Raw genomic sequence first — 71,279 nt, 5'->3', positions numbered from 1 at the left:
TGTGCAAAGAGATGGATTTTTGAAAGATACAAGCATAAAGTGGAAGCAAGGATCACAGAGCTGGAAGTTTGAAAAGATCACAGCTTGAGAACTGAGAGGGGCCTCTGAAGCCTTTTAATCCAGGCCCTTCATTTTACCATTGAGGAAACTGAGACCCAGAGAGATCAGAGAGATCCCCAAGGTCAAACTTTTAGTAAGTGTCAAAGTAGAATCATCCATTCATCCATCCATCTAGAGCTGGGGAGCTCAGAAGTCATGTAGTCCAATCCCTTTTTTTTCAGATGAGGAAACTGAGTCACAGAGAAGTAAAGTGACCAGGGTTTTACAAAATGAGAAAGGACTGTGTCCTTCAGGCTATGAGTCTGATGAGCTTAATTTCAATTCTTGGCAAAATCCGACAATTCACTAAAGTTTGTAAGCAGTTAGAAAGGGAAGTGGTGACCTCTAAGAACCGGTCATACCAGACCAACCTCATTTCCTTTTCTGGTAGGATTACTGGATGGGTGGATCAGAAGAAAACCACAGAAAGCATTTACCTCAAATTTGAATGTGTCTCTCATGTCAGGTTGTAGAGATGTGGGATCACAGAAAATGAGACGCCATCTCAGAAGCCAGCCTGTCTAATCTCCTCAGGTTAGGCAGCCACGTAGCACCGTGACAACTCAATCTGGAGAAATTGAGGCTGGAGTCCGGAAGACTTGAGTTTGAATCCTGCTGTCACTTAGTCCCATTTTAACCTCAGTTTCTTCATCCATAAAGTGGGGATAATAAAAGCACCTACCTCTTGAGGTTATTGTGAGGATCAAAGATGATAGCATGTAAAATGCTTATATAAAAAAGTTATAATGTTATATGAAAAATATTGTAAAATGTATTTGACAAAACATTACATAATATGTCAATATAACCATAATTATGATAATTATAATTTAATAATGTCAATGAATAACAATTGTAACATAATTATATAATAATAAGAAGAATTATAATTATTATAGCTGAGAGTCAGAGATATTAAGGGACTTGTTCAAAGTCATAGAAGCAGGGAACATCAGAGGTGGGGTCTGAGCCCATGTCTTGAAGTTAGTCATACCACACTGTATCCTAGATCTCAAAGTCACTTAGTAGTTGAATTAGGATTAGAGTCCAGCTCTTCAGACTCCTCCCTCCCATGCACATTTAGAATCAAACTTCATTAGAGCTTGGAGGCATCTTAGAGAATCTCTCATCCAACTCCACAAAGAGGCCCAGGGAGGTTGAGGGACTTGCCCAAAGTTGCACAGCACCTTCATGGCTGAGCTAGGAGCAGCAGGCAGTACTCTGGACTTCTAATTCAGTGCTTTTTCTTCTACTTCCAGGCTGCTGTACCTTTCTCATGCTCTCTAAATGAAGCACGGGGGCAGGAATACATTTCGTCAATCCTTTAGCCTCTTGGAGACTTCTTTCTGTAGCCTGGGGCAGGACAGTCATCACCACTCACTGCACAAATATTTACAGCTTATATAAGGAGGTGGCGGGGGTGGGGGGGGGTGGGGGGGGGTGGGGTGGGGAACCCTCACATTTACTTGGTGTTTTACCTAGGGTTCCTCACTCGACCTCACCTTTGAGCTCTAGCCTTCTGCAGGACATGCACACCTGCCTGGTAATCCCACCAGTAAGACCTCAAGCTCAACACGTTCAAAATGGCACTGATTCTTCCCGCCCCCCATATGCTCTACCTCCTAACTTCACTGCACCCCCACCCTGTGTTTACTGAGAATATTTTGGCTGTCCTCCTTCCTCTCTTCTTCCATCTAAGCTGTCACCAATTTTTGTCCCTATCTTTGTGACAATTCCTCTATCTACCCTTTCCTCTCCCACTGCTTGACAGCCCCTATCAGGCCCTCCTTACCACCCACTTGACCTATTGTCACAGCCTCTCTTGAGCTCTCATTCCAATCCATCCTTCATGCATAGATCTGAATCCACAAATCTACATGTCTCCTCTGCTCAAAAATTTTCAGTGGCTCCCAATTGCAGGTGGAGCAAAATTCAAATTTCCCTGCTTGGCTTTCAACAATGCCTACCTTTCCAGCCTTATCCAGTTTTTATTTTTTATTCCAGACCTGTAAAACTCCCCCTACCAAAGCAACCTGTCTTTAATGGATTGTCTTGGAAAATTGCTATGGGCTCCAAGAGCTTAAGTGACTAGGGTCATTCAGCCAGAAAATAGGATCATAACTTTAGAGCTGGAAGGGAACAAATGTAGAAAATCGTCTAATTTAATCCATTCATTTTACAGATGAGGAAAAACATTCTGTGTTGTGACATTCTGTGTTCTAAGGCACCTTTGAACTGTCTCATTGCAAATCTCTCCCAGCTTTACCATTCTAAGACCCAGCCCCTGCTCATGGCCTAGGAGAGAGGATAGGAAACACAAAGCAGTTCTAATCCAAGGCAGAGTCTGCTAAATAAGAGAGCAAAGTATGGAAGCTCTAGCACCAGAGGGCTGAGAATTCAGAGGAGTGACTCAGAGCAGATTATCCCTCCCCATTGTTCCAAGTCCTTTACTATGGTGCTCAATTGCCTAGATCTAGACAGACTTTCCCCTCCACTTCCTCTCTGCTTGGCTGACTCAGCTTGGGAATGGAAAGCAGGGCTCAACCTCGGGCTTCCCTTCCCCCCCTTCTGCAGACCCTCACCTTTCCCCAGCTTTCTCTATCATTTCCCAGAGTGCCTTTTTCCTCCACGGGTCTGCCCCAGGTTCTCTTCCATGTACTCTGTATGTATCTTGTATGTACCTAGCTACTGATAATGTTGTCTCTCTCATTTGGATGTGAGCAGGAACCAAGGCTGTGTTTTTGTGTTTCTTTATTTTCCCAGCACTGTTGAATAAGTTCTTGATTGATTGAATGAAGCTTACATTGATGCTTCCATAGACTCCCCTATCCCCTTTAGTTCCTACCAGCCTGCTGGGTATATACTGGTTTTTAAAAATGGATATTGATATCCTTTGTTTTCACATCATTTTCTTTTCCAAAGAAACTCCACCCCCCTCCCCCCTCTGAGAGGGAAGAAATTTACTAGAAATTTAAGGAGGGAAGTGTTTTGTGTAAATTAAATGTGTTGTTTAGTTTATACCAGCTGCTTTTTGTCTCCTTTCTGTGTTCCACATCCATAGTGCCCCACCTCTGCAAAGAAGGGAGAGGGGATTCAGGAAGTTTCACTCATTTTGCAAATATATTATTTATGAAGTTCATGCTCTGAGGTAGTACAGAGCCTAGACAAGAGCCTGAAACAGCCTTTGCTTCTGAGACTTGGGTTCAAATTCCAGTGAAGTCCGCTGCTTACATCACCTTGGATAGTTCCTTTAAAGTAGCTGGACCTCATCTGTAACTATGCACTCAGCCACTTGCCTTCATAGATTCCCTCATCTAGTATGAAATAAGAAGCTAGAGGGACCAGACCTGTGATTTAATTGATATAGAGAAGTCCTGGAGGAGGAAACACCTCTCCCCCACGCAGATCGGCACTTCATCTTATAACTTATATTGGACCTACACAACTTGGCAGTAGATAGGGGCCAAAATTAAAACAGGCTAAACTTCTTTGGGCTGCAGATAGGTTAGACTAGAGACAGACTGGCAAACAGGAGAGAGTGTGTAGTGAGGACCCTACATTTTTCTTGGGCCATCTGAAATCCTTTGGACATATGTTGTGCAGGCCTGCCTTATACAGTTATGCCTTCTACACCATGGGGGTTAGAGATGTGGTACCCCCCCCCCAATCTGGAAAATCCTCATAGAATTTTTTGTCCTTCCCTTCATGCCAGAGAAAAAAGTCTGAATTATTATACTATTAAAAGATACAGTATGTTGATATTATATGACACTAAACATATATTTCATTCATTTCTGAGTTTCTAAATTTTTTCTATGTCATCAGCTGGCATTTGTGTGTCAACTGTGGCTTCTGCAAAACATCCCTCAAATTCTCATTTAATTTCTTATGCCTCAAGATGGGGAAAGTTGAGATGTGGAAGGGATAATTGTAGTCTTGGAGAACTGTTGAGAGCACTCAGGGGTTAAATGATTTGCCCAGGTTCACTGGGCCAGCAATGCCGGGCTGGCCAGTACCTGTCAGAATCTTGAACTCTGGTATTTCTGTCTCAATCTCTCTATCTGCTCTGCTACATGGCCTCTTTTTTTTTCTTTTGGAGGGAGGAAGGCAGGGCAATTGGGGTTAAGTGACTTGCCCAAGGTCACACAGCTAGTAAGTGTGTCAAGTGTCTGAGGCTGGATTTGGATTCAGGTCCTGCTGACTCCAGGGCTGGTGCTCTACTTACTGCGCCACCCAGCTGCCCCTCTCATGATCTCTTATAGGAGTGATAAGTATATCAAGTGCTTTACATATTTTATCTCATTTACCCCTCATGATATGAGTTAATGAAGCAGTGTGGTTTAGGGGGTAGAGCACTTGAGTTGGAATCAGAAAGGTCCGAGTTCAAATCCTGCCTCAGACATTTAGTAGCTGGGTGATCCTGGGCAAATCACCTAAGCTCTCTGAGCCTCTGTTTCCTTATCTGTAAAATAAAGAGGCCATTGGACTCTAGTACCTCGAAGGTCTATTCCTGAAGATGTCCTTGGGCCCATTGTATAGAAGGGTGTTAATGTAAAGGCTGTAAAAAAAGTAAAGAGGCTTTCCCATGGTCACACAGCTAGGTAGTGTTAGTGTTAAACCCAGGTATACCTGCCTCCAGATCCAGAACTTCATTGACTATGCACAAACACAGACACCAATGACACACTCCATTACGTGGTAGATGGGGCAAAACAAAGTGTTAGATGAGCATAAAGGGGGAGGGCATTACCAAAAGGAAGATTTAGGAAGGCTTCCTGGAGGAGGCAGCATTTGATTTGATCGTGAAAGTACAGCAAGGAATTTAACAGGTGAAAAGAAGGAGGGAGAATTTTCCCTTCATTTTCTCCATGTTTTGCATTTGCATGTAATATTCCTTTTTTAAGGAATAGCATCTAGAAAGACACGGAGACAGGAGGTTGTCATTGTTTGTCCTTGGTTCTTGAAGACAACCTTGACGTCCTGGAGGTGATGCCGTGACATGAAAGTGAACTGGATTTTAGTGAGGGAGGGCTGTGCAAAGTCACCAGCCTCACTCTCTCCTCCAGAGCCATCTGGGTCCAGCAGCCAGATACAGATCAGGACGACTACAGATGGCCCCCCGGTGAAGGCAGGAGAGGCTGGAGTAGGAGGAGGTAGAAGGAGGGGTCAGGCCAGAATGACTGGAACATCCTGCTGGTGCAGGGAAAAAAACATCAGATAAGGCACAAAAGGTGGATGGTGTCTGATTGTGGGAGGCCTTGAATGTCAGGCAGAGTTGGAATCTGGGACAGTGCAGAGTGAGTGATGAATATTAAGCAGAAATGACAACAAGATTCAAATGTCCTTTGGTGCCTGTGTGAAGGATGAAAGCCAGCTTAAAGGAGACGGCATAAGCATGGCAGGAAGCCCCGTGAGGAGGCTAAGATTGGTAGTGATCTTTAAAGGGAAGAAAGCAAGCATTTAGTAAATACCCACTCTGTGAGTACTATGTGCCGGGCGAAGTGCTTTACAATTGTGGTCTCGTTTGATCTTCACAACAACCTTGGGAAGTAGGTGCTATTTTTATCTTCATTTTCACTCGTGTCCAGTTCTTTGTAACCCCACTGGGGGTTTTCTTGGCAAAGATACTGGAGTGATTTGTCATTTCCTTCTCTAGCTCATTTTACAGATAGGGAAACTGAGGCACACAAGGTGAAGTGACTTGCCCAGGGTGACACAGCTAGTAAGTGCCTGAGGTTGGATTTGAACTCAGGTCTTCCTGACTCTGGACTAGGCACTCTATCCATTGTGCTACCTAGCTGCCTGTTGGGGATGGGGAACCTGTGGCTTTGAGGCCACATGTAGCCCTCTAGGTCCTCAAGTGTGGCCCTTTGACTGAATCCAAACTTCTGAATTTATTATAGTATTAAAAGATAAAATATGTTGATTTATAGTACTATACATTCCTGCTACTGAGAATACTATGCATTTCTGAGTTTCTAAACTTTGTGTTGTCGGCTGGCCTAACTGTACCAAGAAGTTTGGAATCAGTGAAAGGGCCCCACTTGAGGACCTAGAGGGCCACGTATGGCCTTGAGGTCACAGGTTTCCCACCCCTTTTATGTTCTACAGCATTCCTGACAAGAGGTCACCCTATCGCTGCTTGAAAAGCTCCGATGTTGGGGGGTTTACTCTCTCTAAGGCAGCTCCTTCCGATTTGGGACAACTTTTAATCACAAGGAAGTTTCCATACTGAGCCTGACCTGGCCTCCCTCTAATCTTCACTTGCTGAAGTCTTCTCTCTAGCAGTACCAGCAGCCAGGCTGAATGGAGGAGGATGTCCAGTTTCTTCCTTACTGGCAGCCTTCCTCCCAGCTTCTCATTGTTCTGTCAAACTGGGGATACCCAGGACTAACTGAACCCAGTCCTCCCCTCACAGTCTCACAGAGCAGAGCAGGCTCGGTACGATATGTTTCTATTAATTCAGTCTTGATCTACCACGTCTGATAGTTTGCCTGACTTCATCTAGCTCTGGTCCAGAGCCAAGTGGGGGCGGGGGCTGCACTTTCCCTGCCCGGGCCTTCCAAAATGTGCTGATCTCATAGGGAAGCCATTTGCCTCAAGCCTCTGGGAGGCCAAAGGTCTGGGATCTCCTCAGGAGCCTGGGGTGGATGGGCCTTTCACTCTAGGTGGGTTGTTTCTGTTGGTGAACCAGAGACCAGAGCCAGAGCCTGGGAGATTTAATCGCCCCCAGAGCAGGAAGGCAACTCACATGAGGCTGCTGTCTGAGCCTGGGGCCACCCCTCCCTTTCTGCTCCAAGAGCTCCGCAGGCAGCCTACCCGCCCCAACAAGGCTGAGCAGGGAGGGGAGCTAGGGAATTTGGGAGCTCAAAGCACCTTATTGAGGTCACTGTGCTATGAGACCACACCTACCTCACCTTTCTTGGGAGTCGCTCACCTGGGAACTGGGCGAGACTCTCCCCAAATCCAGCAGCCCTTAGAGTCAATCCACACTAACAATTTTGGTCATTTACACACTGTGTTTAGTTATTAGTGGGGTAGAGACTTGGGTCCTGCTTCCATTTTCCCACTGGCTCGAAGTGAGACCTTTGGGGAAGTCTGAAGCACTCCAGTTTTTTCTTATCTATAAAATGGGTATAATAAGCCAGGTTCTGCCCCAATCCCTTAAGAGGGAGTTGAGCCAGTGAGGTCTACGGGGGCAAACCTGGAAGGAGCGCTGAACTCAGTCTGAAGATCTCGCCTCATCATCTCACCAGTCCCAGGATGACCACCTGGGCAGCCTTGGACAAGCCTCTCTCATCCCGTGAGCCTCAGCTTCCTCATGATTGCTCTGACCTGACCTGTCATTTCATCAGTAGGAGAACTCTTGAAAAGGAAACTCCCAACAACAAGGACAACTTCTAGCCTTAGAGTTGTTGGGGCCACTGAGAGCTGACCAGTATGTGGCAGGATCTGAATCCAAAGCTTTTTGGTTCCTAACCACTATCCCTGCCTGTCTCTCATGGGATATCCTCATTTCTACTAATGAGCAGCGCTGTTTACATGGCATTTTATTCTACCTATGTTACTTTGTTTGAGTCCGCAAACAACCTGTGAGGCAGCCATTATCATTCTCGTTTTGCAGAGGAGGAAACTGGAGTTTACGGAGGTGAAGTAACGTAGGCATAGTCATACGGCCAGAAAGGATTTTCTCATCAGAAACAGGTAGACGCTGGGCTGCGGAAGCCCATTTTAGTCACGGAGTTTGGTACGAGTAAGAGATGGAAGAGGGATGTGAGCAACCCAGTTTGGCTGATACACGGACTCCATGAAGTAATGAATGGTGAGATGGAAGGCTGGTGGGGAAGGTTAGAGCTTTGAATGCCAGTGTTAGAAGGGTCTTGAATGCCAGAACCAGGAATTGATACTCTATTCTACAGGCAGTGTATTTTTCAATGGAGAAGTGATATGATCAGACCTGGGCATTAAGAAGATTAGTCAGGCAGCAGTGTGAAGGATAGACGGGAGAGAGGAGAGATGGATGGTTGGCAGACCACATCAGAAATTCAATTCAATCCGACAGAAATTTTTTTTAAAGCATCTATATGCTTCTTATGGCCCTGTTCAGCTATTGACATTAAGCTTGTCAATTAATAATAATCATTATTAATAATGGTCATTATTACTTATCATTAATAATATCATTATTAATAATGACTGTTAATGATAATCAATTTATTATTAAATATGCTGCTACCCAGAAACCCAAAAATGATGATGACCAAGGGAATGCAAACACTGGGGTCCTTTTGTTACCCCAAACAATCAGCAAGCATTTAGGAAAATATCTGTAACCCCAGTCCCAAAGTCCTTTAGTATGCAGCTCTTTCTTTCTTGGTGGGGATCAACGAAGAGAGTCCCGTACCAGTGGGCTTTGGGACTGGGGTTACACGTCTTTTATAAGGCACTTTATGGTTTGTAAAGAGATATCATCTTCCTTGAACCCCACCACGGCAGTGTGAGATAAATATTATCATCATTTTACAGCTGAGGAAACTGAGGACAGAAAGGTCAAATGTCTCAACCAAGATCACTCTGCTATAGATCCAAGGGTCTGAGACGGTACTCGGATGCAAGTCTTCCCGACTCCAGGGTTAGCAGGCTATCCGCTGCACCCCCTACCTGCGGACGGGGGATATAATGAAGCAGCTCTTGCCCTCCAGGAGCTTACATTCTGTTCAAGGGAGACAATACACACATATACACATGTCAGTCAATCATTCAATCACCGAGCGTTTGTTAACTGCCTTCTACGGTTCAGCAAGCATCTAATGCCCTGTTAGGCGAGTGCTGGGGCGAGAAGACAAAAATTAAACAGTCTCTGTCTTCCTGGAGTTTCCATTCTCCTCATCTTTCCCTGGGACTATTGTAATAAGCAGCCTCCTTATTTATCTTCCTTCTTTCCTTGAGTCTCTCCAGGCATTGAAAATTCAACAGCACTTTCACTTCCCCATCCCCCTGAGTCTTAAAGGGGTGGGAAGATGACAACCTAGAATTCTTAAAATAACCAATGCTTGTGTTGAAACTGGACTTTAATGGTCAAGTGCTAAATAACTTAGTAGAGCAGACAATACTAGATGTATGACCTTGAAAACAAGACACCGCCTCAATTTCCATATCTGTAGAAGGAGGGAGTTGGATTCAGTGACCTCTGTCCAAGTTTCTTCCAGTTGTAAATCTAAGATCTCATGCTCCCAAAATGAAAAAAGGGACTTAGCTGCTCAAGAAGCACTTATTTATCAATCACTCTGTGGCAGGCATGGTGCTTTGGGGTTACAAAGAAAAGCAAAAGCATCCCCTGCCTTCAAGGAGATTACATTCTAATGAGGGAGACAACATGTGAATATCTAGGTGTATGCAAGATACATACATAGTATAATATGTATACATACTATATACTAGATACATTCATAGCTAGAAAGTAATGTCAGGGAAGACAGTAGCAGCCAGGGGCACTAGGAAATGCCTCCCATAAAATGCAGGATTTCAGCTGAGTTTTGAAAGAAACCTGGAAAGCCAGGGGACCGAGATGAGAAGAGAAAACATTCCAGGTATGGGCTACAAGTAATATAAAGGCACCATCGACACAGGACTAAGACCCTGTTGTTCCATGCAAGGAAGGAACGAAACAAGAATTTATTAAATACCTACTATGTGTCAGGCACTGTGCTAAGCAATTTACAATTATTATCTCATTTGAGATCCTCACGAGAATGCTGGGAGGTGGGTGCTATTATTATCTTCATTTTACTGTTAAGGAAACTGAGGCAGGCAGAGGTTAGGTTGCCCAGGGTCACCTGGAGGAAGATTTGAACTCAGGTGTTCCTGACTCTAGGGCTAGCTCTTCATTCACTGAGCCACCTAATTAAAGCTACTGAGTTGCCAAGCTGAGGGTACAGCATTGACAATCCTCACTGGAAATACCCAAGCCAAATTTTCTTCAAGTGTTAATATCTTCCATCTTGGATTTATGCTTCTTACTTCCAGAAAACATCAGCTTCACTGGGGGCCCCATTGGCCTTTGTCCAGCAGCCCCTCGATTTACTGGAAAGATGAGGAATAAAAAGGTTTCTGCCTACTTCCTAGATCCTGAAGCGGATGTGGATGGTTGTGTTTTGGCAGTAACTCACAAGACTTCCTTGGACTATCTGCTCTGCCTGCATCGATCATGGAATGATGAGAGTTATGTCAACAATATTTCAGGCCAGAAGGCCATTGTATCAGAGAATCATAGAATTAAAGCTAGAAGGGATGTGAGAGGTCATCTGCGCCAATCCCTTCACTTTACAGTTAATGAGACCATAGATTTAGAGGTGAAAGGGACCTGAGCCACCATCTGGTCCAACCCTGGCATCTTACATAGATGAAAGCTGAGATCCAGGGACTTGTCCGGGAAGGGTCACTTGGACAAGAAGTGTCACAGCTGACATTTGATTAAACCCAGTTCCCGTGACTGCAGAGCCAATATGGGAAAAGACTCGGATATCTCTAAATTCGGGGGGTGGTCACACGTTCCTCATCCTTGGAAGAGAGGCGTCACTACACTACCTATACTTGGAACCCTTCTAGATTTCTGTGCCGTAGCTAAAAAACAGGAATTGAAAATGAGCTACGGATGTTTCACATGCATAAATTCCTCTGAATGGGAGGATGGAAATGTTGATGACTGGCACCATGGAGAATCACTATAGACAGACACCACCAAAGCGTCCTATATATATCTGTCCGGATAGACCATGGTTCTTTGGTGTAATGCTCAAAACAGTTCAGTTCCAGGGAACCTTAGAATCCATAATTATATTCTAACTTGTCCTCAATCCATTATTATCAGAGATTTGAATCTTTTATAACACTCCTCAGTTCACCCGCAAACAATCTCTCTCTGGCCCTCAAAACTACCTAGGATATTTGTGACAGGCAGCGAGGCGTCTCAAAGACTAGAACACTGGGCCTGGGGCCAGGAAGACCTCTTCAGACACTTATTAATTGTCTCAATTTTCTCAACTGTGAAACAGGGATAATAATAGTGAAGCCTCTAGGTGGGACAGTGGCTAGAGGGCTGGGTCTGACATCCAGAAGACTCATCTTTCTGAGTTCGAATCTGGTCGTGTGACCCTGGGCAAGTCACTTAACCCCGTTTCCCTCGGTTTTCTCGTCTTTAAAATGAACTGGAGAAAGAAATGGCAAATCAATTGAATATATTTGCCAAGAAAACCTCAAATGGGGTCATGAAGAGTTGGCCATGACTGAAATGACTAAACAACAAGAACAAACCCAGGGTTGTTGTGAAGATACATGAGATAATATTTGTGATGTTCTTAACACTGTGCCTAGTACATGGTAGGTGCTTAATAAATGCTTGTTATTCTCCTATCCCTTCCTTCTTTCCTTCCTTCCTTCCTTCCTTCCTTCTTTCATTCCTTCCTTTCTTCCTTTCTTCCTTCCTTCCTTCCTTCCTTCCTTCCTTCCTTCCTTCCTTCTTTCCTTCCTTCCTTCCTTCCTTCCTTCTTTCCTTCCTTCTTCCTTCCTTCCTTCCTTCCTTTCCTTCCCTCCTTCTCCTTTCCTTCCTTCCGTTCCTTCTTCCTTCCTTCCTTCCTTTCTTCCTTCCTTCCTTTCCTTCCTTCCTACCTTCTTCCTTCTCTTCCCTTCCCCTTCCTTTCTCCTGTCCTTCCTTCCTTCCTTCCTTCATCCTTCCTTCCTTCCTTCCTTCCTTCCTTCCTTCCTTCCTTCCTTCCTTCCTTCCTTCCTTCCTTCCTTCCTTCCTTCCTTCCTTACTTCCTTCCGTCCTTCCTTCCTCTCTGTGGTCACTCCCTTCCTTCCTTCTTACTTCCTTCCTTCCTTCCTTCCTTCCTTCCTTCCTTCCTTCCTTCCTTCCTTCCTTCCTTCCTTCCTACAACTATGCCTACCCATGGTTACCAGCGAATTAGTCAGCATTCAGTTATGCAGGACTGTGAGATGTCTTCCTCACCTCCAAGCCGAGTCCTGGAACATGTGAGCGGTAATGGACCCAGCTCCCTCCTAACTCTCAGAGCAGTGGTCCTTCATGACTGTTGAGCTAACTGATGATGAAAGTCTGAATGCATTTATAGGAAAGCAGGGCATAGCCACATCCCTGACAAATCTGAAAATATCCATGACATGGAGGAGCTTGAACGAACTCCATGAAAATAACCAGTGGGATTGAGTCTTAGTTTGTTTCTGTTTTGTGGTCTCTTGGTATTTGTGTGTTTGAAACAATTGCCCTGTGATGCTTAATTCATATTATGAAACAGGTGTCAGATGGTCTTAGCTCAGAACAAAGGAATGGTGTGTATAATGTATATACTGAAATTGTTGAAAAGGGAGAAATGAAGAGAGGAAAAAAACAAGGAAGGTCTTGATCGAATCAGATTGAATTTTGAGGCCATGAAGGGAGTGGGATTATAGAATCATTTGAAACAGGTTTTCAGACTGAAATTCAGCTTTTTTGTGTAGGGTGTTAGCAGACAGAGAAGTGGGGAGTCAGAAAAATAAACCTCAACTTGATTCTAAAAATGTAGCAACAAGAATTCAGGTGTTGTTTAGAAATTTACAAAAGGGTCCAGACGACTATTGAGATATCTTAACAGTATATAACTTTTACATAACACCTACTCTGTTTGTGCTGTTTCACAATTATCGTCTCATTTGATCCTCGTAACACCCCTAGCAGGTAGGTGCTATTAGGATTCTCATTCTCATTTTACAGATGAGGAAACTGAGGCAAACAAGGCTTAAATGACTTGCCCAGGATCACACAGCTAGTAAATGCCTGGGGTCAGATAGATTTGAACTCAGGTCTTCCTGACTCCAGCCTGACTCCTCCATCCACTGGGTCACCTAGCTGCCCTGTCATGTTAACACAAAAATAGAGAGATAGAAATTCAGTCCTGTTTTGTAATACATAGAGAGGTTAAACCAGAAATAGCTATCTAGATCATATGCATAAAAGCTATGTGGTCAGGTCTGTTACTCAGAGTTCTATGGAATGTATAGGGAACTGGGCTCGTCTGAAAAATCTTTCTTTCCAGGTACATGAAATAATAATAACAAAAATAGAGATTTTTCTAAATACAATGAGAAGCTTGTTTGATAATATGATTATTCTGATAATATGATTTGATAATATGATTACAAACTTTAGAATTGAGTGGGGATGTAATGAGGAAACTGGTTTATGGAGAAATTAAGTAACTTACCCAAGGTAACAAAGATGCTAAGTAGCATAGAATTTGAACCCGGATCCCCTACTTCCCAATCCATCATTCCTTTCACTAAACTATGCTGGTGAGATTGTCAGGGCAAGACCCTTTCCCGTAAAAGAATGAGACACAGGTCTCACGGCCCCTAAGGGAAGGAGTTGTTGAGAAACTCCAAAAGTTGGCTATGATTCACTGGCTTAGAGATAGCTTCCCAGAATCCCAGGGTGGAAGGAGACCTTGGAGGTCTTAGCTTGGGAATTGGCAGATATGTCTCCCTTCTCAGGGGAGCTCTTTGATCAGAGACACTGGATTAATTCCTTCTTCTTCCTGTTTGTCAGAATTGCCTGATTTCTGAGTAAGTCGAAGCAGAAAAAATGTAGTAAGAAGTACTCCAGACCCCAGAATTAGGAGGCCTGAGTGAAAAAAAAAATGACCTAAATACAAACTTGGTGATTTTTTTTCACCTTTCTGAGATTCAGGGTTTTAGGTCAGGGTATCAGCTGAGCAATAGAAAGTAGAGATAATAGAAACCAAGATCTATTCTCAGAGCCACGTGCCTCTTCCTGAAGCCCAGAATGGCAAATCCCCCATGAGAGGAGCCGTACCTTGTGAGAAAAGAAGACACGGGAGAGGAGGGGGAGGGCTAGGGTGCAGATAGTGTGAATTCCTCATGTGTCTGCACTTGTGACCTTTATGTACCTCTACCCCTCCCACTGATGTTTTGGAGGGTGTGTGCCAGATTTGGGGGGAGGGGTATGCTTTGTTGCTTTTGTGCATTTCAATAAATGCCTTTGCTTTGAGGTATGTCCTCTGAGCCAAGAGATAAAGTGAGCATACTAGTTGGGGCTCCAGATACTTTGAGGAGTGTAGATCCTAGAATAGTTTTCCTCCAGGGGATTCACCTGAGAGTGAAAACAGGGTATAGCCCCAAGGGCACCAATGGAAAAGAGAAAAAAGTTAAAAAAAAAAAAGTAAAAGCCTTTGCATCTGATATCTTAGTTAAAAGCCTGATAACCCAGACAGAGAGGGAGTTAATCCATATCAAACATTCAGCACCATTTCCCCGAAAGAAAAGCAGGTAAAGATTATAACAGTTTTCAAAATAAGAGTTGTAAATAATCAACAACCATAGGGAAAAAATGCTCCAGATCACTGAGAAGAGAAATGCAGATAGATTATAATAACTCTGAGGTTTCATTTGCTACCTAAGATGATGATCGATAGAAGTAATGTTGGTGGGGCTGTGGAAAATCACGCACACGGATGCACCATCTGTGGAGGCCTGAACTGACCCAACTGCTCTGGAAAATAATTTGGAGTTATTTAAGAAAAGTCACTAAATTGTCCATACACTTTCACTTGGTTTGGCACTTCTGCTACTGGAAGAGTGTCCCAAGGAGGCCAGGGACAGAAAGAAAGGCTCTATCATAGACTATCTGTAGTAGTACATTTAGAACTGGAAACAAAGTAAGTGCCCCTCCAAGAGTGGTTCCATAAACTGTAGGATGTCAGCTATTATTGGGCTGTGAGATTATAGGACAAAGAACATGACAGTGGATAGAGAATTGGCCTCTGAGCCAGGAAGACCTGGGTTCAGGTCTTCCCTCTGACACATACTGGCTGTGCATGTAGGTGAACGGATGTAGAAACTTTCAGAGCTCCCAGGAAATTCACAAAGACTATAAATGAAAGAGAAGACACCCATTTACATTGGTAGAAGAAATTCCTCACTAGGATCTTCCTAAACTGATGAAACTAATTCAAAAATTAATTTTTAATGAATATAAAGAATTTGGAGAATTCAGAGAGGCATAGGAAGGCATCGTATGAACTGACATAGAGTGAAGTCAGCCAAGCCACTCCAATGACAAAGAAACCTGGTAGAGGGATGGACCTGTGATTTCATGGGTGGAGGGAAAAGCCAGACAGGGTCAGCACTTTCTCTGCTATTTAGGGTCTCTGAGAACTTCTTAGAGCAGTGGAGTAAAAGTTAAATAGATATGGGGCAACCAAACCACATATAAGGATCCCCACTGGAGCCTATTGATTTAGGAAACCACAATGCCTACATTATCTATGTTGTACCGTATTTTAATTTTTTTTTTGTTAAATATTTCCCAGTTACATTTTAATCTGGTCCAGGTTGTCTTCTAGAGCTTATGGGCCTTGAGTTTGACACCTCTCTTTTAGAACATGGAAAGTTGGGTGTCTTGTCTTCATGTGTAGAGAAGGCACTTGAACCAAGGTCTTCCTCTTCATCTCCTATGTCACATGTGAAATGACTAGGATTAAAAAGAATACCAAAAGCCAGCTGATCTCTAATTGAAGGTAATTACCAACATGAGTTCTAGGAAATAGATGGTGAAATACATTTCCCTCCTTTCCATTGGCAGCATCAATCACCAAGCATCTATGTGCCAGGTACTGGGCACTGTACTGAGGACTGGATGCATATAAAGGTCAAAAGACAGTCACTGTCCCCAAGGAACTTATAGTCTAATGGGAGAGACAATATATGCAAATATATGCATGAAATATACATGCAAATATATGCAAACAACCATGTACAAACACTATACATGTATAATGTATGTGCACGTATACACATATGTGTATATATATGTGTGTGTATGTATGTATACATATATATGTACACACATATATGATAAATTGGAGGAAATCAGCACAGGGAGGCACTAACATTAATGGGGATGGGGAAAAGCTTCTGAGAGGATATGGTGGAGCTGAGGCTTGAAGGAAGCCAGGGAAGCCAGGAGGGAGATGTGAGGAGACAGATCTCCAGGTATTTGGGAAGACCTGTGGGAGATGGAGCATTGTAATCAAGGAACAGCAAAGAGGGTAGTGTCATTGGGTTGCAAAGTACATGGAAGGGGGTGGTTTAAGATGTAAAAAGACTGGAAAGGCAGGAAGGGACCAGGTTATAAAGGGCTTCAAAAACCAGACAAAGGACTTCATATTTGATCCTGGAGGTAATAGAGAGGCCCTGGAGTTGACAGAATGTGCTGCTGACATGGTCAGAGTTGTTTGTCCTTCCTTGAGAAGGGGACCAATGACATCACTGGGGAATGTCTTAACTCATGTGCAAATTGGATTTAATGAGGCAGTTTCACAAAGTTGTCAGCCTTACTCTCTGTTTTGGAGTCATCAAAGTCCAGTGGCAAGACAAAAGTCAAGATGGCTGTTGCAGTGGAGGACCTTGATGTCTTTGATGTCTGACCAAACTGTAAGCGCTCCACAGTGCCTGCTTTGGCTGCCTTCGTGGCCATTGAAACAAATTGTTGTCATCTGCCCATTCTGCTGGGGAAGTCTTTACGTGCCTGGGGTAGACATCCCCCTAGGAGGTTTGAGTTCTGTTAGTTACCTCCAACCTGGTCGACGTCTGCTGAGATGGCTTTGCTGGGGCGTGGCTGCTGGGAATGCTATGACTTCTTGGAACCACAGGTGAGAGTTAGGTGAAAGGTGGATGAGCAGCTCTGTAAAGGGGCCAGAAGCCCTCACCCTAGAGGTGCTCATCCTCCTGAACACCCTGTATACTCTGACACAGTCCGAATAGGGCAACTGCAAATGCCAAATACTTTATAGGCCATCATATGGGAATGCTCTGTTGGTTGGATTTCACTGTTTTTCTGTATTATACAGGAGGGTTCTATGGGATTGGGGGAGAATATCTGGAAACATCTGTAGTTTAAAAAACAGAAGACATCAATAAAACAAGTGTAATGAGGTAGATTGGATATGTGAGCCTTTCTAATTGTGATATCTAAATACATGCCCTCTCCTGGCTTCTGCTGGGTATATTTCTATTTATGAGACAAATAGATGTCTTACAATGCGATTTTGGGAAATGCCTTTGTTTTTACCTAAATGTTTCCTAGGGCTGGGTAATAAAAGTAAATACATCAATGGGGGCTTGTGAGCTACAGCTTTAGCAGTGTGGCTCCATCAAGTACCTTAAACACAGGGATCCTCTAGGGAGGGACCTATCCTGGGAGTTGGGGGTGGTACCCTCTCCTCCAGGCACCACAATGAGAAAAAGGGAAAGTAGTTCATCATCTGTCAAGTGCAAGAGATAATAGAGAGTCTCCACTCCTTACAAAATGTTTTAAAAAAAAGGAAGGTTGGATAGATTTTCTATAGAAGATTTAGGGAAAAGCTTGACCAAAAGTGATACAGTAGTGCAAGATGCAGATGGTATCCATGTTAGATTAATTTAAGCATTGAAGGAAATAGTAGCCCAAACAATTATAGAGAATTATAGATTCCTAGAATCTTGGAATGGGCAGGTGGATGTTGAAGTGGATAGAGTGCCAGGCCTGGAGTTAGGAAGACTCATCTCTCTAAGTTCAAATTTTGCCTCAGGCACTTCCTAGCTGTGTGACCCTGGGCAGGTCACTTCACCTTGTTTGCCTCAGTTTCCTCATCCATAAATGAACTGAAGAAGGAAACGGCAAACCACTGCAGTATCTTTGCCAAGAGAACCCCAAAATGTTGTAACAAAGAGCGGGATATGACTGAAAAAATGGCTGAATAACAACAAAGAATCTTGGAATTGTAGAATTCTGAATTGCAGGGGACCTACCATCTGCTACTAAATGTGGAATGGTTTAAAAAGTATAGTTCCCTATTGCCTGAGAGTTGTAGAAGACTGTACCAGTAGGCTTGCTTCTCTCTTACACGTTGTCCAATTCGACTTCCTACTCCATGTCCCTCTACGGTATATCTGATCATCTAGTCTCCTGAAAGCCTCCAAAGACAGAGAGATCACTACCTTACACAATAATCTATTCTATGTTGGGGGATAAGTCTACTTGATAGGAGTCCTAGCTGCCTTTAAGTCTCTAGCTTTCTTTAAATCCCTTTGGCTGGAAACCTTCCCTATCTCCTCTTAATTCTATTGCCTTTTTTTCTGTTAATTATTTCCTATTTATCCCGTATATAGCTTGCCTTGTTTATATTTGTTTACACATTGTCTCTTCCATGAGATTGTAAGCTCCTTGAGTGTAGGGACTGTCTTTTGCCTCTTTTTGTATCTCCAGCATTTAGCACGGTGCCTGGCACATAGTAGGTACTTAATAAATGTTTATTGATTGATTGCTTAGCAGGGTACCTGGCACTTAGTAGGTACTTAATAAATGTTTATTGATTGAGTTCTTCCCCAGTTTTCCAACCTAACCTGTCCTCTCTCTATCCTGGTTGTCATTCTTTATTCTAAGTTCAGAAATGGAGGCGGTCCATGTGGGTGCCCCTTGGAGACCCCATCTAAAACAGTGCCCTAAAAATGCCCTCCCTTTGTCTGCTGTAAACATTGCCAGCTTTTTTTTGTGTGTGTTTGTGTGTGTGTGTCTTATTCACTTTGGTAAGAGGTCTTGAGTAACCAGGCCCTTGCAGTTCCGGGAAAGGGGAGATTAGGGGATGTGGGAGGTATGTGGCTTTGTTGGATGTGGCCAGAAGTGTTACTTGGGCTGGCCAAGGCTACAGAGAAACAGTGTTATGCTAGTGGGGCACAGAGACCTCCACTCCCCCTCTCCATCTTCTCCTCATCCTCTTAGCTGGCTGACTTCTTAGGTTTTATCTGGCTGCATGGGGGCCCTTGACAGACTTCCGGAGGAGAATGCCTTCATGAAAGCCTCAACCTCTTGAATGAATTTATACTGACGAGGAGTGGAGCAGGGTAGATAAAGGAAGGGGGGGGGGAGGGTCTCCCCAAGCAAATGATTTCCCTTCTCCAGACCTCAGTTTCCTCATTTGCCAGATAGGGATGATGACCTTTTTCCTGACCATCCCTCAGGGTTGTTGGGAGTGTCAAATCATAGGAGATCAGAGCTGGGAGGGGCCTTAGAACAGGGGATATCCCAGCTGGGAGGAGCCTTCCAACCTAGAATATCAGAGATTGGAGGGGAGCGTAGAACCTGAAAACATGGACCTTCGGAGCCTTTCGGGAAGGGCCTCACAGCCCAGCTAAGCGCTTCACAAATCTTTCATTTAATCTTCACAACAGCCCTGGAAGGTAGGTGCTGTTATCTCCATTTTACTCTGGAGGAAGAGTCCGAGACTGGATTTGAACTCAGGTCTTCCTGACTAGTCCCAAGCCCGCTGCCATTCCTCATTGCCTCAATGAACATCAGCATGTGGGAGCTGTTGGAAGCAACCTTAGAACATGGAACATCAGAGCTGGGAGGGTCTTTAGTGTCTGGCACATAGTAGGTACTTAATAAATGTTTATCGAATTGAATTCAAAAGACCTTCGAACATGGAGTAAGAGCTAGGAGGGCTCGTAGAACAAAGAATGCCGATGAAATGACAGTCCCAGGAGAGCCAGCGGAGATCTCAGAGATCAGTCAGTCCACAAGCTCTCCTGTTTTGTGTCTCTGATACCTGCGGCAGGCGGTCTGGTGAAACTTATGGACACCCTTCTCCGAGCTGTGTTTTTAAACTCCAGAGAAGCCAATTCTATACTGAAATAGTTGTAATTTTTTTTAAGTTCACAGACCGCAAGTTAAGAACCCTTGGGCAGTCTAGTATTACAGATGAAGAAACCGCCAGGCTGGCGGTTAAAGGCAGCTAGGACTCCTATCAAGTAGACAATGGATATGATATGGCTAATGGATAATGAATACACCCGTTTTTCTCCTGGCGGTACAAGGTTCTCCCGGGATGCTTGTTTCCAGAACTCGGTAGCCTACTTTACCGCCCCCTTCCCCGGTACGACTAGGGGAGAAGATGAATCAGCGTCAACGCAGCCTGGTGGCTCAAGGTTAGGGGTTAGGTGCTCGGCCTCCTGGGTCTAATTTCTGAGCCATAGAGGACTGTAAGATTCGTGCGCGCTCGTGATGTAAGCCTTAATCACGGAATCCTAAATTAGAACCAGAAGGGACCTTAGAAATCATCTTGTCCGCACCCTTCTTTTTTAAACAGACGAGGAAACTGAGGCCCAGAAAGCGGAAGTGGTTTGCTGGAGAGCCCACAGCTAGAAGTGGGGCAGCTCGAGAGAGTTCAGTGACATTCTGTGTACAGTATACCAAGGACTTCCCTTGCGGGTGGGAGGTCACACTGGCTTCTCGCTTGGAGCGCACTTGAAGGGGCTGAGGCTTGGAGAGGGAAGCTAGCTGCCCCAGATCCCAGTCCGAGAGAGGTACGAGACGGGAAGATCGGGGCGAATTTGGAACTGCGGTTTGCGAGTAAGGCTGCGGGAGCCGCCGCGAGGCAGGGTGTGTGCGTGCGTGCGTGCGTGCGTGTGTTTGCTACCGGCTGCCGGGGCATGCCAGAAGACTAGGAGCTGTGAGATGCGGAGCGCCGGAGGGCCCGGGCAGGTGTGGGCGGGTAGACCTCGGAAAAAAGGAGGGAAACAGGAAGCTGGGGGAGGAGTGTGGCCTCCGGGAGGGTGGGGAGGGGTCAGAAGTCCAGTGGATGAGGAGGAAAGAGTAGATGGGGCGGGGAGAGGGAGGGACTGGGGAGCGGCAAGGGGAGGAGACGAGGGGAGGGAGGGAGGAAAGGAGGGTGAAGACAGAAGAAAGAAGCAGAGAGGAAGGAGGAGAGGAGAGGAAAGGGAGCGAAGGAGGGGAAGGAAGGAAAAGAGGAAAGGGAGAGAGAAGGAGGGGGAGTGGGGCGGGGGTCGTTGGATAGTAGTTTTAGAGTTGGATCGGACATTAGGAGTCTGGGTGGGAGGAGAAAGAAGAGGAGGGGGAGGAGCATAAAAGGGGAGGGGCAAGGGTCCGGGGAGGGGAGGAGCTCAGGGCCCCGCTTTCTCGCTGCACCGCCGCGGGGCTTGAGTAGCTGTTGCCTCCGCCCCAGCTGCGGGACCCCGGAGTCCGAGGCTGTGGGAGCAGGCGGGTTCCGGCGGGCAGCATGCGGGGTAAGGGCAGAGCGGGGAGAGCACCCAGGAGCTCGTTGGAGTGGGGGGCTGTGGCCATGCTGCGATGGGCGTTGGGCCGGAGGGTGTGGGGTGGACGCTGGACACGCGGGTGGCCTCTCTTAGCAGGGAAAGCTGAGATATTGAGCGTGCTTGGGGATCCAGGCTGAATCTCCTGCTTGGGGTGGGCATGCAGGCCTGGCTTCTTCCCCAGAGGGCCCCTGCCCCACTTCCCCAGCACTCTTGTGTTCTGGCAGACAGGATGCTGCCCCCGGGGAGAGTCAGGAAGCTGCTTCTGGAGTGCAGGGGAAGAAGATTGGGAGAAGGATAGGTGGGAGCGAGTTCTCCCTGACCCTGGAACAGGAAGGGGGTGCCCCGGGATGAGTCCTGAGCCGGCGCTTCCCAATGTCCCAAACCCCTTCTACTCCTGGTAGGAAGGAGGAGAGGGAGCTGACTTAGATCATCCCAGGGTGTGAGAGAGAACCAGGGCTGGGCTCATCTCCTCCCCTTTTCCACATTCACCAGGGAGATCTGGAACACGACCCCTGTGGAGGGTCGTTGTGGGGGAGTATCATACCAGACAGATAGTATTTCAGAAATGCCGAGTTCGGTACCTGCAGAAGAGGGGCATGGGAATGGTCTGGACACGTTCTGCGCCTCTGCTTGAGTCCCTTCCCCCTCTGGTTCTTGGAGCAGGCAGTGATGGAGCTGGGCAAGACTATTACTAATGGTTTCAAGTCCCTCCCAGCTCTATTAGGCTCCAGTTCTGGGGCGTAAGATCCCTTCCACCTGTAATGTTTTTTATTCCAAAGTCCCTGTCGGCCCTGGCACTTTCTGTTCTGTGTCCCAAAGCGCCTTCTAAGGTAGCGGTGTGGAATTCAAATAGAAACCGAACATCATCTACATTCTATTGTACGCATATTTATTTTGTTAAACATTTCCCAATTACATTTTAGTCTGGTTGGGGAGTTTGACAACTCCATTCTAAGGTCCCTACCATTTCTGACAAATTGTATGCTAAGATTTCTCCTACATCTGACATTCTATGAAATTTTCTGCTTGTAATATTCTATACTCTAGTCCCTCTCATTCCCAGTTCTGATGTTCTGTGTTCTAAGGTCTTTCCCAGCTGCGACTTTTGGTGTTCTGCAATTCTTCCTAGATCTGTCATTCTCTTCTGCTTGTAACACTCTATGATCTTAAGTCTCTTCCAGTTCTGACAGTTTGCGTTCTAAGGTTCTTCCCAGTTCTGCTGTCGTATGTTCTAAGGTTCCTCCCAGATCAGACATTTTTTGATCTCTTCTACTTGTAACATTCTATAATCTTAAATCTCTTCCAGTTCCGATGTTCCAAGGTCCCTCTCTGCCTTTCTGGCATTCTTTGTTCTTGAGTTCCTTCTGTGTTTTAAGGTAACTTTCTGGCTCTCATATTCTAGGATTTTTGTGAAGTAATCTATCTCGCCATGTAGCTCTTGCTTCCTCTTTTTGGCTCTCTGGCACCTCCTTGCCTTCAGAGCCCCTCACCCTTACAGGGCACCTGTACATTTCTCCCCTATGACTGTAGACTCAGAGGATGCAGCCATGCGGCCCCCCTTGGCAGCTGAAGTGGAGGAGGAGGTGGAGTCCGAGGAAGAAGAGCTATGGGAGAAGATCGAGGGCATCCGGCACAAGTTGACTCGAGCCCTTAACCCGGCCAAGCTCACCCCGTATCTACGCCAGTGTCGGGTGATCGATGAGCAGGATGAAGAGGAGGTGCTGAGCACCTATAGTTTCCCCTGCAGAATCAACCGAACCGGTGAGGAGCTGGACCTTTTGGACTGAGAGGGAGAGTAGGGAGGGGGCTTCCTGGGAGGTACCGCTGGAGGCTTTCTTTCTTCTGGGAGCTAGAATACTTGGGTTGGAGATTTCAGCTCCACTGTGTGCTCTTGGGCAAGTGACTTCACTTCTCCGGGCCTCTGTTTCCCCAACTTAAAATGGGGTGTGTGGACCAAAGTGCTGTAATAATAAAAATAGGTAGGATTTAACATTTGCAAGGTGCTTTATATATGCCTACTTGTTTGATTCTCACAACAACACTAAGTGGTAGCTGCTATTATTATCCCATATTACAGATGAGAAAACTGGGGTGGATTAAATGAACTTCCCTAGTTCACAGAACTAGTGTTAGAGGTGGGATTTGAATTCAGGTCTTCTGACTCTAGGCCCAGTGCCACCTATCTAATATATAAGGCCCCTTCCATCTCTCTTCCTTCTTCTATAAAATGAAATCAAAGGATGATAAAATTTAGAGCTATTTTCAGTGTGCCAAAAGACCTCAAGTTAGTGTCTCTTCTAGCTATAAATTTCTCTGAATTTCTATAATTCTGTGAGGATCACTACTGGGTCTAAAGCATGAATGTTTATGGTTTAATACCTGAGCATTGGTCCATAGCCTAACTCTGCTACCTACTGTCTATGTGACCTTAGGCATGTCCATTTCCCTCTCTTGGCTTCAGTTTCTCTGTCTGTAAAATAAAGGCATTGGGAGCAATAATCCGTAAGATCTCTTCTAGCTTGAAGTCCTTCATCCATTCTTAGTTACAAACCTTCATGTTATCCATCTCCATCCCAGGGCGATTGATGGACATCCTGAGATGTCGAGGCAGGCGAGGCTATGAGGCTTTTCTGGAGTCCCTGGAATTCTACTACCCAGAACACTTCACCTTACTGACGGGGAGGGAGCCTGCTCAGCGCTGCTCCATGATCCTGGGTGAGTAAGACTTCTCTTTTCCTTCTCTGCAGGAAGAGAGTCCGTAGAAACAACTGCTTTGAATTTCAGAGAAGAGGCATACAGTAGGGGCTCCTAGGGATCCCAGACCAGGCCTGGAGGGCCTTCTGTCTCTGCTCCATGGATTATCGGGGCGTAGGAAGACAGGGAGGGGACATCAGGCCACCAGGGGGCTGTTAGGCTTTGGATAAGCCCCTTCTTTCTCTTGCCTGTTTCTTCTTCACCATGTGGATGTTAACGAAGCTTGGTATAATGGAAAAAAAAATCGGATTTGGAGCTGATGGACCTGGGTTTGAATCCAGACTCGGCTGTTTATAAGCTGTGTGACCTTGAGGCCATAGTTTCTCTATGCTACACTTTCCTCAGCTGTAACACAGGCCTAATAGCATGTATCATTTGCCTCACTGAATGACTAGGAGGAAAGCCCTTTGTAAACCTTAAACCACTAGACAAAAGTGAGCGGCCGTTATTCTTCCTCTTCTGGAAGAATAAATCAGCCTGGGTTCAACAACAGGACGAATGTAAGGCGGATAGGAGAAAGGACTTCCTGAGTGAGGATGGTGTGTGTGCGTGCGTGTGTGCGTGCGTGTGTGTGTGTGTCTCAGTGCTGGGAGAGGGGAGTATCCAGCCTTTCCGTCATTTGAGAGATATTATATTAGTATATATTTTAAGTGATGGCATTTGTTTTGTGTCACCTTCATGTCCAAGTACACCTCCTCTACCCTTTTCCAGTGAGCCTCCCTTATAACAAAGAATAAGAGAGAGGGAAGAAAACAGATTGGTTCAGTACAAGTACCCCTCACATCTGCCAGATTCACCAGAGTATGTGCTCCTTCACACTCATAGTCCCCCTTCCAAGAGGGGCAGCTGGTTCATTTTTCCTGGAGAGATTTAAGAATAGATTTGATAGTGCTCAGATGCTATCCTGCTTGAATGGATTAGACTGACTCGGAGGATAAGGGAATATAAGTGGGACTAGACCTGCGATTTCATTGCTGTAAGCAACTCCAGGATAAGCAATGCAGGTCAGCACCTCCTCTGCAACCTGGAATCTTAGAGAGTATTGAGAGGTTGAGTAACTGACTTGTCCAGTGTATATCAGAGATGGGACTTGAACGCAGAATGTCCTCGTTCTGAGGCCAGCTGTCCACCACAAATAATAATTCGCTATATATCTGTACATCTATATCTACATAGCTAGATGGATGGGGCAGCTAGGAGGAGAAGTGGATGGCGTGCTGGGCCTGGAGTCAGGAAAACGCGTCTTCCTGACTTCAAAATCTGGCCTAGGTGTGTGACCCTGGGCAATCCTGTTTGCCTCAGTTTCCTCACATATAAAATGAGCGGGAGAAGGAAATGACAAACCACTCTAGGATCTCTGCCAAGAAAACCCCAAATGGGGTCACAAAGAGTGGGACAAGACTGAAACAACTGAACAAGACAGATAGGTAGAAAGAGATTTCTAGTTTTAAAAGTACTTGTCTTGATATGCTTTTATTTCCCATTTCATAGAAGAGGAAGGGGAGCCTTGGTGAGTGAGGGTGATTTGTCCCTCCAGTTAAGGGGCTAAGGCAGGACTGGGTCATGGTGGGAGTGTCCCTTTGGGACTTTGAGTGGGGGCTGAGCAAGGCCTGGGATGCTCACTTGTCACTCACCCTCCCCTTGCAGATGAGGAGGGTCCCGAGGGCCTGACCCAGTTCCTGATGACGGAGGTGAGGCGGCTGCGAGAGCAGCGGAAGGCCCAGCTCCAGAGGGAGCAGCAGCTGCAGGCCCAGACCCGAGCTCTGGAGGAGGAGCGGGCCACGCTGGAACGCAAGCTGGGGGAGCAGCTGCAGGCCCAAGAACGGTGTCAGCGCCTCCGCGAGGACTGGGAGTCAGGCAGCCTGGAGCTTCTGAGGCTCAAGGAGGAGAACTACATGATAGCCATGCGCCTGGCGCAGCTGAGCGAAGAGAAGAACACGGCCGTCTTGCGCAGCCGGGACCTGCAGCTGGTGGTACGGGCTGGGGTCCCTGGGAGGCAGCAGAGGTTGGGGGTGATGGCTGGGCATGGCGATCCTTCCTTAAGGACCCGCCTTGAAATGCTCTTCTGCGGTATTCAGCCTACTTTGGTGGAGAGAGCATTGGCTTTGGGGTTAGAGAATCTGAGTTTGAATTCCAGCTACCACTTAGGAGATGTGTGACCTTGGGCTAGACTTTACTGAGTCTCAGTTTCTTCATCTACAGAATGGGAAGAATCTTACTGGCAGCGTCCCCCTCCCCAGGTTACTGTATGGATCAAATGTGAATGTCTGCAAAGCTTTAAAAAGATTAAATAATACTATGGATAAAGAGACTTGTCATTGCTATGTCAGTGATCATGGTCTATGAGCAATGAAACCTCCATGTGGTGCAGTGGACAGAGTGCTGGGCCTGGGCTCACGAAGTCCTTAGTGCCTGGCCACCTATTACCTTTGTGACCCTGGGCAAGTCAGTTAACCCCTGGATGCCTTGGTCTCCCTAACCGTAACCCTCCCGGGGTTGTTGTGAGGGTCAAAGGAGATGTTTGGTGAAGTGCTTTGCAAACCCGATTATCAATAGTAGGTGACATGCATCTATTGATTTAAGGTCTGCATGGGGCTTTATGAAAATTATCTCATTTTAGCTTCACAGTAGCCCAGAGAGGGAGGTTGGGACATCAGGAAAAATCATTTGGTACAGCAGAGATTCATGTGATCATATGGGGTTTAGTGACCGGTCCTGGACTGAGCATCGGGATCACCTGGGTTCTAATCCTGCCTCTTGGCATGTCTCGTGAGGGACCTTGGACAGGTCACTAAACCTCCCGGCTTCCTCATCTGTGAATTGGGGATAACCACACCACCTACATCTAAGGTGGTTTGGAAGATCCAATGAGATCGTGCCTGTAAGGTGCTTCGGAAACCTCAAAGGCCTACGGAAGTGGGAGTTATGTTTATTCTAGTTTTGATTGTTTTTGGTCGGGACCCTTGATTTCATTGGCATAGAGGAACTCTCGGAGTGAAAACTCCTGTATCAATTGCAGATTATATTCTTAGAGGGTCGCCTTGGGCACTGAGAGGCCTTGACTTGCTTTCTGTTAACATCTGTGTCATTATAAATCATAAAGAACACAAAAATCCTATGTCTCGATCTAGAAGAGACCTCCGATGCCACTGAGTCTGACCCCCGCCCCCCACCATTTTACAAGTGTGGAAACTGAGGCCCGGAGAGGGGGAATGATTTGTCCAGAGTCACATAGCTAGTGTTGAGACAGGATTTGAACCCAGATCTTTGCGACTCTAAGGCAGCCCTCTGTTTATATGTCATGCTGCTTCTCCATTATTATTATTACATCACCATAGCTAATCCTCTGGCCAGAGCATCATGGGGTTCAGGGTGGGGTCTTGGGCCTCTGTCCCTGTGGATCACTTTGCCATTCTAAAGTGGTAGAGACTTTCCCACCCTCCTTCCCCCCATCCTTGATTCACCACTTTTTTTTTTTAATTACAAAGGCTTGATATGAATCATGTGGCAGATGGAGCGAGAGAATGTAGTTGGCTTAGACCAAACCTCTCTCCCAGAGGTGGAGTCCAGTGTGCTTTCTTTGACTCTTTGCCATCAGACATCTTTGACTCTCTTGCCACAGAGGGCTTCTAGGGGCCATCTGTGCTGTAGGATGGGCCCAAGGTTAGGCTGGGATACTAGGTGTGCATGAATGGAGCTCGTGGGCCCACCTGGTGGTGGTTTCTTAGGTTGTTGTGGGCCTATAGGCTTCCTGTCATGATCTGTGTGTGGCTCTAGGGGGCTTGCATGAAATTTGGTTTGTGTATCTGTGCTGTTGATTGTACATGAGAGTGTAGATTGGTTGTGATCATCACAAGTGAAGTAGAGGCGATTCTTCATCAGGTACTGCAAGGATTCTGTGGCCTCGAAGCTGGAGAGAGTCAGAGTCAATAAATGAACCAAAAAGCATTTTTTAAGCACCTGTTCTGTGCTAGGCACTGGAGATACAGAGACAAAAGGAAAATAGTCTCTGCCCTTGAGGAGCTTACATTATTTCTGAGACATAACTACCCAGCTTTGCTATTAACCATGCTTGCCCTAGCTCCTCTCCTTCCCTCCTAACCTTGAGTCCTGCTCTGCAGTTCAGTGATTCTGTGTTCTCTGCTTATCAGTGTGTGGCTACCGGGGCGTGTATTGATATCAGGCTATAGGTGCGCGTGTGCATGCATGTGTGGCTAGACTTGGATGGACATCAGATACTGACAGCCTGTCTTTAATCTTTCCTGGGCCTGAAGCAGAACTGAAGATCTCTTTCTGAGCTTCCTATGGGGAGAGGGCTGGCCCTTGGTCCTCTGGTCTTTGAGATGTCTGTAGTCTTGGGAAGGGCACTAGTCTGGAAACTGGGAGACTCGATTTTAGCGCTCTATCTCTCTTTTTCATCTTGAGCAAGGAGGGGTCCTCATCTCTGAGCCTGTCTCCTTATCTGTAATGATATTAATAATAGCTGACATTTATACAGCACTTAGGAAATATGATCTCATTTGATTTACTCCTTATAGCTATTCAAGGAGACAGGTGCTATTATCCTCATTTTATAGGGGAGGAAATAAGGGGGTGCCAGGGTCATACAGTAAGTCATAGGATCATAGAATTGTAAATTTAGAGCTGGAAAGGACCTTCTAGACCATTTAGTTCCAATTCCCCCATTTTGCAGATTAAGAAGCTGAGACTGAGACAAATTAAGTGACTTAGGATGGCAAAAGTAGTGTCTGAGACACAATTCAAACCCTGGTCTTCTTGCTATATATCCAGCACTAGGGACCCTTTGGGATCTAAAAGAATGAGCTGCCTCTGCGTGCCTGTGTGCATGTATGCGCATGTGTCTTCTGTTGGAGCCTGCTTTATGGGGCATGTTCTTTTCCAAGGTGATTTTTCCACCTTGGAGCTTGGAGCTCCACCTTGGGTGCCCTCTGGGCATCAGACTCTGGCACGCACTGAATGGATGCTGGGTAAGGACAGGCGTGTGGGTGGGAGGGGACGCCATGCCACGAGTTCATGGAGACCTTTGGCCAACAATAACTGCATTCTTCTGTCTGCCCCTGTTCCTGACCTGACATTTTCCTAAGGACTTCACGGTTATGCTCCTTTGGTTTGCGCCATTCATGGGAGTCTCAGCCAACTCTGGTGGCAGTCTGGAATTCTGGGAAGCCTTTTCAGTATGCAGTTTTCTGACTTTCAAGGACATATTTTAACTCTACCTAGCTGTTTACTGGGTGTTTTGGTGTGTAGGCTTTGCTGGGAAGTCCTTCAAGTGGCTGATGAGGTTCAGCTGAATTTCCATTTGACAAATATTTATTGGGATTGTGAGAGCAGAATCAGGGAGCAGAGGTGGTCACAGCTGGAAGGAACCTTAGAATATATAATGTTAGAACATAGACTTTCACAGCTGGAAAGGACCTTAGCATGGAGAATATACCTGATCTGGGAGGAATCCTACAAGGTGGAAGGATTTCAGAGCTGGGAGGGTCCTTAAAACATAGAATGTCAAAGCTAGAGAGGGGACCATAAAAATCATCAATTACAACTGGGCCAGAGGAGGAAGTGATGCTCAAGATCACACAGGGGGTTAGCACTAGAAGGACCAGCTACATCAATTAATGCAAAAAACATTAGAATTTTACTCGGAAACAATATATTTTATATATTAATACATCAACATATCAATATGGCATATCAATATGTTAATATGTCTATATATATATTTTTTTTGGAGGGGGGAAGGCAGGACAGTTGGGGTTAAGTGACTTGCCCAAGGTCACACAGCTAGTAAGTGTGTCAAGTGTCTGAGGCTGGATTTGAACTCAGGTCTTCCTGACTCCAGGGCTGGAGCTCTACTCACGGCGCCACCTAGCTGCCCCAATATGTCAATATATTAACACAGTGTGTTGATATATTATATCAATATACCAATATATTAGTATAGCATATTGATATATTAATAGAATTTCATTAATACAATATATACTTTTATCGCTATGATATTACATTAATGGAATTTATAATATATTTATGAACAATATGATACATTAATATAATTTTATTCAAATTTCACTGACTCTATTTATCTTAAGGATAAAAAAATGCACTGCATTTAAGAATATTTCCTTTTGTTCTTAGGTTCTGATCCTTCTAGTGTTAGTGGCAGGGCTGGGGATGCGCTATGGCTCACACAGATAGTAACAAGAATAATAAATGGCTGGCATTAAGGGAGAGAGTGCCTCATCCAATCCTCACAATAGCCTTGGGAGGGAGATGTGTTTATGACGACCGTTTTACAGATGAGGAAACTGAGTCAGGCAGCCATGAAGTGACTTGGCCAGGGTCACTTTCACTTGTTAAATGTCTGAGATGGGCTGCCTGATTCCAGGCCCTGTACCTGTCTGTCTGAGGCAGGATTCAGAGTTGGGTCTTCTTGATTCCTCATCTGGCTCTAAGGGCCCTTCAAGGCCTCAAAGAATTGTCCTACTGTGTGTTGTGGCCACATGTTCTGCCCCCTTAGAATGGTTCAATGCCTGTTCCTCTCCCTCCCTTATGCCATTAATTCAACCCATCAAACATCCCTACTGTGTGCCAGGCTAGCACATGAAGACACTGGCAAAGCTGTCTCTGCCCTCGGTGAGATCACTTTCTCCTGGGCTTGTGGAGTGGAAGGTGACACAAATAAAGATAAGCAGATACAAGATAAGTGGAAGAAGTAGATGGCATCCTCAGCTTGGGGAATCAAGAAGGGCCTCCCATTAGAGGGGGCTTGTGTGCTATGGCTCCTAGGAAGCTATGCATCCCAGGCATAGGGGCTCACCTGTGTGAAAACCTCAGTTTCTTCATCTGCAAATGGGGGTAAGAATTTCTGAGTCACCTACTTCCCATGGTTCTTGGGAGGGGAAGTGTTTTGTGGATAAGAGGCTTATTGGTTTAGAGCTAGAAGGGTCCAAACCTCCCATCTTACAGATGAGGAAACTGAGGCTCAGATAGGTATAGTGATTTGTCTAGCGTCACATAGTAAATATAGCTGAGATGAGACTTGAAGCCAGGACTCTGAGGCCATTCATACTGATGCACTGGCATTCAAAATGTCCAATAAGCGCTGGAGAAATGTGAGCTGTAATTAATTTGCATTCATTTAATTAACTAATACAATTAATTGATTTGCATTCACTTTGCATATGTTTTGCACATGTTTTTATTGTCTGTGAATGTGTGGTTTCCTTATATAGTATGTAAGTTCCTTGAGGGCAGAGACTGTTGCTCATCTATGTCTTTGTACCCCCAGTGCCTGACACATAGTAGGTGTTTAAGAAATACTTAGTGATAGATTAATCGATTGCTTCTGGAAAGGGCTCGCTGATTGCCTACTCCATGGAGCAAGTAACCAGGCCCCAGACTCCCTTGTCTGGCCATGATTTCCCTTTGTGTATTGTCTCCTGTGTTAGGATGTAGGCTACTTGAGGGCAGGGACCCTCTCATTTTTGTCTTTGGTTCTCCCATGCTTGACACACAGTAATTGCTGATAATACTTTCGGATGGATTGATTGTTATTAAAAGATAAAGGGCTGAGACGTGGGTGGGAAGTGCGTCATGGCTGAGGGCTGGAGCTGACCATCTCTCCCTCCCTGCTCTCCTCCCAGATAGACCAGCTTCGGTGCAAGGTGAGCCGGCTGGAGGAAGAGTGCACGATGCTCCGGAGTGCCAGGAGCCAAGGCCCCTCCACCCTGGAGAAGGAGGACAAGGAGCCGGAAGCGCCAGACCTCATCTCCGAGCTGCAGGCTGAGAATCAGAGACTGACCACTTCCCTTCGCGAGCTTCAGGAAGGCCTAAAGCAGGTCCTGAGCCCCAGAGGGTCGGGTGGCCACGACCCCCTCACACGCCTCCTTTTCTGTCCTTATGATGTCTCCTGGTGGTGGGGGAGATGAGATTCCAGGCAGTGCTCAAGATAGTGCTCTGTTCTGTTCTCCCCTCCTTCTTCCTCCTCTCCTCTTCTTCCTCAGAGTAGGGGAAAGGACATTGGACATTGAGTGTAGACACTTGGATTTGGAATCCCGTTTGGCCACCTATTAGTTGTGCAACTGTGGCATCTGACCTTGCCTCTGGGCCTCAGTTTCTTTATCCATAAATGAAGATAATTAATACATCCACCCTCTATCCCATCAAGAGCTGTCATGAGAGCCGTCAAAGCAGAAACTTTGAAATATACAACAGGGAAGGCAGACAGATGTTTACCAGTCCTAGGACTGGGGCTGCCATGTGTATTGGAGAATACCTGTAGGTTTTTGGCTCAGTTCTTTTTATAGAAGAGTTAACTGAGGCCCTTAGGATCCTAGGAGAGTAGATTGGGAGCTGGAAGGAACCTCAGAAGCCATATGGTCCAACTCTCTTATTTTACAGATAAAGGGAACTGAGGCCCGAGGAAATGAAGGAATTTGGGATCATAGCTAGAGCTGGAGGGAGCCTTAGATGTCATGTGGTCCAACTCTGTTTTTTCTTTTACAAATGACGAAACTGAAGCCCAGTCATGGAAGAGCAGGGTTTTAGACTGAGGTCCTCTGATTTAGAATCTCCCTTCCCTCCCTCCCTCCCTCCTTTCCTTCCTTCCTTCCTCCCTTCCTTCCTCCTTCATTCCTTCATTCCTTCCTTCTTTCCTTCCTTCTTTCTTTCCTTTCTTTTTTCCTTCCTTCCTTCTTTCCTTCCTTCCTTTCTTCCTTCCTTCTTTCCTTCCTTCCTTTCTTTTTTCCATCCTTTCTTTTTTCCTTCCTTCCTTCCTTCTTTCCTTCCTTTCTTCCTTCCTTCCTTCCTCCTTCATTCCTTCCTTCTTTCTTTCCTTTCTTTATTTCTTCCTTTCTTTTTTCCTTCCTCCCTTCTTTCCTTCCTTTCTTTTTCCTTCCTTCCTTCCTCTTTTTATTCCTTCCTTCCTTCCTTCATTTCTTCCTTCCTTCCTCCTTCATTTTTTCCTTCTTTCCTTCCTTTCTTTATTTCTTCCTTTCTTTTTTCTTCCTTCCTTCATTCCTTCCTTCTTTCCTTCCTTTTTTCTTCCTTCCTTTCTTCCTCTTTATTACTTCCTTCTTTCCTTCCTCCTTCATTTCTTCCTTCTTTCCTTTTTTCCTTCCTTCTTTCTTTCCTTTCTTTATTTTTTCCTTTCTTCTTTCCTTCCTTCCTTTCTTTTTTCATCCTTTCTTTTTTCCTTCCTTTCTTCTTCCTCCTTCCTTCCTTCCTTCCTTCCCTCCCTCCCTCCCTCCTTCCCTCTGTCCTTCCCTCCATCCTTCCCTCCTTCCTCCCTCCCTCCCTTCCTTCCTTCCTTCCTTCCTTCCTTCCTTCCTTCCTTCCTTCCTTCCTTCCTTCCATCCTTCCCTCTTTCTTTCCCTTCCTCCCTCTTTCATTCTTTTTATTTTTTCTTTCTTTTTTCCCATTCAAGTTCATTTTATTGTTAGTTCCAAATTCTTTCCCTTCCCCACCCATTGAGAAGTCAAGAAATACAATACCCATTACGCATATGAAGTCATGCAAAACAAATTTCCACATTTAGCCATACGTGTTCTTTCCACGACATTAACTACTATTGCTTTATTTTTTTCAATTAACAAGCATTTATTTCTCTCCCTCTCACCCCTGCCCTGAATTTTAAAAAAAGAAAACTCTTGTAACAAATAGTTAAGTAAAACGCATTCCTATGTTGGCCGTTTCCAAAATCTGTATCTTATTCTGCATCCCGAGTCGCAGCTGGATGGGGGCCCTAGCCTTCGTCCTTGGTCCTCCAGAATCATGGCTGGCCATTGCACAGGTTGGAGATTTTAAGGCTTTCGAAGCTGTAGATCTTTCCAGGTGCAGGTGGTTGTGGTAGAAGTTGTTCTGGGTCTGCTTCCTTCCCTCTGGATTGCTCTGTCTGAGTCTTCCCAGGTGGCCCTGTTTCTTCCTACTTTGAGTGGCATGGCGCTGGTTGGGGATTATGGCAGGACAGCACTTCCTGCCCCTTGCCCTGCCTCCCCAGCCTTTTGGGGACTCTTCCTGCTGTGCAGTGGGGGTTCTGGTTGTGACTGGGCTTTGTGGTTCCCCAGGACCCTGGCTCGGAGCAGATCCTCTTGGACATCCTAGAACACGATTGGAAAGAAGCTCAGGATGATCGTCAGGAGCTCTGTCAGAAGCTCCACGATGTCCAGGGAGAGCTCCAGTGGGCGGAGCAACTTCGGGACAAGGTAACCTTCCAGCCTGCCCTCGCCACCCCCCCCCCCACCTCCTCACCTCTCTCCCACCTGCCAGGTGTCGGTGAGCTCCCAGTAGGCAGGGCAGGGGAGACCTGGAAACCAGGATGCCTCCAAGTCTGCCCAGCATCCCCAGGTCCAGATGCAGCTGAGACCCCACCAGCTCCTAAGAGGCCAGAGCGGAAATTGCTTTGAACGTGAAGCCAGGAGACTGGGGTTTGAATCCTGGCTCTGTTCCTTACAGCTTTGTGACCCTTCAAAAGTGACTTCCCCACCCTCAGTTTATGAAGTGGGCACAACAGTGCTCATGTTCCCTACCTCATGAGGTCGTATCTGGGAGAACGCTTTGTAAACTTTAAAAAGTGCTGCAGAAACGGGAGCTGTGATAGAGTGGAGGGACCCTGGGCTCTGGAGTCTGAGGCCCTGTGTTCAAATCCCACCTGTTTGCCATTTGCTACCTTTCTGACCTTGGGCAAGTCATTTAGCCTCTCTGGGCCTCAGTTTCCTCATCTGAAAATGAAGTGGTTACACTAATCACCCTCCAAGGTCTCCTCCAGAGCTGGGAGCCTGTGTCACTGCGCCTCCATGGACCTCCGTTTTCTTATCTGTAACATAATGGAGTAGGTGGCCCTGCCTGCAGTTGGGATACTCGGATGCTCCTTTTTCACAGCCATCTGGCCAACTACCCTTTCTCCCACCCCCTGCTCTGCCCCACTCATTGGCGGTCTTCAAAGGAGGATTAAGGTGGAGCAGAGGGGAGGAGCCCCATCAAGGAATCCTCAGTTATATCCTAATAATGCCTCCTGTTTTTACCACATTGTTCTCTGTCACTGCCCTGTGTTTTTAATGAGCACGATGGTGCCCGTTCTGCAGATGAGAACACTGAGGTTTGGAGAGGGGAAGTGACTTGTCCAGGATCAGACAGCTGATAAGTGGCCTGTCCAGGCCTTTGTGATTCCAGGCCCTGCTACCTTTCCTCTCCTTTACACTTCCACTGCAACTCCTCTTTGGGGCAGCTCCTGATGACTGCCTTTCCCCAGGGTCCCATCTGTTCCTTTAAAAACAAGTCTCCCTGATGCCTTTTGTTTCTATGGAACAGTCATTTCCTGCTATCGGTCCCCTCCCATGGAACTCTTCCTTGTTTTAAGCCAGAACAGCAGCTTAGCCACAGCAAGAGCATCTGTAGAGCTCCAGACCTGCCCTTGTTCCCAGGCCTCTCTGGGGAGATGAGGGAAGGGCGGGGGTAGGGCAGTGCATTGGCTTCTCACCTGAACCAATATTGGTCTACGAGTTAAGTGGAGCTCATCTGTCTTTCAGGATGGTTTGTTCTCCTGGTCCTGTTTGTTTCATTTGACATCTGTCAGTCAATAGGCCAAGCATTGTGTAAAGAAAGCACCAGCAATACACGGAAAGGCAAATTGGAGGATCCTAGATTTAGAGCTTGGAGGGCCCAGTTCATCTTACAAATATGGAAACTGAGGCTCAGGGTCACACGCTGGTAACAGTAAGAAGCAGGATTTGAACCCAGGCCTTTGGACTCCAAGTCCAATGCTCATTCACTAAGAAACATTGCCTCCTCTGTCTTTGTCTTCAGCTAGTTCTCCAGACTCCTCGTATTTGTTTATCAGGGGCTCAGTAATATTCCATTATATTCCTAAACCATCACTGGTTTAGTCATTCCCTAGAGAGGCCTGTTCTTGGCTGACCCAGTCTATTGAATCATGGCCCTAACTGGGCCAAGGTCATGGAGTCCACTCCCACTGGATCCGTTGACCTCACTGCATTTCATTGTTAGGAATAAAAATTCATTCAGCAAGCATCTCCTAAGCTCCTACTCTGTACAAGGCCCAGGAGTTACCAAGACAAAATAAAACCTCTGCCCCTAAGGAACGTACATTCTATCTGATGGCCTTGGTTCACTGTGAGGTCTGTAGTGTGGGGGAGCCAAGAACACTTGAATCTGGCAGCACGAGGCCTGGGTTTGAGTCCCCCATTCCCTGCTTGATAGCTGTGTGACCTTGAGGAAGTCACTGCCTCTCTATCTATATGTGCCTAGTATGTGTCAGGCACTGCGCTAAGCCATGGAGGATACAAAAAGAGACAAAAAAAGTCCCCGCCCTCAAGAAGCTTACAGTGTAGTGGGGGTGACAACAACCAATCAATGAGCATTTATTAAGCTCCTCCTATGAACCAGGCACTGTACTAAGCCGTGGAAGATACAAAAAGAGGCAAAAGACAGTCCTTGGCCTCAAGTAGCTTACAGCTGGAAAAAGAGGGGCATGGACGTATGGCTTCAAAGGGCCTTTTGAGCTCTAACCCTAAATCTGTGTTCTGCAAAACAGGAACAGCCCGACCTTTCCTATCAATAAATGCCTCTAGTATTTGATAGTAATAGCAGCTAGCGTTTATAGATCACTTACTGGTTTGCAAAGCACTCACTATGTTAATTTATTTGATCCTCACAAAAATCCTGTAAGGGAGGTACCCCCATTTTATAGATGAGCCAACTGAGGTTGAATGGCCCGGGCCTCACAGCTGATGGGTGTCTGAGGCAGGATTTGAACTCTGTCTTCTTGAGTCCATCAGGCCATCTAACGTAGCTGCTTCATGGTTTCCATAGCAGTTTCTGCGCATAATCCACCTTTGAGTTTCTCAAGGGCCGTGATACAGGAAAGTGCTTTGTAAACTGTTAAGTACCATGGAAATGTGAAGTCCGCCTGTAAATGTCTGACTGCCTAGTTTCCTGATGGTCCCCCCATCTCACCCCCTACCCAGTACCTACGGGAGATGGAAGATCTGCAGCTTAAGCACCGGACCCTGCAGAAAGACTGCGGCCTTTATAAGCACCGAATGGCCACTGTCCTGGTACAGCTGGAGGAGATTGAGAAGGAGAGGGACCAGGTGAGTCACTCCTTCTGTGCCAGCTGGGCTTAGCCATGAGCCCCCAACCCAAGATGGGAGGCTGTCTCCTGGCCCTTTCCCTTTCTGTGGGAAAGTGGGGGGTTAGGTGTCTTGCTGATGGCAGCCTGCCTGGAATTGATTCCCGATGCTATTCATTCATTGCTGCTGCTCCAGGGATGGGACCTGGCACCCAGCACAGTTGGTATCACTTAGAGAGGCAGGGCTAGGCTGGAATTGACTTCTCATCATGACTGCCACTTGTTCCTTATTTTGGTAAAAGGGATTCTTGGTTGGGGGTGGGTTGGGCTAGATGCTCTGAAGTCCTTCCCAATTCTAAGAGTTTGGGATTCAGTGGTGCCCCAGGAGACGTGATTTGGACTGTGACCTACCCACGTCGATGACCCAAGGGGAGAGAGAGTCCAGTCACCTGGGCTAAACCCCTTGGGCACAGCGGCCAATCCTCTCCCTCCCCAGCCCCCCAGTCTCCCAGGCCTCTGGTTCTCCAACTTAACAGCCGTAAATCATCTCAGTTCTCTGGGCCTTAGCTTCCTCGGCTGCAAAAAGAAGGGGCTGGGTGCTGTGGTACAGGGCAAAGAGTCCCAGATTTGGGAGTCAAGACCCGATTCGAATCTTGTTTCCATATGACTTCATCAAGTCACTTTGCCTTTGGCTGCAACTCTTTGGCCACACATTTTCTCTACCATTCAACGGTCAGCCTGGGCGCCCACGGAAGGCCTTCGTCCCTTAACCACCCTAGTGCCAATGCTGGCTTAATCAGCCAGCTCTGCCTTCCTGGAAGCCGCTACCATTACTTTATTATTATTGTACTGTTTTTACATGATTACTTTTCATCCCCTCCCCGAAGGAGGAAGAGATGGAGCGAGTGCTCTTTGGCAGTCAGTCCCACCCCATCCTCTGGAGTGCTCTCTATAGGGAGCTAGAAGGGGTCAGAGAGAGGCCACTGCCTTAGGAGGACAAAGCCTCTGGTTGTTGGGGAGAGCAGGCTGAGGATGTGAAGGGCTGTCCATCTGAGGCACTGGGTGGGTGGTTGACCATGTGACCACATCAGGTCTAGATATGAGGGAAATAGGAATGGGGCCGGTCAGTCCTCGAAGCTGCTGCTGGCCTCAGTGGCCAGACTAGGCCTATCTTACAATAAGTTTCCTGGAATCTATAACTCAGCACTTTGGGATGCTGTGATTTTCTCGCCTTTTCCTATGTTTCCTTTGTTGCTGGAAAAAAAAAAAAACAACTTTGGTGGTCTTGGGTTACTGAAGGGAAGGAAGAGGGGGACAGACCCTTGAGGCCAGGAGGGCAGGGAAAGGAGGAGCACGGACTTGGGGGTCCCTAGAGGTTAAGCTGGGGCTGGTGGCATTAGTAGGGTGATACAGAAGGCCCAGCCCAGTCACATATAGGAAAGTGGCGGAAAGAATTTGGGGTCAAAAAGCCTGGGATTATGGGATTTAGAAGGGGCCTGAAGGTCACTAATCCCACAACCCCTTTTTACAGATAAAAAAACTGCTTTCAGAGAAGGAACATGAATTACCAAGGTCATACAAGGTGTGCCCCAGGTAGCCGAGATCTTGAGCTGAAAGGACTTTTCCCAAATCAGGCCTTTCCACCTTTCAAGTCCTAGGATCCAGTTTAGCAAACATCAATTAATTAGCAAACATTAAGTTCCTTTTGAGGATAATGCCCTATTCATGGCGTGGAGGAATACAAAGATGAAGAATAACACAGTCCCGGACCTCAGGGTGCTTACCTCCCAACTTCTGTGCCCAGAAAAGGCTATCCCTTCTTGTCTGGATGGTGGCAACAGCCTCTTCTTGGGTCTCCCTGCCTTAGGGCTCTCTTCACTCCATCTCAGCCTCCACGGGGACTTTCCTAAAGCATAGGTTGGACCCCTGGTTTCTAGTGGCTTCCTCATATGTCTCGTGTCAGCTCTAAAGCCCTTGGTCTGGTGTCTAAACTCTTCACCCCTGACCCCTCACTACCTTTCCAGCCTTGTTATACATTACCGCCATGATACCACTTGGTGATCTCACCCAATTGGCCTTCTGCACCCTCCTCCAATATGTTATTTATCTTATTAAATATTTCTCAATTACATGTGCAAAATTTTGACATTCATTTAAAAAAAATCTGGAATTCCAAATTCTCTCCTCCTCTTCCTCTCTTCCCCACTCCTTGAGAAGGCAAGCAATCTGATATCAATTATACACGTGAAGTCATGCAAAACACATTTTCACATTAGCCATGTTGCAAAAGAAAATGCAGACCAAAAACCAACCAGACCAAACAAAACAAGAACAAAATCCCTTGCTGTTCTTCTCATGCTAAATTCTGTTTCCTGTCCTCTTGCCTTTGTACTGATTGTGCCTCCTGCCTGGGATGCCCTCCTGGCTCACCTCTTCTTCCAGTCCTTAGCAGCACTTCCTACTACATGGGATCTGATCGCCCCTTTCCCCACCCCGTTCCCTTGTGTTTATCTCGTATACTTATTATGTCCTGATTGGAAGCTTTCTGAGGGCAAGAGTTCTTTGTTTTTGAATTGGTGTCTCCCTGGCCTGATAGGTAGTCAGTGATACATACCAGGATCTCAGCCGCAGACATGGAAGGGATCTTAGAATTCATCAAGCCTATTTCTCCTATTTTAAAGATGATGAAACAGATCCAGTAAGGATGAAGTCACCTGCACAGACCACACAGTTACTAAATGCTTACGATTGATCAGTAATACCACAAGGTCAAGTAGGATAAAAAGCGTAAAAGAAATCCAGCCAAAGACCTGTGAGAAATTTTGGGTGGGCAGAAATACCACAGTGGGCTTGGTGTCAGGGCTGCCCCCTCTTCTACTTGGGGTCACTTTCCAGGCCCCAGTTTCTCGTCTCCTGGCAGCCCTGGCCCCCAAGACTGGCTGAGACATGAATATGCTAATGGTGGAGCATTTGTTTGCCTCTAACTCAGCCCCTGTGGGGAGAGGAATGTGGGCAAGTTCAGCTGAAGCCCTCTCCCAAATCAGGAATGACCTTCTAACCATCAGCCTCACCTCATGGGATTGGATGGAAGGTAGTGAGCTCCTCATCACTGAGCGACCACACACAGAGGGGCTTCTTGTTCAGCTGCTTTCGGTGATCCCTTTCAGCTTAGGAATGCCAAGCCTTTGCATTGGCTGTACCCCTTGCCTGGAATACTCTCTCTTTTTGCCCTTGACTCTCAGAATCCCAGCTTCCTTCAAGACTCCCCTCTTTTGGGAAGCATCTCCCTCTTCTAAAGTTACCTGCTTTTTGCTCTGGATGTACCAATCTCTACACATCTTGTCCCCCTCCCCCCCAAGAATATAATATAATTTAAATTTTTTAATGAATAAAAATCTTCTTTCTCATTGGGAAAAAAAAACAGAAGCAAAACTCTTATACCAAATATACTGATTTTGCTTTTTCTCTGTATCCCTAGGGCTTGGTACTTAGTAGGTTCTTAAATAAATGTGATTGATTGAGGAAATAGGACTTGAGGCAGGAAAGGGGCCTCCACACTCCAGCCCAGCCTGATTTGGCCAGCTCTGACTTTTTTCTTATCTCTGCCTTGCTGGTTCTTTCCTGGCCATCCCCCAGCTTTGGGGGGTGTGGTCCTTTCTGACTCTGGACTTCAGTTCCCTCCGGCTTAGCCTGGGCGTGGGGGATATAGGGATGTTTCCTTTCTCCCCCTCAGTTCACCCAGTGAGGATAAAGCTTTTTCTGGGGACTGAATAAAAGAAGAGGGGGAGGGAAGAGGAAACCTGCTGACTGAGAGGTCTTGTAGGGTACAGGCACAATCAGGCTGAAGCGACTGGCCCAGCTCCCGTCTCCCTTCCGTGTGGGCCTGGCTGTGCCATGTGGTTACTGCCAGATCACCCTGGGAGGAAGACCCTCCCCGACCATTCTTTGTCTTGAGTGAGCAGCTGGGAATTCTGCTTATTTAAGAGTGCCAGGCAGGGCAGTCCCAAAGGACCCACGATGGAAATGCTCTGTCTCCAGACAGAGAGATAATGTGCCCAGAGTGCAGACTGAAGCAGATTTTTTCCTTTTTTAATGTTTCTTGCTTTTTTTCCAGAACATGGCTAATGGGGACATATGTTTTGCGTGACTGTATACGTAGAATGGCTGTTGTATTTCTCGATTTCCCAATGAGTGGGGAGGGGGAGAAGGTGCAACTGTAAACAAAAATGAAATAAAAAGAAACCCAGCCAAGGTGGTAGGAAGGGCAGGAAAGTCAGGAGAGTGCTGTGTTTGGAGTCACAAGACTTGAGTTCTAATCCTGGCTCTGCCCACATGACCTGCGGCAAGGCATCTAACCCCCTCCGAGCCTAGTTTCAGTCTTCTTTAAGTCCCATAATCTTCTGTTCCTACTTACTTTACAAGGAAGGATAGAGATGGGTCCTAGACCTGTGACTACGCTGATATGGGGGACTCCCCTTTGCAGTGCAGGTCAGCTGCCTGGGGAGGCAGTGGGTCCTCAGGGGAGGCCTTCTGACTTTGGCTGGCTGGCTCCTTGGCAGGAACATTCTAGAAGGAGCTTCTCCTCATGGGGATTGAAGTAGATGGCCTCTGAGGTCCCTTCCAGCTTTGGTTCTTTGAGAATAAACATTAGTGGGGGCAGCTAGATGGATAGAGTACTGGCTCTGGAATCAAGAGGGCCTGAGTTTAAATCCAGTCTCAGACACCAACTAGCTGTGTGACCCTGGGCAAATCACTTAACCCTAATTGCTCCCCCCAAAACCAAACAAAACAAAACAAGAAAGAGAATGAACATTAGTTAAACCCAACTCCAGGTTCCTTATCCCATTAAAAGCTAGTGCTTCTCAAGGGCTCCAGTCTCTTGAGCCCATGGTTTCAGATGCCAGTGGGCAATGGGCATATGGGGCATTGGAAGGAGTGTTGCATTTTGATGCAGAGGAACTGAGTTCAAATCTTGGCTTGGCCATGGGCTACCATGGTGCCCTTGGGTAGTTCACTTCCCTGAGACTGTGGGTCTCAGTTTCCTTCTCTGTAAAATGACCTCTGTTTCCTTCTAGACCTGGTATCCTTTGACCTGTCCTTAAATTTGGGGCCCAGAATGGGACTGAGTCTTCCTGACATGTTCTGACCCTCCCTGCAGGCCATCCAGAGCCGGGACCATATTCAACTCCAGTATTCTAAGAGTCTGATTGAGAAGGACCAGTACCGCAAGCAGGTGCGAAGCCTGGAGGCCGAGAGGGATGAGCTGCTGACCACAGTCACCCGGCTTGAGGGGGCCAAGGGCTTGCTGGAAGCCCAGCTCCAGCGGGCCCAAGGCAGTGCGGGCATGAAGGTGAGGTAAATGATGACCGGGCGGGTACGGGGGAAGGGGCTAGGATGCTGTCCCAGGACATGTGTAGGGAGCTGTCTGCTCAAAGGAATGACTGACTAAATGAAAAACCATTCACTGTGTGCCAAGTGCTGGGGATACAAACAGAAAATCCAGACAGGCTGTAGTCTCAAGGAGAGTGTGTGTGTGTGTGTGTGTGTGTGTGTGTGTGTGTGTGTGTAATATAATTTGCAGATGTAGGGCAGATGGCAAGATCCAGGGGTCTGAAAGGCACAGAAGCAGGGCAGATGGGAAGGTCTACTGGTTCACTATATTATCAGAAGGATTTGCTCATCAAAGCAGTGTGAATGGCCTTGTCCATTCTGAAGCCAGAGTGGGTAGAGGGACCCAGGCCCTTGATCTTTGGGAAAAGCAAAGGGGACAAGAAAGGCAGAAAGGATCTGACCCTTCAGCCTTCCTGGGATCGAGGATGATTGAGGTCTCTTCTAGAATGTGGCATTGAGCTTGGGATTTGCCCAAAGCCCCGCAGGGATCTTGAGGGTTGGGAAGGGTGGGCTGGGGATGGACATCCATTCTTTTTTGCTTTTGGAGCCTTTCCCGAGTCCCCTGTTACTTTGTCTAGATGTTATGCTTAGCTGTGACCGTATTGGGATCTCTGTACAGTGTAAATTCCTTAAGGGCAGAGCTGACCGGTCTTGTTGTGTTACCACGCTCTTGGTGCTTAACGAAGCCTTTTGATTGGTGGGGCCATCGATGACTTTCCCTCCTTTGTCCTCAGGCCTGCACCTCTTCCCATTCCCTCTGCTCCAACCTCAGCAGCACATGGAGTCTGAGCGAGTGCCCCTCTCTTCTGGGGAGTCTGGATGCGGCTGGGGAGACCACCACTTCTGGAGGATCTGAGCCTCACACGTTGGTACGAGGCCGAACTTGAAGGACTTGGGGATGGCTGTGGGGGAAGGGGAGCAGTTACTGCCCTGGACTTGGGAGTTAGGAGACTCGGGTCATTGTCTTGGCTTCGCTGCTTCCTGTCTGGGTCACTGAGGACAGGGCACAGCCCTCCTTGGAGTCTCTGTTTCCCCATCAGAAAGAACAAAGCAAAACAAAACTGGTCCTCTTACTCCCTAGCTCAAAGGGGATTGTTGAGAAGGAATGCCTTTGTAAAATCTTTGAGAAAAGGGAATTGTTTTTATGGGTCTGGGTTTCTTAGTTCCCTTGTCTCTGAATGGGGTATAGCTGAAAGGCATGGGCCGCCATGCAGGCTGGCCTAGAGCCTGGCTCAGAGGCTGACCGATCTGGGCTCCCCCGTGTGCCCCCGACTTGTCTAGGGTTTGATCTCCTGACCTGTGAATGGGAGAATACTAAGGAGTCATAGGCTTTAGGCCTGAATGAGACTGTCCACATAGCTTTATTTTATGGATGAAGACACTGAGGACCAGAGGTTAAATGACCCTCTCAAGGCCACACAGCTAGTACAGAATTAATTGGGAGCTCTTTGGAGGGAAGGGGGAGGGCTGAGTGAATGGTCCCCAGACTCCTTGTTGAATCTTCCCTTCCCAGGAGGAGACGGTGGATAGTGAGAAGGAGATCAATCGTCTCTCCATCCTCCCCTTCCCCCCTAGCGCCGGCTCTATCCTCCGGCGGCAGCGAGAGGAGGACCCTGCACCCCCAAAGAGGTAGAATGCAAGAGACCCAAACCATTGGGAGAGTCTGGAAAGCCTAGGAAAGCCTGTGTTTGGGCTAAACTGGTCCTGAGGACCTGGGAGCTCTTCTGCCCTGCCCGCCTCATCCTGGCACCTCCCTTCTTCCCTGGGGTTGGTATGGGGGGAGGGGCTGGAAAGTCTTTGTCTCTGGGCCTGGATTCTCTCTTCCTTTGCCACCGTCCTCATTCCCTCTCTTTCTCTCCCTACAGGTCCTTCAGCAGCACATCTGACATACCAGGTAGTCAAGGCCATGGGAGGGCAGGGGCTGCGCATAGTCCAGAGGCAGAGCTGGGTCAGCCCTGCCAAGGTCTCAGCAGGCCTTCCTCAGACTAGGAGGAGGGTGGAGGGAGAGGGGATCAGGGAGCGTTTTGGGTTCCTTTGGAAACCTAAGTCTGTCTTTCCAAGGGATAGTTTCCTGTGTTCCCAGGGGTGGAAGAGGATGGGAACCTCCCCCATCCTTTTTCTGGCCTGTGATGCCAGCCCAGCTTGGACCCCTGGACTAGGAAACCCTGAGTTGGATCCTCTTGTGGAGCAGGAGTGGGGCTCCCAGGGACCCAACATCTAGAGGAGTGAGCTGAGTGGCATTTGATATAGCCTTGGTTTTTAAACCCTCCTCAGCCCAAGCTTTGGGGTCTTGTTAGTACTACGTTTGATTGCAGAGGTGATCAGGGAGACCAGATCAGCACTGATGGGTCCAGGGGCTCCTGAAGATATCTGGAAGGAACAATAGGGGGATCCAGAAACAGTGACCTTGGCTCATATCACTGTGGGCCTCCGGGCTCTGATGTGTGGGAGGGGAGGGCCCAGGTCCTATAAGACTATTCTTTCTGCTCATTCCCTGGTCTTCTGGCCCCCTGGTCTAAGGGCTAGCACCAACCTGGGAGGGGAGGGCCCAGGTCACATAGAACTACTCTTCCCGTGCTTCCCCCTGGTCTTTGGGCCCCTGGTCTGATGGCCAGCACTGACCTAAATGCATGTTCTTTCCCCACCAAGGAAGCGTCACCCTCAAGCCATGGTCTCCTGGGCTTTCTTCCTCCTCATCCTCTGATGTCCTATGGCCTACAGGGAAGTCAGACACCATTACTGCCCGAGGCTGTGGCTCGGAGATGCTGAATAGGTACTGCATCGAAACTCAGCTCCCTCCTTTCTTATGGGGTGGGGGTGCTAACTGTGAATGGTGATTGGGCCGAGAAGTGGGAGAGAATGCTAACTGATACTCATCTATGCCTGTGGCGATGAAGCCTTTGTATCCATTAGGAACCAAGCTGTGCAAAGACTGTCACCCCCATTTTACAGATGAGAAACTGAGGCTCAGAGAGGGAAAGAGACTTGTATTTCTTGTTTCTTTGAAAGGTTCACCTCTGCTGTGTGTGTGTGTGTGTGTGTGTGTGTGTGTGTGTGTGAGAGAGAGAGAGAGAGAGAGAGAGAGAGAGAGAGAGAGAGAGGAGGAGGAGGAGGAGACAGAGACAGACAGAGACAGAGACAGAGAGAGCAGAGAGACAGAGACAGAGACAAAGAGAGAGAAGGGGAGAGAGGGAGAAAAGCCATTTGGATAACGGAGGCAGAAGTAGGAGTCCTGATAACCCCACAGACCTTACTTCAATTCTGTCAGAATTGATTAGGCCCGCATTGACTGCTGTTTGGCACCACCTCGTCCTCATAGGATCCTAGGCAGGGACCTCAGAGCCCATCTGGTCCAAGCCCTTCATTTTGGAGGTGAGGACATCAGACCCTGGGGCCAGCCTGGGATTCGAACTTAGATTCTTGGGCTCTCACTCCGTGGCATCACCCACCTCTTGGTGACTCCTCTCTGGATTTTTTGACGTTGGCACCTCCTGGTTCTCTTTCTGTCTGATGGCTCCTTCTTGGTCTCTTTGGATCATTCATCTTTATATCGTGACTGGTAACTGGGTATTCCGGTTGGCTCCATCCTGGGCCTGGTTCTCTCCTCTCTTAATCCTCCTTTCATGAAGCTGGGTTTAGATCCAAAGCTTTGATTTCATTTAGCCCTCATAATTTTCTGTACCAGAGGTAGTGAGACTTGTCCAAGGTCACACGGATTGTGAGGAGCATAGCTAACATTTGAACCCAAGGCTCCTGGCTCCAAATCTAGGCCTCTTTAAATTGTACCGTCAGAGAGATTTTACATGTTTCTTTTCATTTGTTCGAGCACCCTAGGGAGGCAGGCGGGTTTGTCCCCTTTTGAGAGGCTCTCTGCCCACTGCAGGACACTTTCTGTGTCCAGGCTCTGGTCTCCATGCCAAGGCTAGTGTGAATATTTGAGCAAGGATTCCTTCCCCCACCTGCACACACACACACACACACACACACACACACATACACAGAAGTTCCAAAGCCTCTGTATTGTTTTGTTCTTGCAGAGTGTGTTTCTGGGGAAGGGGTAGAAGGAACCACCCTTCCCTCTCTTTCCTGCTCCTTTCCGGCCCCCCTCCTGGGCCCCCTAGCGGCCCCTTCCTTTGGGAGCTGGAGCTCAGCACTTCAGTGGGGGCCGTGGCTGCTGTCCAGAGCCTGGCTCAGGAATGTGTGCCTAGCCTGAGTAGTTCATTCACAGGCCCTTCCTGCCCCCGCCTGGAGGCCATAGGAGGGGGAGCTGCCTTAGCAGGCAGGCCCTCGGTGCTGATGGGGGGGGGGGGAGGGGGGGGCGGCGATGGACAGGCAGGGCATTGTGGGAGGGGAATAGACAGTCACATAGGGAGTTGGGGGAGGGGGAAACGAACACAGTTGGGGGGACAGATCTGGAGGGGGTGTGTGATTAGACCTACAGAGAGCCTTGTAGAGGGACAGAGGGGTAGGCAGATAAAAAGACTGAGAGATGGGGAATAGACAGGAATGGAGTAAAGTGGAGTAAAGATGGAGTGAATATGGAGGAAATGAAGATCGATGAGAAATGGGCAAAACCAGTGGATTCCATGGGGAGAAAGCTGGGCTTCAACATCAGGGTATGGGGCCAAATCCTGCCCCTGAGACTTACTTTGGAGGCTTAGGAAAGTCACTTAACATTGTTGAGCCTCAATTTCCCTATCTGTAAAATGAAGCAGACTCTGAGGTCCCTTCCAGTGCTAGGTTCATGTTCTAGATTCTAGGTTCAATTCTAGTTGGTGTATAACTCTCTTTACAGCCTGGCCCCTGTCTCTCTTTCCAGTTTTCTTACATATTATTGTCTCCCTGAACTCTCTAGTCCAGCTCTACCGGCCTATTTGCTGTTTCTTTTCTTATCCCTGGCACTCCATTTCCTGTCTCCACACTTTTTCATTGGCTGTTCTCCATGCCTGGAATGCTCATCTTCCTCATCTCTACTTCCTGGTTTCCTTGGCTTCCTTCAAGATGTTACTCAAATCCTTCCCTCAGCTGCTAGAACCTTCAAGCCCTCTGAGATGACTGTTCATCTCCTCTCTACATATCTTGCACATCCCTAGGAATTGACATATTATGTCCCCCCATCAGAATATAAGCTTCTGAGGGCAGGGACAGCTTCTTTTTCTTTGTCTCTTTGGAGCCCAGTGCCTGGTACATTTTAGGCGCTTGATATATGCTGGCTGGTTGCTTCATTGGTTCTCTGATCCCATAATAATGAGAAGCTTCAACAAGCATTTATTAGATATCTGCAATGTGTGCCAGGCTTTAGAGATATAAAGATGGAATGTCCCTGTCCCCAAGGAGTTTGCATTTTACTGGAGGATCACACAGACACAGATGCCCACACACACAGGCACACACACAAACATAGACACACACACATGTGCGTTTGTGTGCACGGTCATCTGAGGAGGGCCAGAGTACTGGGGAGTTGGGGGATGGGGATCAGGGAAGGCTTCCTTAGGAGAGGTGCCATCTGATCTGAGTCTCAAAGGCAGATGCTGCAAGGTAAAGATGAAAAGGGAGTGTGTCAGGCCTGGGGTATTGCTTCAGTGACTGCCCAGAGCTCAGAAAGTATAGGAAGGACAGTATGGGTGCCCAGCTTGTGGGTGAGAAAGAAGCCCCCAGTGACTTACCTGGCCTCTGTCCAGGCCAGAATGGGACCAGGTTCTGGGTTTGGATGGGTCACCCAACAAATAAATATCTGATTTCCTTCTTTTCTTCCTTCCTTCCTTCCTTCCTTCCTTCCTTCCTTCCTTCCTTCCTTCCTTCCTTCCTTCCTTCCTTCCTTCCTTCCCCCCTCCATCCCTCCCTCCCTCCCTCCCTGCCTTCCACAGTCAATAAACATTTATTAAGCGTCTACTATGTGCCAGGAACTGTATCCACATGGGGGATACAAAGGAAGACAAAAGACAGGCCCTGCCTTGGAAAAATGTGTTGTTTGTTCAAGATTTACTTAATGTCCAAGGTGCCAAAGTTTGATTTTATGATAAAGGATGTGTGGACAAATCTTGCAAGCTTAAATCTTGTAAAACAGCTGTTTGTAATAAAAGGAGGACATATTGCATATTAATTTTATAGAGTCATTAAAACGGTAAGCTTAGAATATCGACAGTTCTTATGCAGGGAGAGCCCACAGTCTAATGGGGGAGACAACAGGTAGACGACTCTGTACAAACGATACATACAGAGTGAATTGGGGCTGTTCAGCATCCTAGGGCAAGCCTTAGAATTTAGGGGTTTAGCCAAACTAAGGCCTCCTCCCCCTGGTGGCCGGCCCCTGTTACTACATCTCTCTGAGTTTAGCCAGACAGTCGTTCCCTGGAACCTAGCTGGAATCCTCCCCAGCCAGGTGGAACCTAACAGAGCTTATGCTCCAGCGTCATAGCTTTGGAGAGCCCCCTCCAGGCTTGGCTGAGATACTGGGAAGAGAACTTTACTGGAGATATAATAATGATGATGATGATTATGGTTATTATGACTGTAATTATCACCATTATTAGACTCTTAATGATGCTTGTAGCATGGAAAGGCAGCATGTTGTAATGGACCGGAACTGGTGGGTTCAAGGGCTGCCTCTGACACGTGGACAAGTCAGCCTCCCAGTGCTCTAGACATCTCTCTGAGCCTATAATTACAGAGCAGGTATTCGGCATCAGTGGAGGGAATTTCCTCACCGGGATTCACCATACCAGTGAAATCACGGGTCAAGATCCTTCCTGTTTCCTGATTAAATTAATAACACTGGAGTGAGAGGTAGAATGCTAGAGCGAATAGAGATCTGGCCTTGCAGTCAGAAAGATCCACGTTCAAGTCGCTTCTGACACGAGCCACTTAACCGTTCACAGTCCCAGGGCATTCTTAAAGGCAGTGGTAGGAGTGGTAGTAGTAGGAGTAGGAGTGGTAACAGGAATAATAATCCAAATTTCTATAATGCCATAAGGTTTGCAAAGCACTTTACAGTTATCATTGCATTTGAGCCTCACAACAACTCTGAGAGGAGGTGCTATTTTTATCCCACTTTACAGATGGGGAAGCTGAGGCAAGCTGGGTCAAGTGACTTGTTTAGGGTCATCCTGAGGCTGAATTCTCTGGGTCTTCTAAGCCCAGTACTCTGTTCATTAGGCCACCCACACAATCCATTAGATTGTGAGCTCTTTGAAAGCAGAGAATGTTTGTTGCCTTTCTTTGCACAGGGTCTGGCACATAGTAGATGATTAATAAATGTTTATTGACCGACTGATTAGCTTACCTATGTTTCTACATTGGTAGAGATTTCTAAACCAATGAAACAACAGCTCCAGTCCAAAGTCAAAGTGTCTTTGGTCAAACGTAATAAGGAAATTATAAATAATAATAAATTATGCTGTGCATAGTATGTGGCTTCCTGGCTGCGGGCCCTCTGTCCACTGAGGCAGATTCCTACTTTTCTTTACCTTAGCTGGTCTTTGTGAGTTTCTGTGGCTAAGAAAACTCCTCCCTTGGTGGGTGGTGAGGATGAGGCTCTCAGCTTAGTGGGTCTTGTCCTCTACGTGTGACAGACACTCAGCCTTCTACCATCATAACCAGTTCCAGCGGGGAGAGCACTGCCTTTGGAGTCTTAGCCTCCAGACTGAGAAGGGGCCTTAGATGTTGCTGAATCCAACCCTCTCATTTTACAGAGAGGGAAACTGAGGCCTGGAAAATTTTTGAGTGACTCATTCAGGGTGGCACAGATAGTACATGTCTAAGGCAGGATTTGAACTTAGGTCTCCCTGATTCTAGGTCCACCCTTCCCTTCACCATGCCACCTTGCTCCTTAAGGTGAGAGAGTTCCAGTGTTTGAATCTTGGCTTGGCTGCTTACTACTTGTGTGATCTGGAGCAAGGAAATTCACCTCTCTGGCCTCTGTTTCTTCATCTGTAAAATGAGCAGGTTTGACTATATGGCCTTTGATATCCCTTCCAGCTGAAAATCTGGGCTCTTGGGACCAGCCCTGTCCTCAGAGTCATCTCCAGGGAGGGCCAGGACATGCTGGAGCTTGTAGTTTCCTGGCAAAGCCTTTGAGAGCCCAGAGTCAGCCCCGGAACATGTTGAGCATGGGAGGAGGGTTTGGATGGAGGAATGTAATTATAGCTGATGCTTGATTGACTCTGCCCTGGCAGCATTGGAAAGTGGGAAAAATGGCTTTGGAGTCAGAGGATCAGGGTTCAAATTCTGCCCCTGATAATCACTACCTGTATGATGTTATGTGAATTGTTTCAACTTGATGGGCCCAAGTTTCCTATAAAATGTAAAAAATATGTAAATGGCAGGATTTGGATGTGCCCCTTCCAGTTCTAGAACCAAAATCCTAGGATCCTTGGGGGTTCAGAGAAGGGAACTGGTTAGTGACACTTTGTACATCACCCCTTCCTCCCCTCCCTACCATCTCTGAGAGCTAGAAATACCTGGGGATCTCAGGAACCTAGAGTAGAGACCCAGGGAACCAATATTCTAGGATTCTTGGGGGTTCAGAGAAGAGAATTGACTTCCTTTACTGCTATCTGGATTATGCCTTCCTCTCCTTCCCACCTTCTCTGAGAGCTGGAAATACCTGGGGATCTCAGGTACCAAGATGGCCCAGGTATACTTAGAACAGAGACCCAGGGGCCTCTGACATTCTACTATATGGGCTGATATGTCTTGCAAGAAAAGCTTGCCCTCAAGCTGGACAGCAGGAAACAGTCAATAATAGCTGATGCTAGTTATTATTATTAATTATAATATGACCTCTGCTGTCCTGCCCTGCCCTGAATCTGTGATCCCATGATCCAATGGGAGTTTTATACAATCATGAAAGTGAAACAGTCCCTACTTTCCAAGAGCTTACATTTCATTGGGGAAACAAAATGTCACATTAGTAAATAGAAACATTGATTATATGATTGCTGCGTGCAGAGCCTGGGGTGGATGTGAGGGGAGACTGAAAGTTTAAGATCTGGTCTGAGTGTAGTCAGGGGATAAGACCTCTATGCTGGAATATAGGCTAGTATATCATTGTGCCATGTGCAGTCTGAAGGGGGAAGGTAATTTGTTACCTTTTTAGGAATGAGGGCAGATTTTCTCGAGCAGGTGACATTTGGATTGTTGGGCTTTGAAATGTGGGAAGGAATTCAGCAGGCAAAGTAGGGGGTAGCTAGGGCACTCATTCCTAAGGAAACACCTGAACCAAAGGCAAGAAGCTGGGGCAGAGCAGAGGGTGCTGGGTGAAGGGTTGTTGGACAGAGTTGCTCATTTTTCCCAGGGAATTGAGTGTATGTAAGATGTTCCAAGCTGGAAGCAGAGGGCAGTAGCAACCCTACTGGGTTCTGTACCGCCCCCACCCTCCTAGCATCTGAAGGTGGGAAAGGGGGTTCAGATGTGCTGGCTTTTAATGAGAGTCAGGAAATTAAATGAGACAGGAGATGGTGTCCAGCAGGGGGCACCCACAAGAGCTGTATTAACCAGACTTTTGGAGCAGTGATATCTAAGGACCTTAGTCTAGCCTGACCCCTTCTCATCACCTGACTTGTGCATCCCTGCCTCTTTTCCTTTGTTCATTCTATACCACACACTGTGCCCTCCCTTCTCTGAATAGCCTATATCATCCAAAGCCCAACTCTGTTCTCTCCTTCTCTGAGACGTGTTTCCTGACTACTCCAAATCATGTTGACAAGCACTTACTGAGCCCTACTATGTGCTTGCCATTGTACTAAGCATTTTTGCTGAATCTTGGTACTTTTGCATATCCCCGAGGCACTGAGCATGGGCTAGCTTTTTTTTGGGAAGGGATGGGGATGGGTTTCCCTATCTCCTCCAGGTTGGAAGTGCAGTGGCCCCTCATGGGACCAATCACAATACTGATTGATGTAGGATCTTTAACCTGTCTTGTTTCTCTGACTTGGGCCAGTTTGTCCCACTGTAGGCAGTCTGGTGGCCTTCCAGTCCCTGGGGGATTCTCATCTCAGTAGGGATACTTCATTTCATCTCAGAACTCCTAAGCTCAAGCGATCCACCAGCTGCAGCCTCCCCCGTACCAGGAACTACAGGCAGGCTTCACTGTTCTCCCAGCATGCCCTTGCTTTGTCATCTTTGATGTTTAAATTCCTAGCTTACACATTAATGATAACAACACTTCTTATTTGTATATTAATTCAAGATTTGAAAAGCATATAGATATAGAATATAGAATAACTTAAAGATATAAAATAACTTACAGATATAGAATAACTTAAAATTAAGGTTCACAAAGCTCACACACATCCATAACACTTTGCAAACCTTAAAGTGCCATATATGAATGCTAAATTATCATCACTATCATCACCATCATCACCATCACCATCATCATCACCACCATCACCATCACCACTATCATCATCATCACCACCACCATCATCATTACCATAACCACCACCATCATCATCATCATCACCATCATCATCACCATCAATCATCATCAATCATCACCATCATCACCATCATCATCATCACCATCATCATCATCATCAATCATCACCACCACCATCACCACCACCATCACCATCACCATCACCATCATCACCACCATCACCATCACCATCACCATCACCATCACCATCATCATCACCATCACCATCACCATCACCATCATCATCACCATCATCATCACCATCACCCTCATCATCATCACCATCATCATCATCATCACCATCACTATCCTCATTCTAGCAGCTGACATCTCTAGAGCTGAAAGGTTTCCAAAGTCCCTTTCCTCCCTCATGTCATTTGAGCCTCACAGTTACCTGATGTAGTAGATAGGGAGGATACTCTAATCCCCCTTTTACTGATGAAGAACCTTGTCCAAGGTCACCCAGCTGGTCATTTGCAGAGTGAGGCCCTTGGATTCCGGTTCATCAATCTTCCCACTTTCCTGTACTGTCTCCTCCTTTGGGGCAGGGAGGATGTCTCAGCCTGCATAGGGCTGGGTATACACAGCAGAAGATTTTATTCTTGTTTGCATTCTGGATCCCTTGGGAAGTCAGGCTGCTGAAGTCCTTCTCAGAACCATGGTTTGTTGCCTGAATTCATAATTAAATGAAAAGCTAAATTTCAGTTAGATGTTAGTAGAAATTAAAATGTAATTTTTTAAAAATCCAAGTCTACAGACTTCTGGAAATCTGTTCATGGCCTGCGGATCCCAGGTTAAGAACCTCATGACATAGGACATTCTCAATTGTTTGGAATCAGATTTTCAGCCCCTAACATCCCCTTTTCCTCCTTTCTCCTCAGGTCCCTAGCTGTACGGGGGTCATCTAGGCAGAGTCCTCCAGGTGGTCCAGAGACCCAAGAGAAAGGACCAGATAGTAGAACATCATTCCGTGGGAACAACTCTGGGGTGGTGCTCCGCCGAGCACTGTCAGGCCCAGGAACAGAATCCACAGTGGAGGTGAGGGATGGCTACCAGTTTTTGGAGGTGAGACCTGTGGCCGATTGAGCCCTGGACCTGGATTGGGTTAGACAACCCTGGATTGAGTTGACCAATCTAGGTGGGCTGAAAATCCCAGATTCTGAATCATTGGGTAGGGCCTCTGGGGAATGGCCAGCATAGAGGTAGGCTTGAGTAAGTGGCAGCCTTGCTGACTCTACCTCGATTTCAGGGAAGGGACTTTAGATTCAAATGTTGGAACCGGACAGTACCTGAGAAAGTGGGATGCTAGAGATGAGAGAGCCCTTAGAGTGTGGAATGTCTGAGCTGGGAAGGCCCTTAGAACATGGAATGTATGAGCTGGGAGGGGCCTTAGTTCATGTAATATCAAAGCTAATCTTAAAACACAGCATGTTAACATAGAAAAGCACAGTTCCCAGAGGGGTCTGGGCAAACATTTTGGGGGTGTCCAATTTTGTTGTTGCTTTTCAGTCATTTTTCAGTCATGACTGACTCTTTGTGACCCCGTTTGGGGTTTTCTTGGCAAAGATACTGGGAGTGGTTTACCATTTCCTTCTTCAGCTCATTTTACAGATGAGGAAACTGAGGCAAACAGGTTAAGTGACTTGCCCAGGGTCAAACAGCTAGTAAGTGTCTGAGGCCAGATTTGAATTCAGGAAGGTGAGTCTTCCTGACTCCAGGCCTGGTGCTCTATTCACCACACTATCTAGCTGCCCATCCAATTTTACAGGATGCTTGTAGTCTTCATGGGGAGACAAAGCAACACAGACTGTCCAGATAGGGGCAGTAAATGTATTGAAGGGAGGTTCACTTAGATAATGCAGAATGGGTGGCATCAAACAGGGAACTGCCTGGCATTTGGCATGGAGGGGGTGGGTCTCTCAAATTTAAATTCAAATAGGACGAGAAGGGGAGGGGATAGAGCAAAGGTCCTTTTTGTGTCCTGGACTCCTTGGTATCTGGTATCCCCTATGGACCCCTCCTCAGAATCATGTTTTTAAATGCATCACATCAAATGCAGAGGATTCAAAAGAAACCTAAATGCATGGTAGTATAATTAATCTATCTATCTATTTATCTATCTGTCCGTCCATCCATCTGTCTGTCCATCCATCTGTCTGTCTATTTATCTATCAAACCAAGTTCATAGGTCCCAGTTTAAGAACCTAGAGGATCACAGTTGGATCCAAACTCCAGGCTGACATATCAAGGATAAAAGCCTTTCACTTTGCTATGTTCACTCAGCCCCTGAGACCAGGAGAGGAGTGGGATGTCTGTGATTGGGGGTGAATCCAGTCTGGGGAGAGAGGCACAGGACAGGGTGCCAGGCAGTGGGAGGATGAGTGCTCCTGAAAGTTTGCCCTTCCCCCCCAAACCCAAACCTATATTACCTTAATATCCTGGGGTAATATCTTCACTTCTTTTTCTCTGCCTCACCAGCTGAGAAGAGACAATGCAAGCCGGGAGGATGCCCAGGGTCAGCTGAGCACTCTGTGCTGGAATGAGGCTGCCACTTTCACCTTCTTCCAGGATATGAAAGGTGAGGACTATAATTGTTCCTGAAGCTCAGCCCTGGTCTTCAGAGGGAGCCTATGATGAGAGAGGTGGGAGAGGAGGCCCTTCCCAGCCAGACTCTCCCTGGCACTGCAGCCCTCACTGAGTGGGAAGGCAGGTTCTATTTGTCTGCTCTTCTCCCACTGATCTGGGCTTCTTAGTCCCTTTCTCTGTTTTCCTCCTACTTGGATTAGAATAGAAATCGGTATCTGGAGACTCTTGATCATAGGAATCAGGCTCGTGAGGTATTGGAGATCGCACATGTGAACCTCCTCATTTCACGGTAGAGGATGAAATACCCTCTCATATCCAAGGTCACGCTGGGAGAGTAAGGTGTGGAGCTGGGAGTAAGCCCCAGCCTAGCGCTCCCCCCTTGATCTGGGTCTGCCTCCGCATTCTCACTTCTTGACTGCCAGGTGCCTGCCTTCCTTACCCAGTTGCTGCTGAGAAGCAGTGGATAAAACACTTTGCCTCAAGTCAGGAAGACCTGAGTTCAAAGCCAGCCTCAGACACTTACTAGCTGTGTGACCCGGGGCAAGTCACTTAACCTGTTGTCTCAGTTTCCTTATGTATAAAATGAGGGGAATAATAGCACCTGTTTCCCAAGGTCATTGTGAGTATCTGATCAGATAATTATTGTCAAACACTGAATACAATGTGCGACACATAGTAGGCGCCATCTAAATGTTAGCTATTATTATTTTGAACATTTCCCTGCATAAAGACCAAGAAAGAGACTTGTATAACCATGAATTTCTATTACATTATAGCTTTTTCATTTCTAGTTTTTCAAATCAATTTATTATTTATTTTTTAAATGTTGACTTTTGAATTCTCTCCCTCCTGCCTGCCCCTACCACACCCATTGAGAAGGCAAGAAATGTGATATAAATTATGCGTGAGAAATCATGCAAAATATGTTTCCATATGAGCCATGTTGCCAAAAAGCAAGAAAAAAAGGAAAGTGAAAAAATGATGTTTCAATGTCCACTGAGAGTTCATCAGTCCTCTCTCTGGGGTGGGTAGCATGTTTCTTCATGGGTCCTTTTGGAATTGTCTTAGCTGATTGTTTTGATCAGAATAGCTAAGCCTTTCACAGTTGATCATTGTTACAATGTTGCTGTTACTGTCTACAATGTTCTTCTCATTCTGTTTACTTAATTTTGCATTAGTTCACATGAGTCTTCCCAAGTTTTTCTGAAGCCACCCCCTCCTCATTTCTTAGAGCACAGCGATATTCTATCACAATCATACACCACAACTTGTTCAGCCATTTCCCAATGAATGGGCATTTCCTCAATGTCCAATTCTTTACCACCACAAAAAGACATAGTATTTTTTTACATTTATTTTTAGTTTACAACACTCAGTTCCACAAGTTTTTGAGTTCCAAATTCTCTCCCTCCCACCCTCCCTGCCGAGACGTGATGTAAGTTCTACATACCTTCACATTAAACTTATTTTCACAGTAGTCAAGTTGTAAAGAAGAAATATAACCAATGGAATGAACCATGAGAAAGAAGAAGCAAAACCAAAAAACGAGAGCAAATAGTTTGCTTCAATCTGCATTCAGACTCCGTAATTCTTTCTCTGGATGTGGATAGCTTTTTCCATCATGAGTCTTTTGGAGCTGAAAAAAGACATAGCTTTTAAAAAGGGTATGAAGTAAGTTGGACACATTAGTTCTAAAACTCTTCTCCTTATCTGTCTCTCTCTGAACTTAATTCTGTTCCTTTCTGTGCATTTTCTTTAAAAAATGTGCTTCATTTTGACATTCTTTGCTTTCTCTTTTTCCTTCCTTTTTTTAATCTTGAATCAGCTGATATTCTTTCCCCTAAGAGGGCTTCTTGTTGTCCTTATCTTTTTCCTTGTCCTGCCTAGAAAGGGATACATGTTTCCAGCCTCTTCCCATGCCTGTTTACTGAAATTGGCTCATGCCCCCACTTTAGGCTTTTTATTTGCACTCAGAGTTCATCAATTCTTCCTCTGGAGGCAGATAGTACCTTTCATCATGAGTGAGGGACCTCACTGCTAATCATTACAGGGCATTGGGTGCTTTAAAATAAACAAAAGAAAATCTTCTGAAGTTATAGTAACTGTGGAGTGATCCAAAGCTCTCCAGTGGCCTGTTCTCTATCTGACCTCCACAAATTCCTCTCCTGGATGCAGGCTTTCCACCATCAGCATCCTTGGGCTCTTGCTGGCTCCACCCCCTGCTAAGGTTAATCCCATTCTAGTCTCTCCTTAACCTCTTTCCTTTTTGATTCATATTCCCGATTCACAGGTTGTGGTGGTGAAGTTGGAGTACTCCTTGCTTCCCATGGCCACCATCACTCAGAAACCTTTCCTCCTTTGAGGTTTATTCTGTCTGTATCTCTCATCCAATCTGGATCCCGGTAACTGTTATCTACTGACTCCAAGGATGCACTCCTTCCTTCTTCAGCTAAGTTCGCTCCATGGCTCGTGGTCTTTCTGTCTTCTCCAACTCTTATCATCAGACAATGGGATTTCAACACAGATATTAATACTCCTTCAAAACCCTACCTCTCAGTTCCTTAATCTCCTCAGTTCCCATGACTTTCCTTTCCATCTCACCTCATGTTTGAATTTGCCATCATCTGCATGTTCCATGTTCCCAAACAACTCTGAAATTCCTTTATCCGATCAGAACCTTTTATTCCATCTTTTCCTGTCTCACGATCCCTAGCCCTGTTCTTTGCCCTCACAGTGACCCCCAGCCCCTTCACCCCTCAGTTTTTTCCCAGGCCATCACCCTTTCACTCTCTCTACTCTCCATCCTTCCCAACCTTGATCGCTTGGTGAACCAGTTCAACTCTGTTTTCCCCTCTTCAAGCCTCTTACCTCCCTGTCTTGTCACCAGTCATGCCTTGCTAAGCTCCAATCCTTGATTACTCCTGCCATTCACCTCCTTTGTTCCTGTTCACATGCTACTGAATGGTGTTGATGGAAATTGTGAAGCTGGTGACAGGGTCTCCTACACACTGCATCAGGCCAACATTCTCTTGTTTCCTAATTGATTTGCTATCCCAGTATCCACAGTGGCTGTTTCAAATCTCGACTTTCCTCAAGCATCTGATCTTTCCTCATTCTTCCTCAAATGGCACCACCTTCCTGCCTCATCTCAGCTGAAGAGCTCACTTCATTCTTGGAAAATATCAAGACCATTTCCCAAAAGCTCCCTCTTTCCCCTTCTCCTTCTCTCTCACCATTCAGACATCTTCCCCTATCTCTTCTTTTTACACCTGTCTCAGAGGAAGAGCTGAGTCTCCTGCTTGCCCAGGGAAACCTGTCTGCCCAAGTGATCCCGTTCCATCCCGTCTCCTCCTCCTCTATCACCCTCACTTTATCTCTTCTCTTCAATCTTTTCCCCTTTCTCCTGGCTACTTCCCCATTGCCTACAGATACATCTACATCTCTCCCAGCCTTAAGGAATGCTCACTTGATCCAAGCACTGCTTCTGGGAATCATCCTATATTTTCTCCTTCCCTTCTCAGCTAATCTTGAGAAGACTCTGATTTAAGTGCTGGGACAGGTGAAATCTCAAATAACCCAGAAAGCAAAGTTTCAAGCTTCTGTCCCTCAACTTATTTCCTCTTGCTCTGTTGCAAACCCTCTGCTTAATGGTTTTTGACCTTGTGATTCAACTGAAATGGCTCTCTCCAATGTTACCAGTGGTTTCCTAGTGGCCTTTTCCCAGTCCTTGTCCTTTCTGACCTCTTTCCACCCTGGACACTGTGTCATCATCTCCTGGATTACCTCTTCTCTCTAGATTTTCACGACATTGCTCTCCGGGTTTTCTTCCTATCTTTCTGACCACTGCTCCTCAGTCTCCTTTGCCGGTTCTTCATCCATATCCTGCCCACTAACTGTGGGTGTCCCCCAAGGCTCTGCCCGGGACCCTCTTTTTTCTCTCTCTACTATTTTGCTTGGTGATCTCATCTGCTCCTATGAATTCAATTACCACCTCTATGCCAGTGATTCCCAGAGCCCTATATCCCTAGCCATTTGCCCAAGCTACAGTCACCTTTCCCACTCATTCACCTCCACACACTCTATGATTCAGCTACCCTGGCCTTCCTGCAATTCATCAAAGACGTCATTCCATTTCCTGACTCCCATGTACTTGCACTGGCTGAGTCTGTGCCTGGAATGCACTGTTCTCCCACCTCCACTCCTGGCTTCCCTGAGTCCCTTGAGACTCTCCTTCAATCTTACCTTCTGCAGAAGGCTTTTCCCAGACCCCTCACTGCCCAAGCCTTCTGCACCCTCTGTATATACCCGCCATGCATCTTGTCCCTTCTGTTGGAACGAGAGCTCCTTAAAGGTGCCCTCCAGGCAGGGCCCCTGTTGTTTGCCTTTCTTCCTGTTCTCAGCACTTAGCCCAGAGGCTGGCACTTAGTAAATACCTGCTGAACAACTGACTTAGGCATATGTGAAATAGATTGTCCAGGCATTTGTTGATGCTGTTCCCGCTCATCAGCTGAAGCAGCACAGTCCCCCCTACCCCACGACTCTCTCCTGTTACTTAGGCTCCACTTTCTCTAATGGTTTTGTAGCCTGGGATCTGACCTCCCCATACACCTGGATTGAGCACTGGATTTGGAGTTGGGAAAGACTTGGGTTAAATTCCTGACCCTGACCCTGTATGACCCTAGGCACATCACCTAATAGTGCTAAGCCTCAGTTTTCCCATCTATAAAATGGGATGTAAGGACACTTGCATTTGTAGGGTTGTGATGATAGTGCTTTGTAAATCCTATAGCTGTAGAGAAATGTGTTGTGATTGTCATTTCTTCTCCTTGTCCAAAGACTGTTGAACCTGGAGTCAAAAAACTTGAGTTCAAATTCTGGCTCTGTTATTTACCAACTCTGTGACCTTAGGCAAGTCCCATTACTTCTCTGGGGCTAGGTTTCCTCATTTGTAGACTGGAGATAATAATTGTAGAGTGCACACTGGATGACCACTTGCTGTGGATGTTGGATGGCTTCTGGGCGCCTTCCAGGCCTGAGATTCTGTGATTTCTTGTCCTTCCTGCCTCACCAGGCTGTGAGGGACAGATGGGATCGTGGTTGGGCACGCACCAGGGAAGGTGTAGAAGAGGCCCTGGAATTCCATAGACATGTCTTCTTTGTGGGCCCAGTCTGCCCATCCCCCAGGGAGGACTCTGATGCCACCAGCAAGAAGGGATCGTCGGGGGTTGATTCCTTCTATGTCCGAGCCAACCATCCCTTGCCTGAGCAGGCTGACCCCCGGGCTCTGTGTGTGAAAGGCCAAGAGATCCTGCGTGTGGTGGACCCAGCGTATAAGGGCCGGCCTGAATGGTACTGTGCCCGAGTCGACCCCCTCACCCTTCGAGACCTGGACAGGGGCACAGTGCCCAATTTCCGGAGGTGACTAAGGGCTTACGGGCACATAGCAGGAGGGGTGGCCTGCTTGGCAAGGTGTGGGAGGAAGGCCCTGGGTATGGAAAGAGGGGTTACCATGCTCTTGCTCCCCTGACCAACACCCCTTACTTTCCTACAGAGCCCAGCAGCTCCTGGAGGCCCAGGACAAGTACCCACACTATGGTCGCTCCAGGAGTAACCGGGGGAGTAACGTGAGTGGGGGCTGGGGCTGGGGCTGGGAGGGGGTGGGCTGACTTCTCTCTTTCCCTTTGGGTGTAGTGGAGCTAAGAGGAGGGCAGGGAAGCTCTGGCACAGTATTCTAGGCCCTGCTTGACCTCCCTGGCCAGATGCGGCCCTCGATTTCTCCCTCACCCTACACCCCTAACTGACCCCTCCCTCCCCATTAGAATATAAGCAGGATGATAAGAGATTGTTGTGTTTGTACTGGTATTCTTGGTTCTTAGCACAGTGCCTGGTATGTAGTAGGCACTTCATAAATGCCCTATTGGTCTATCTTTCTGCCTGTCTTACCTATCTGTCTGAAAGTCTATATGTTGGAATGTCTTGTCTTTCTGACAGTCTGTCTGAAAGTCTGTTTGTGTGAAAGACCTGTTTGTCTGAAAGTCTGTCTGTCTGAAGGTCTGTCTGTCTGTCCTATCTTGTCCATCTGTCCTGATGGGTGGCAAGGGCAGGGTTCTGGTCAATTCTCTTAATTTGTTTTCCTCTCTCTGCCCACCCAGCTAAAGAAACGTGCCTTAGACCAGCTCCGCCTGGTGAAGCCCAGACTCTCGGGGGCTCCAGGTGATCCCCAGGAGCAGTTCTTGCTAGACCCTTGCCCAGGTGAGCCCCCCCACAGCCACTGTCCCTCAGACCTGGGGTGTCTGGAGCTTGGGTCCTCAGAGACATGGAGATAGCTGTAATGTAGTGGAAATTATCGTGCGTTTGGGTGGAGGAGAGGTCATTATTTAGGTGAAATGTATGAGCTTTCCTCTCTCTGAGGCTTGACTCTTGCAGCTGTAACACGAGGGAGCTGGATTTCCAAGGTCCTTTCCAGCAATTGATCTGATGATCCCATGATCTGAGTTCCAATCCTGTCATTTGTGACCTTAGGAAATTCCTTTACTTTCCCTGGATCTCACTTTTCTCATGTTTAAGAGATGGGAGGAGGAGGATCAGGTGATCTCTGGGGTCCCTTCCAGGTCTGGTTCTGGGCTCTTGTGATCTTATTGAAGTCGGTTCACTCTCTGTTTCTCAGTTTCCTGTAAAATGGAGGGGTTGGACTAGATGTCCCTGGGGTCCCTTGCACCTGTAGAGCTGTGGTCCTGTGAGAAGGACCAGAGAAGGGACCTGAGCTGTCCAAGGTCCTGTCCACACAGGGATTAATTTGGGATAAGGGTGCGCCCTGTTAGCTTGCAGATATGAGATTTTGATGATGGTTCCTGAGGAGGGCTAGTCTCCAGTGCCAGCACTTGCCCCTGGGCTTCAGGCTGTTCCTCTGGGTCTCTCCCAGAGCCTGACCGGAGCGCCAAGCCCTATAGCTTGGTCCGGCCTCTGCTGGTATCCTCCCTCCGTCCTGTGGTGCTGTCCCCTGAATGCCTGGCCCCCCGCTTAATCCGAAACCTACTGGACCTGCCCACATCACGCCTGGATTTCTACGTGTGCCCAGCAGGTAAGGGTAGGCCTGGGAAGGGAGAAGTGGGGAGGAGGGGACAACAGGTGCTGGGAGAGGCACTCAGAATGCCGGATCATATCTACCCCTGCAGAGAGCCTCACTGGAGATGAACCGCTGGTCCCTGCGGCACCAGGTGCCCCATCGGCCCAACCTGTTCCTCAGGGCCTGGGTGTGAGGGTCCGGACCATCCAGGAATCTATTGGAAAGGTGTGGAAGGATGAAGAGGGAAATCTGGGATGGGCGGTGATCCTTGAAGGCATGGAGGTGGGACTCTCCTTAGCTTGAGTGTGGGGGTCAGGGAGCCCAGTGTGGCTGTCTCCGTAGGGTCCTCAGACAGTTTTCCTTTAGAATCCCTAGTTTCCAATGATACTTCCTGTATGAAGCTTTTCCTGATTTCCTAGTGCTCCCCTTTCAACTCACCCAGCTGGGTAAACTTTGTGCCTGGAGGCAGGAGAACCTGAGTTCAAATCTGGCCTCAGACACTTGATAGCTGCATGACCCTGGGCAAGTCACTAAACCTCTCTTTCTCTCAGTTTCCTCATCTGTCAAATGGAGACAGTAGTAGCACCCACCCACCTCTCGGGGATGTTGTGACAATGAAATGCGATAATCATAAAGCGCTCAGCACAGTGTCTGGCACAGAGTAGGGACAATATAAATATTAGCTATTGCTGTAGTTGTAGGTAGGACTTTTTTTTCATTTCAGGAAAGATGAATTTCTAAGTACTTGAACTTAATTGAATCATGGGATCTTGGACCTAGAACAGGAGCAGAGTACATAAAATCCTGGTGTCGGAGTCTAGGAAAGATCCGAGTCCTGCTTGGGACGCTAACTAGCTTTTGACCCTGGACGAGTTCATTTCTCAGCCTCAGTTTCCTCCTCCGTAAAATGGGGATAATGATAGGATGCACGGCACAGGGCTCTTGTGAGGATCCAATGAGGGAATGCACGTAAAGCTCTCTACAAATGTTAGCCGTTGTTGTCATCGTCACTATGACCAATGAGGAAGCAAACCTAGGAAGGGGAATAAGGGCACCCAGTGAGCATCTAGACCCAGGACTTTGGACCCCTGACTTCACAGCTCTTTCCACTGGACCACGCTGTATTAGCTGCTGTGCACCTGCCTCTGCACTGGGCCTCAGTTTCCTTCTCCAGGAAATTTGGGTTGTGGACCAGATCTTCCCCAAGGTCCCACCCAGATCTATTATTATCTGACACTAATCTTGGACAGGCCAGGGCTCATTTGTGCCCATTTATTGGATGAGGAAACTGAGACCAAGAAAGGGCTTGCCCAGAGGTATGTAAGAAAGCCCCTAGGCCTCTCTGGGCCTCAGTTGCTTTGTCTATAACATGAAAGAGTTAGGCTACGTGACCTCTGAGGGCCCTACCAGTTGTCGATCTTGGACCCTATGTTCCCAAGGGCCCAAGTGTCCTGATGTTCAGGCCGTGGCTTTTTTTCCCTGCTAAATTGCTTTGTTTCGTCTAGATGAATGATTTTCCCAGCTGGAGGTGAGGTGGAGAACTTGTGATCTTCCTGTGACCCTGACTATATCTGGGGCCATGGTCGGGGCTGGGGAGGCAGCGGTAGGGCCTGGCGGCTCACAGCTCCCAAAGGCAGAACATGTGACCCAAAGGACTCTTTTCCCTGTTCCCAAATCTAGAACAAACACTGCTTGCTGGAGTTGAGCCCCCAGAGTGTGAGGGAGCTGGTGCGGAGTGAGATCTACCCGATTGTCATCCATGTGGATGTGACAGAAAAGAATGTTCGGGAAATCAGGTGAGGCCACGAACTTGGGGCTGTGGGTGTGTGTTGGGGGTGTGTGGGTGGGTACAAAAACCTGAGGGTGGTGGACAATGGGGGTCTTTTCTGGGGGTTGGGGGTGGGGGTACACGGGAAGCAGCCAGCAGCGGTCAGTGAGGAAAGGGCTGTGAGAGCAGGCCTGAGGGGGCCTGGGAGGGACTGGAGGATAGCAGCTGGTTTGCTGGGAGTACAAGGTTGGAGATGCTTGGGGGGCATGGCAGTGGAGGCCCTGAAGGACAAAGAGCCAGAGGTACAGTCTCTGCTAGTCAGGTAGTAAGTAGATAGAGGGCTACATTGGGAGTTCAGATTCCATGGACACTTATTCACAGTGTGATCCTAGGAAAGTCCCTTTCTTTTCTTCTCTGACTCAGTTTCCTCATCTGTCAAATGGACTACTTAAAATGCTAACTCCCTTCTGTCCTTGTTGTGAAGACAGTTCTCTGTAAGACCTAAACCCTATGGAAATGGGAATGGATTATTAGTTATTATTTATTTTTGCTTCTATCAGGCTGTTAGCCTTCTGGGGAAAGGGACTGTGTCCTATCTAAATTTCATATTTCCCCAGTGCCCAGCACTGGCCTTGATGTGTTTGATCACTGTTGGATTCGCTCTTGAAGAGCGAGGAGAGACACGTATGCAGACAGATGCTTTATAGATTAGACTATGGGGTAACAGGATCCCAGGTCTGGAGCTGAGAGGGACCTCCGAGGGGGTTTTTCCCCCTCATTTTACAGAGGAAGCACAGAGAGGTCATGGACCTTGCCTAGGGTCACACAGCTAGTTAGGGTCTGAGGTGAAATTTGAACTCACATCTTCCTGACTCCTATATTACAAATGGGGAAACTAAGCTTCGGAGAAGAGATGTGACTTGTCCAGAGGGCAGGAATCAGCACTGCTCCCTGAGCTGGGAGGGCTGAGGCAGGTGGCCCCGGACAGCTAAGCTCAGGGTCACATTTTAGTGTCTGCTCCAGCTTGGCCTCCATTCCCAGCTGACATCCCCACGTTCCCTTTGGCAGGAGTTTGCTGGGCCGACCAGGCTGGCGAGACTCGGAGCTCCTGAGGCAATGCCGAGGTGGGGAGCATTTGCTGTGGGACCTGCCATGCTCCTGGGCACGGGTGGACGCGCATGCCTGGGCTCATGCGGAGGAACTGGCCAAGGTGGTTCGGGGCCGTATTCTGCAGGAGCAGGCCCGGACAGTGTGGGTAGAATGTGGCCAGATCTAACAGCCCCTGCAGGTGGAGCCAGGAGCCCAGCTGGTCTGGGGCCTCCTGTTTTGGGGCAGGCAGACCATACCCCCCGGGGCCTGCCTCTTCTTTCCCTTGACTCCTTCCTTCTCCAAGCACTTTGAAGGTGGTGCAGACCTCCCTCGCTCTGGGAGGTGGCCCCTAGCTGCCCATCTTAGAAGACTGATGGCCTCTGGCACCAGAGGCTGTTGGGAGGTGGGTGGGATGGATGGCTCTCCTGATCTGCTCCTCTTGGGGACATTCAACACTCTAGCTGGGATTGGAGTAGTTGGGGGTGTGAGTGCTTCATTTCCATGCCCTCTCTATCCATCCCCTTTGTCCTGAGCTTCTTTTCAGCTCCAGGTTCCCATCCTATGGGCAGGAGTCAGAGGAAAGCCTGGCTCTCGACTGCTGAGCAAGGATTCTTAACCTGGAGTCCACAGCCCACCAACCCATGTGAGAACACATGGATGGCACACAAAGAATCAATGGAGAGATTTCAGAGGGTCTGTGAACTTGGATGGGGAAAACTGACAGCTTTCTTTTCAGTTTTCTAACCTAAACTTAGTATCCCCTTCAATTATGAATGTAGTCACAAACCACGATGCCGAGCAGGGTCCATCAGCCTCCCTGGACTTCCCACCCCAGGGGACCGGGCCATAAGAAAGTTGAGAACCTCTGGCCCAAAGCACATGGGGTCCGGCTGCTGCTCCTTCTGCCTAGCCCTGGGTCTGTTGTTTGGTCTCCTGGGATGCTTTCATCCACATGGGTGTATACCTGCCTCTCATGTGCCTCTGGGCTTTCTCCCTCTCATGCATATATCTTCTCCCTCATTCATAGAAGTTTCTTATCTGTGCTCACATGTACACACAAGTACATACAGATGTAGTGGTCACGCTGTTGTGACCTTGCCCATGCTCACGGACATACACAGAACACACGTCCACAATGCATTTGTCACAGGCACATATTCTCTCCCGTGTCTTCAAGGACAATATCACAGCCTTGGAGCTGGAACCCCCTCATTTTAGATGAGGAAACAAGCCTAGGGAAGGGTCATGACTTTCTAAAGGTCACATAAGTGGGGGATACCAAAGGCAGGATTTGAACCCAGGCTCTTGGGTCCAAATCCAGGTTTCTTTCTCCTGTACCACACTGTTACCATGTTAAATGTGCCCATTGATGACTTATGCATGTGTGTGCCCACTTACATGTGAGCCCACGTGTTCTCATTGGTGCTCCACATCCATTGTACCATTTACCTGCCCACACCTTCACTCACAGACTCTCCCTGTTGCCCTTTATCTTGTATACCATGTGTACAAACGTACATGTACATGGTCTCACCTGTATTTGCAGAGTTTGTCCATGTTCACATGCATTTCCTTGTTCTCCCCATGACCACACATTCATGCTCTCACATGTAATCTCATCCCACTTTTTGCAAACACATGTGTGTCTGCACATACCTCAGTTCCCCTGTGAGACACTGACTGAAAGCTGTGGAAACTTCCAGGATTGGCTAGAACTGGACACTTTACTGTGTATAAGTTATTAAGAGACTCTTTTTATTAGGAATCTGCTGTACAAAGAAGAAAATTAAATGCCATTTGATACAGAAAACAGTGTCTGGCTGCTGCTTGCTTTCCCTCCCACAGGGGCCTGGCTGACCAGGCTTTCTTCCTCCTGCCTGGCTCCCCGTTGCAGGGGACTCCTGCTGCTGAGGCCTTTCAATGCCTGCCCAGCCCCTCCTCACCCCCAGCAGCTCGGGTTTCTCTCCTGGCCTTGGAGCCGCCGCCTGCCAGGTGGGCCCCTGTCTTTGGGAGAACAAAGGGCCAGGCTGGGGCCCGGATCACCTTACCTGACCCTGTGGGACCCTTGTCCTCTTTGCTCCTGCCCAGATGGACCTAGAACACCTGGAGACCTGACCTTTTTTCTGCAACAGGTGTAGGGCAAATTGCCACCACCTGTGAGTCTCAATTCCATCATCTGTCCAGAAGAGGACAAAAATGACCTCTGCCGGACATGTCGTCCCACGTTGTTGGGGGTTCAGATGAAATGTAAAGGTGCTCGGTCACCTGGAGGAAAGGAGACATCCCAGGAGTCCACCAGGATTTAAAAAGCTGAAAGGATTTCATTATCTCATCCAACCCCTCATTTTACAGATGACGAAGCTGAGATCCAGAAAGGGGAAGAAGCTGGTTCAAAGTCATGCAGATAAGCCCATAGGATGCTATGCTGGAAGAGACTCCAGAGATCAGCTGCTCACACATTTTACAGATGAGGAATCAGGCCCAGAGCTTCCATGACTTGCAGAGGTCACACAGCTAGTGCATCACATCTGGGATCGAAGCCCCAGCCTTCTGACTCCTTATAAAGCCACTGATCTCACATGGAGTCAAGGAGAGGGTCTCCAACCTGGCACCTACCGATTTATCTGGCTGTGTAAGATGAGTGCCCTTCGATAAGCTGCCAGGGATAGGGGTGAAGGGGCTTGGGTGCAGGGACACATTTTTAAAGAGAGAAATGAGAAAGTAGAGATGGTGAGAATATACATTCTCCAAGGGAACAATGGACTATTGACCAAGGATGGAGTGTATTTGACAAGGTGCCTGGGGTCCTTATAAATCTAATTAAAGGGTCTTCAGACTGAAAAAAGAAGGGAGAAGGAGACAACTGCCTTGGTTATAAAGCTACATATCAATCAATGAGCACTTTAAGATGAGGCTTTGGGTATACAAAGGCAAAAATGAATCTTTCCTGCCGTCAAGGAACTTACATTCTATCAGGGGAGACAAAAATCAATGAATAAGCATTTATTAAGCTTCCACTATATGCGAGGCACTGTGTTAAACTCTAGGGACATTTAGAGAAAAACAAAACATTTTCTGCCCTCAAGAAGCTTATATTCTATCAGAAGAGGTTACATCACCACAAGCATTTATGTAGTACCTACTGTATGCCAGGTACTGGGTTAACTGCTGGTCAAATGAAATAGTCCTTGAGGAACTTAAATTTTACCCAGGGAGACAAATATGTCTTTGGACATATAAAAAACAGATAAAAGGTAGCTCCCATAAAGGAAGAGTATCAGTGGAAGGTGCTAGGAATAAAATCTAAGGCTTCAGATGCTGACACAAAAATATCCAAGATGTGGATGAACTTTCAAGGTTTCACAAACCCTAACATAAGGAAGTAAATTTGATGTTAAAATTATCACTGAAACTTGGTGAGGCTAGAATACAGCTACAGTAGACTATACATTCAAGAGGGACAGGAACCAACATGGGCAAACATAGAAGAGAGCACAACAGTGAAGATCATCAGAAGCAGAAACTATGGCTGTCATCAGAGTGTGCTACAGACCACCAGGTCAGAAAGAAGAAATTGATGAGGAGTCAGGAAATAACAGTGTAATAGGAACAGTGATATTCAATTATTTGGACATTTGTTGGAACTCTGCTAAAATCAGAGTGGTTCATAATTTTTAAAAATATATTTAATTTTTTCCAATTACATATAAAGACAATTTTTAACATTCATTAAAAAATTTTTGAGTTTCAAATTTTCTCCCTGCCTTCTGCCCTCCTTGAGAAGAAAGGCAATTTGATGTAGATTATACATGTGCAGTCATGCCAAATATTTTCATGTTAGCCACATTGCAAAAGAAAACAAAGACCAACCCTCCCCCACCCCCATAATAAAATTTAAAAAAAGCTTCAATTTGCACTCAGGCCCCCAATCCTTTCTCTAGAGATGGATAGCAATTTTTATCGTAAGTCCTTTGGAATGGTTCATAATTTCTGGGCTTGCCTTGAAGATAATTTCATCCTTCCAAGATAAGAGAAGCAATGAAGAGAACTATATTTTTAGACTTGATTCTAACCAACAAAGAAGAAGGCATTGTTGGAGTAGAAGTGATAGATTCCTTGTAGGGAGATGACATCTCCATTTTAGAATTTGTTAAAGAGGAGAGGAAAGCCATGGATAGCCAAATAGCCCAGATTTTTGATAAAAAGGTCTCAAAGGACTTAGGTTAGGGATTCTTAAGCTGGATCCATAGGAGTGTGGACAGATTTCAGGGGATCAATGACTTTGGTTTTAAAAAAAATCTTTTGATAATTTTTTTCTGATACGTTTCATTTTATGCATTTAAAAACATGTTTCTGAGAAGGGGTCCAGACTTCCTGTGCCAAGACGGTGGAGTGAGGAAGGAACCCTCTGAAGCCCTCCCAGATTCCTCTCCAAACAACTAGAAAACAGCTTTAGAATTGATTTGGGAGCAGGGAAGTAGCTGGGATGGGAGGGGAGTGAGGTCCAAGAGCAGTGGCAGCAGCAGCAACTGCCAGTCTCACAGCAAGAGGCCTCCAGCAAGGCTCCAAGTCTGGGGCAAGCTACCATCGAGGTCCCACCCTCCAGCAAGCCAACAGCCCCCTAGACAAGTGAGAAGTCTGTGCAGCTCAGCAAGGCCCCACCCTGAGCACAAGTCACCAGTGAGGTCTTGGCCCCATTGCTGACCAGTAGTGAAGCCCTGCCCTGAGGCAAGCCAACAGTGAGACCCCTCCACTCTTCAGGCAGATCAGCAACAAAATTAATCCTCCGGGGTCTGCTAGCAGAAAAAACCTGTTTCCATAGCAACCAAGCAGCAGGTACCCACTCTGGGGCAGACCAGAAATAAGATTTGTCCTCTAGGGCCAGAAAATGTTAGGGAAAAAAAGCTTAGAAAATCCTAGAGAATCAACTAAAAAAACTACTTGAAATTATGGACAACTTTAGCAAAGTTGCAGGATACAAAATAAACCCACATAAATCATCAGCATTTTTATATATTACCAACAAAGTCAAGCAGCAAAAGATAGAAAAAGAAATTCCATTTCAAATAAGTATAGACAATATGAAATACTTAGGATCTACCTACTAAGACAAACCCAGGAACTACATGAACACAACTATAAAACACTTTTCACACAAATAAAGATCTAAACAACTCAAAAATATTAATTGTTCATGGGTAGGTTGAGCCAACATAATAAAAATGACAATTCTACCCAAACTAATGTATTTATTCAGCATCATACCACTCACACTGTTAAAAATATTTTATAGAGCTAGAAAAAAGAATAAAATTTATCTGGAAGAACAGAAGTTTAAGGATATCAAGGGAATTAATGACAAAAATGTGAAAGAAGTTGGTCTAGCCACACCAGGTCTCAAACTGTATTATAAAGTGGTAATTATCAAAACAATATGGTACTGGCTAAGAAATAGAGTGGTGGTTCAGTGGAATAGATTAGGTACAAATTGCATTATAGTAAATGACCATTGAAGTCTAGTATATGATAAACCCAAAGATCCAAGTTTTTGGAACAAAAACTCATTATTTGATAAAAATTGCTGGGAAAACTGCAAAACAGTATGGCGGAAACTAGGTATAGACCAACACTTCACAACATATACCAAGATAAGGTCAAAATGGCTACATCATTTACACATAAAGGGTGATACCATAAGCAAAGTAAGAGAGCATAGAATAGTTTATCTGTCAGATTTATGGATAAGGGAAGAATTTAGGGCCAAAGAAGATGTAGAAAACATTAAAAAAATGCAAAATAGGTAATTCTGAGTATATAAAATTAAGAAGTTTTT

At 46.9% G+C, this 71,279-nt stretch overlaps 1 protein-coding gene across 1 annotated transcript; it reads left to right on the top strand.

Moving 5' to 3' along the window:
* Positions 1-21,145: 21,145 nt before the first annotated feature.
* On the top strand, positions 21,146-67,259 carry CARD10 (caspase recruitment domain family member 10). Its single transcript, XM_036758414.1, has 21 exons — positions 21,146-21,231; positions 22,792-23,022; positions 23,839-23,976; positions 25,663-25,988; positions 31,680-31,874; positions 34,101-34,238; positions 37,020-37,145; positions 42,282-42,473; positions 43,249-43,383; positions 44,028-44,143; positions 44,380-44,408; positions 45,164-45,287; positions 53,819-53,975; positions 55,416-55,515; positions 60,692-60,941; positions 61,075-61,147; positions 61,676-61,775; positions 62,446-62,604; positions 62,699-62,814; positions 64,270-64,385; positions 65,426-67,259. Exons 1-21 carry the CDS (start codon positions 21,225-21,227, stop codon positions 65,631-65,633), a joined length of 3,036 nt encoding a protein of 1,011 aa, XP_036614309.1. The 5' UTR covers positions 21,146-21,224; the 3' UTR covers positions 65,634-67,259.
* Positions 67,260-71,279: the final 4,020 nt, after the last annotated feature.

Source organism: Trichosurus vulpecula, chromosome 5 (genome assembly GCF_011100635.1).
Source record: "Trichosurus vulpecula isolate mTriVul1 chromosome 5, mTriVul1.pri, whole genome shotgun sequence".
NCBI classification, from domain to species: domain Eukaryota; kingdom Metazoa; phylum Chordata; class Mammalia; order Diprotodontia; family Phalangeridae; genus Trichosurus; species Trichosurus vulpecula.
Note: the sequence above shows the minus strand (reverse complement) of the source record. Positions and strands in the feature narration are given on the sequence as shown.

Excerpts from the sequence above, each read along its gene's own strand:
- CARD10 (XM_036758414.1), top strand. Across the intron at positions 42,474-43,248 it reads AAGGCAGTGCGGGCATGAAG|GCCTGCACCTCTTCCCATTC; the intron begins GTGAGGTAAATG and ends CTTTGTCCTCAG. Across the intron at positions 45,288-53,818 it reads GGCTCGGAGATGCTGAATAG|GTCCCTAGCTGTACGGGGGT; the intron begins GTACTGCATCGA and ends CTTTCTCCTCAG.